The sequence below is a fragment of the Bidens hawaiensis genome, unplaced genomic scaffold (assembly GCF_021521415.1).
Source record: "Bidens hawaiensis isolate Kalapana, Puna unplaced genomic scaffold, B.hawaiensis_p1.1 tig00001236_1, whole genome shotgun sequence".
Lineage (NCBI taxonomy): Eukaryota > Viridiplantae > Streptophyta > Magnoliopsida > Asterales > Asteraceae > Bidens > Bidens hawaiensis.
Window position 1 is genome coordinate 4,138,675 of NW_027491070.1, and position 72,089 is coordinate 4,210,763.

Consider the following 72,089-nt stretch of genomic DNA (forward strand, 5'->3'; position numbering starts at 1 on the left):
TTAGATTTTTTTGGCCCAACTAAACATAATCCGACTAATTGCTAAATTATTAGGCTTTTATTTAAATTTTTTTTTTGCCCAGTTAAACATAAACAAACTCATTTCTAAATTCCTAGGCCATTTTTTCAAAAAAAAAAAAAATTCTCAATTAAACATAACCAGACTAATAACGAAATTACTAGACCTTTTTTCGTACTTTTTGACCAAATTTCACTTGTTAATGTTTTAAAATAATTGTTTATTATATAAATTATAAAAATAATAAAATTTTCGCACCCCAAACCAAAACCGTATCCTAGATGCGTGCCAAGCTTAGGATGGGGTTTGGGGCAATCTTGTACTTTATCAGATTTAACAAACAATTATGTTATATACCGACAACAGTTCAATATTCCAACTTAAAGTTAAATGAACGAACACGAATATGCCATTGTTCGTGTTCATTCGATTTGTTTATTTGCTTTCATTATTCGCATTGATGAATACATCGGTCTCAGTATCTAGGCTCTGCCGATTTTATTTGTGTCCGTTAGTGTTCGTGAACACATTAATTTCCTTAATGAACGAACACGAACATGAAATCTTATTCTGTAAGTATTCATAAACCATTCGTGAACACATTATTTTCTTGACGAACAAACACGAACAAGGCCTTGTTCGTGTTCGTTCGGTTCGTTCACCGCCCTATTTATAGCATCTTGCTTAGCATATTTGTTTTTAAACTACTATTATGATTGCAAATTTTTTAGAAGCATGTCGGAGAACCCAAATTTACGGGCTGGGAATTAAAGTTTGGACTCTCCAATTCTCAAAATATTTTTTAAAATAGAAAAGTATACCGATACCGATTCCACAGCTTTACTCAAATAGCTCAAGAACAATTGATCATAATCAAAATAACTCGAACTGAAAGCTTCAGTTGACAAACTTCACGCTTAAAATTATCTTTTATTAAACATAAACCAACTGACTTAAACAAAAGACCTAATAACCTTATTATATATATAACAATTTCAAAGATTGTGTTGCATAATTTGTTGTGCCAATTGCAGTGTGAGTTGTACACTAGGTTTTGTATTTCATACCATTAGTTAAGCAACTGTTTCCAATCCCATAATTTCCATCTGCCTCTTGGCTTTAACACCCACGTATTTCTTTTACCGAGTAATCCTGTCAAAATTCCACTTCACTTTTCACTTTCTTCTGCTTTCACCATGTTAGTATGCTCTTGTAATTGATAATGTGATTCTCAACAATTGATGTATGACTCCTTTGAACTGATGCCTTTGACTTACGTTATTATGGCATACGCCCCTGCACCGCGAGGGTCTACTAACTAGTTTATTAATAAAAATAAGCATTTGGACCGGGCCGGCTTCATTTCTCTTTATGTTACATATAATATCTCAAGATACAGCTTGTTCTAAAAATATAAAGCTTCAAAATATGATAATTCGTTTTATTTTTTAAACTAGACTTATTAAAATAGGATTTATAACTTAATAATGATGCATGTTTACCTACGAAGACTATTTCTAATATATTGTCGATTATGTAGTTTCCATATTATCTCTCTTTTAGTTTGTTTTTAGAACTATAAATAGGGTTGAACTTCTAGGTTTAGTTTGGTTGATTTTTGTTGAATTTGAAACATAAGAACAGAGTTATTAGAACCTTTGGTTCGGTTTTATGTCTTTGTTAATCATGAGTTTTTGAGCCATTGATCGCTTCCAAAACTACATCAGAGTATCGTGTTTGACTTACTGTACTAGTATCGTGATGAACCACACCAATGCAAACCGAAGACCGTGATCAAGATTTGCTTTTATGATTTTTGATCAATGTAAACTTCGCTGCAGCGCGGAAGTATGAACACTAGTTGGCTCAAAATAATATTTTCTTACACAACTAAACATTCATACATAACTAACTGAAAAATAAGATCTCAACAAAAAAAATAATAATATTATCACATAAACGGGTAAAAAAGAATATATTTACTAACCAAGAATGCTATTAATACATAGTTAGAGTGTTTATATTGTATCCAGGTAAAAAATAAATAAGAAATATATATCACGTTCCTATCAAGAAGGTATGGGGCGTTGTGTCCGCTATGGGTGTGTAATGGTTATACTCTTTCACTTTAGTTAAATAATATTTAAATCGGGTAAATAAATAAAATTAAGAAAAAGAAAGTTATGTGGGTTACTCTCATTGGCCGAGACAAGTAAATGGGGTCTTACTTTGGTGGGCAGCGCCCCACTCAAACGTTGGGGCTTCCACGCCTTGTTTGGCAATGTCCCAGTTCATAGAGGTGTGGAATGATGTTAGTGCATTTTAGGGGATGATCTGGTTAGGGGTGTATATGAATTCCCTTAGTAAATAGACCGTGGCTTTGTGATCTTGGATGAGGGCAATCTAACTTTTGAAACAGAAGAAAAACAATGTATTTACCGTTATGTATTTACCTGGCAAATACCCAACGGTTATTTGAGCATATATGTGTACATTTATACAATAGTGTATGATATTGAGATTACCAATTCCTTTCTTAAACCGTCTCATTGCCATCCCTATGGACTAGTATATTTAATTTGTTGAAATACACAAAAGCAAATTTTATTAACAAAATGATCTACTATGCTGTTTGAGTAGTTCACAACACAAAACTTGTTCAAAAATAGCTTAAAAGAAGTTCGCTCTATATAAGTTAGTAAATAAACGAGTTGAGTCGAGCCAAGCTCGTTTGTTAACGAGGTGAGCTCATTCGTTTGCTAGCTTGTTTGGGTGCTCAAGTTAGGCAGGACATTAAGGTGCTTGTTTGAGCTTTATATCTGAGCTTTGAACAAGTCAAACTATATACAGTAGAAACTCGATAAATTAATACTCGATTATTTAATAAACTCTCTAAGATAATATTTTTTGCCGGTCCCGACTCGGGGATAGGGTGCTAAATTAATAATTCGCTAAAATTATAAGATAATACATTTTTGATAATTTCTTTAGACCCCATAAAAAATATAAATTAATAATTCCTTATATATAGCATATTACATGAATGATTTATGAAGGTTTCTTGAAAAATGACTCAATTGTCTTTTGTTTTTTTTGTTGAAATCAACCCTTGAATCTCGTCTCTAATTTTCCTTAGCATGGTAAGAACTTCTGGTGTTGTTTTCTCATAGCTCAACAAGAAATTGTTCAATGTGATTGCCGCTTTAATAGCTTCGTTTCGCGAAGGGGGCTCCATTGTAGAACTTTCATCATCTTCTTCATCGATATCATCTTTATTAATTCCAATAACGCTTTCAATAATTTCTTCATCAGTCAATAACTATGCAACTACATTTTCTTCTGGGTGAGTCAGAACATCTTCGACATCCATTGCATTGCGATAACCCAACTCTTTGATCAAATTCTAGAGTTCTTGAGTGCTTTCAGCACCTTCATCTGAGTTCTCAAAAGTCATGTTATCTGTTGATCGAAGTTTACAATGACGAAAGCAGTTCGCAATTGTATTTGCACGAACATCCATAGTCCCTGCTGAAATTGCAAGATTCATTGCATCTAATACATTTATTTTTGCTGGATTTGGAACCCCTAATTCATAACCCTCCAAAAGACTTCTATAAAATCGACGACGATATTGCATCTTAAAAGCTCGTATGATCCCCGCGTCACAAGGTTGAATTTTTGAAGTTGTGTTTGGTGGCAAAAAAAATAATTCAACATTTCGTAATCCTTCAATAATTTTTGGATGAGCAGGGCAATTATCCACAATCAAGAGAATTTTTCTTCCAACCATTTTTTTATCAAGTTGGCAAACATATTCTTCAAATAACACACCAGTCATCCAAGCTCGTTTGTTAGCACGGTACTCACAGTTCATGTGACATCTGCCCCGATCCGACCCGACCCAGGTACCCGTTTCCCTTATCCGATCTCTTTCTTTTATGATTTAATATTTATTTATACTTATATTTTACTTTTAATAATAATATATATTTTCCTTCCCGCCTCTTTCTCTCTCTTTCTTTCCGCCGTCCCGTCCCTCTCCTCCTCTCTTTCCGCCTTCTTTTCCCTTTTGTCGCCGTCCCGCCCTTAAGCCTTGTTTTCCTCTTTTTCTTCTAACTCTTTGCTTGTCCTTTGTTCCTTCCCGCCTAAGGTTGTCTGCGCAGCTCCACGCGCCAGACCCCTTACAAGGAATCCTGCGTGAAGACCACCTGTTTCAGCGATACGCGAGACGAACTCTTCTCGCAGCGCGCTAAGAATTGTAATTCTTCTCGCAGCGCGCTAAGAACGGTAGTTCTTCCCGCGACGCGCTAAGGATTTGTAGTTCTTCTCGCAGCGCGCTAAGAATCGTAGTTCATCCCTCGACGCGCGAAGAATTATAGTTCTTCCCGCGACGCGCTAGGAATTCTAGTTCCTCCCGCGGCGCGCTAAGAAATGTGATTCTTCCCGCGGCGCGCTTAGAAATGTAGTTCTTTCCGCGACGCGTTAAGGATAGTTCTGTCTGCCTTCGCGCTCGCGCTCTCTTGACCTTCTGTGTCTGCCTTCGCGCCTTAGCCTTCTCGCGCTAAACCCTTTGAGTTTCTTCTGTTGAATCTAGCCGTTTGCTTTTGTGTTGTCTTATCTTTTGAGCTGTTGACCTAATCTGCTTTATGTCTGAAAAGTTACTTTCGGCGCAGCATGCGCGCCAACCCCATTGGTTGGCAGATAAAGTGACTGACATAATCTTTTGAGATCTGCTTTTTCCATGCTTGACCAGTACCTTTTTCTGAACCGCTCATGCCTTTTTACTGTTCCCTGACAGCTTTATCTTGCCCCCTGCAGCTGCCATATCTTTCCATATCTTTTGCTTTTGGAATCTTTTGCTTTTTGAGATCTTTTTTCCCCTTTTCTAGGGATTATGTCTCCTAGGGTTTTCCTATAAATAATAATAATATTTTCATAACACTACACACACAAAACACTTACTCTCTCCTGTTTTCCTTGCTCTCTGCCGCCTCCCTCTCTGTCTCCGTCTTCCTCTCTGTTCTGTCCTGCTCTTCCGGTAATATATATATTATATATAATAACTTACTTATTAATTATGCTAACTTGTAATCAAGACTTAAAACCAATCATTAAAACAATAATCTTTAATTATAGGTTAACTTGTGCTTGTTTAAAGTTGGTTCTTGCTTTATCTTACACCGCATCGTTTATCATGTGAGTAATCTCGTACCTAATCCCTTTTTGCTTTTAATGTTTTGGGATGTTCATGTGTTCATACAAACTTAGAGTCTTAAACTTGTTTATGAGCTTTAGTCGCGCAGTATCCCATGTGTTGAGGACGTTTACTTGGCTGTTTATTTGTATGTGTGTATCATTAACCGCTTTGTTCGGCCTATTCCGCAGTTTTCATGGATCCATTAGATGAACACGGGAGACCTATCGTTTACGGTTTTCTTTGTTTACACTTGCACAGATGTTTTCTCGTTTTTGTGCTCAATTGGGAGCACGGATTGAACTATGAACTATGAGCTATGATCTATCTAGGCTTGATCACAATCTGATTGCACCCTTGTTAAACACCAGACATACACGTGTTGCGCGCAGATTTATTGTTACCTATGTATTGTATTAAACTTGATTTCTCACCAACACGCAAGTGTTTGACGTTTATTTTAACACATGTTCAGGTTTGCAGTAGCTGTTTTGGAGCTTGTGGACACATAGGAAGTTTCTTTATTTTGGACCTAGATTAAAATGTATCAAGACAAGTTTTTGCTGTTCGAATATTATAATTTATAATATATTGATTTATGATGATTTATGTTATCTTGTGTTTACCCTGCGCGTGCGCGAATGAATGTATTTATTAAATATTGACACCCAATAGTGTCACGAGTAATGAAACAATATGTGGCGCCCCGATGTATAATCCGTCTTTGGTCGGGGTGTTACAGATTGGTATCAGAGCTCGTTGACTTTAGGATAGGTGGTTAGACGTAACGGCCTAGAATACCTAAGAGTCCCTTCTCGCGCATGAGAGAAATCTCATGTTCGCGCGCTTATTGTTAATTACTCGTTATTTATGAATATGCTCGCACTTGCGCAGTATATGATTTTATGTTTTATTTCGCGATATTTCGATTTTTGCTGAATTTCGATTTTTATTGATTTTTCTTGCCTATTCGTTTGTTGGGATTTGAAAATCCGAAAAGTCATGGTGATACATGAATAGTTGATTTTCAATTTCCATTTACGATTATGTTCTGAGGTTGGAGACTTGAAAAGTCATGGTGATACATGAATTGTCAACCTCCAATACTCATTTTCTTGTGTATTTTATATTGAAGATTGAAAAGTCATGGTGATACATGAATCGTCAATCTCCAATACTCGTTTGCTCGTATATTTTAAATTGGGAATTCGGAAAGTCATGGTGATACATGAATTGTCGATTCTTGATTCGAATTTGTTACCTTTATTAAGTCTGCATTTAGGATCATTTATTTTACTTTAACTTTTGACAGTAACTGACTCCGTGAAACCAAGCTTTACGATGACATACTTTGCGCTAAAACCAAGATATTAACTAAAATTAAAATTTTTATAGAATGCCTCCGCTATCTCGCCGATTTCAGAGAAGAGAAGCCTCGCGCATGCGTAGACAGCAACGTTCCCAGGAAATGGCGGCCGCGATAGCCCAAGCCTTGAGCCAAAACAATACCTCCAGTTATAACATTAAGTCCTTTAACGCGGGTAACCCTCCAAAGTTCACAGGTCTTGAAGGAGCCACCGTGATGCTCCAATGGCTCGAAAAGATTGAAAACACTTTCCTCCATACCCAATGCCCCTCAGACAGACGAACCCTGTATGCTTCCAGTGTCCTGGAATCTAGAGCGCTTACATGGTGGAACGGAGTAGCTCATGCGCGTGGCGCAGAGGCTGCTTCTAGCATGACATGGGAGGAATTCAAGGAAATTCTGACGCGAGAATTCTGCCCTCCCAACGAAATTAAGCGCCTAGAGGAGGAATTTTGGAATCTTAAGCAATACAGCGGTGAAGCGCGCGAGTACGCGACGCGCTTCCACGAGCTAAGCTTACTGGTCCCTCACCTTGTTACCCCTTCCCGCCGAGCAATCGAGAAATTCCTTGGGGGTCTCCCCATGGAAATTCAAGATTCTGTATGGGCCAGAAACCCAGTTACCCTCTCTGACGCCATTGAGTTGGCCGCTGTGCTCAGCGACAACCATGTCAGAGCAGGAACCCTGTTCCTGCGGGGAACAGAAAAGACCAAACTCACCAAGACTGCCCCTGAACCAACAGAAACCAAACCTGAACCCTCAAACCGTAACAACCTCAAGCGCAGGCGCAAGGCCTATGCGCTTACCAACCCGCCCATTGCCCAGCAACCCATCTACCAACCCCCAGTTTATGCGCCTAACCCACTGTCAACCTACCCAACACCTCCTGTAGTCCACAACTATGCCTTAACCAATCCCGCACTCCCTGCCCCGCCACCTAAGAAACCTTACACAGGAAATCAACCCTTTTGCCCAACCTGTAGACTTCACCACCCAACCCAAACCCCGTGTCGACAATGTAACCGATGTGGCCGCATTGGTCACTCAACCGAATACTGTAGAGTCCCTCCCGCCAATCCAATTGCGCCAACACCACCAGTCTACCCGCAGAACCCACAACCAACCTACCAAAACCCACGACCCAGGTCGTGCTATAACTGCGGTGATCCCAGTCATTTCCGGAACGCGTGCCCGAGACTACAAGTTCAGATTACACAAGCGAATCCGGTGAACCAAATTTCGAACCAAGTAACGCGTGGACGAGCTTTTAACATAACCGCGCACCAAGCGCAAGCGAATAATGACGTAGTTAATGGTACATTTTTGCTTAACGGATTTTATGCTTCTATACTTTTTGATACTGGCGCCGATCGAAGTTTTATCTCTCGCGCCTTCGAGCAGAAGCTTGCGCGACCGCGCAACGATTTAAAAGAGGATTTTTCAGTTGAATTGGCTAATGGCGAAACTGTTTTAATTAACTCTGTGATTAAAGATTGCACGCTTAACCTTAACGAAAACGATTTTCTGATTGACCTTATCCCTATGCCTCTTGGAAGCTTTGATGTTATTATTGGTATGGACTGGCTTACGCATAATCGCGCCGAAGTTATTTGCGCCAAGAAGATGATTCGCATTCCTCGAGAAAATGGTGATCTTCATATTTACGGCGAGAAACCCTCCAGTGGTCTTAAGCTTATGTCTTGCGCCAAAGCCCGAAGACTCATGCGGAAGAAGTGTATTGCATTTCTAGCCCATGTGGTTAAACCTGAGGAAGGAAAGAAGAAGCTTCGCGATATCCCCATCGTGCGCGACTTCCCTGAAGTTTTTCCTGATGATCTTCCTGGTATCCCTCCCGCTCGTGAAGTTGAGTTCCGTATCGATCTTGTCCCTGGTGCTTCCCCCGTAGCTAAATCTCCTTACCGTCTTGCACCCGCTGAGATGCAAGAATTGGCCAGCCAACTTCAAGAGTTGACTGCTAAAGGATTCATTCGCCCTAGCTCTTCGCCCTGGGGTGCTCCGGTGTTGTTCGTTAAAAAGAAAGATGGATCGTTTCGCATGTGTATTGATTACCGCGAGTTGAACAAACTCACCATTAAAAACCGGTATCCCTTACCGCGTATTGACGACCTCTTTGATCAACTCCAAGGTGCCTCTTGTTTCTCGAAGATTGATCTCCGCTCTGGCTATCACCAGTTGCGCATCCGCGATGAAGATGTTCCGAAGACTGCTTTTCGAACTCGTTATGGCCATTTTGAATTCTTGGTCATGTCCTTCGGTCTAACCAACGCACCCGCCGTTTTCATGGATCTAATGAACCGGGTGTGTAGGCCTTTCTTGGATAAATTCGTGATTGTGTTTATCGATGATGTTCTGGTGTATTCTAAGACCAAGGCCGAGCATGAGCAACATCTCCGATTGGTATTGCAAAAGCTTAGAGCTGAGCAACTCTATGCTAAGCTTTCCAAGTGTGAATTCTGGTCTGATGAGGTACAGTTTCTTGGTCATGTTGTTAACAAGATGGGTATCCATGTCGACCCATCCAAGATTGAAGCAATCAAGAACTGGATCACGCCATCCTCTCCTTCCGAGATCCGTTCCTTTCTGGGCTTAGCTGGTTATTACCGGCGCTTCATTTCGAACTTCTCGAAGATCGCTTTGCCTTTAACAGCTCTAACGCACAAAGGTAAACCGTATATTTGGGGCTCGAAGCAAGAAGAAGCCTTTCTGACGCTCAAGCGATTGTTGTGTGAAGCTCCTGTTCTTGCGCTACCTGAGGGTAATGATGATTTTGTCGTGTATTGCGATGCATCCAACCAAGGTCTCGGTTGTGTTCTTATGCAACGAGGCAAGGTTATCGCTTACGCATCAAGGCAACTTAAGGTTCATGAAAAGAATTATACAACTCACGACCTCGAACTAGGCGCAGTTGTTTTTGCCTTGAAGATCTGGAGACACTACCTTTATGGTACTAAGTGTATCCTTTACACCGACCATAAAAGCCTTCAGCATATCTTTGATCAGAAGGAACTTAACATGAGACAACGCCGATGGAACGAACTCATCAGCGATTACGATTGTGAGATCCGGTATCATCCTGGTAAGGCTAATGTGGTAGCCGATGCGCTCAGCCGAAAACCCTGCCAACTTAACTGTATTTTGCCGCGCACGCATCTTCACTTCGCGCCGATCCAAAGCAACCTTGAATCGCGCATTCGTGACGCGCAGCGCGCATCCATCAGTAATGGTAACCTTCGCGCCGAGTTAGCGTGTGGCGCGGAAGCGCATTTTGTGCCTAATCTGAGTGGAATTCTCTGCTATCTTAATCGCATCTGGATTCCCTGTGATGAGAATCTTCGCGCTGATATCTTGAGTGAAGCGCACAAATCTCGGTATTCTATTCATCCCGGCGCTGATAAGATGTACAAGGATTTGCGCATAACTTATTGGTGGCCCGGTATGAAAAAGGATATTGCTGTGTTCGTAGCTAGATGTCTGACTTGTTCTAAAGTGAAAGCTGAACACCAACGCCCATCTGGTTTGCTCGAACAACCAGAAATTCCTACGTGGAAATGGGAATGTGTAGCGATGGACTTTATTACCAAGTTACCTTTGACAGCAAGCAAACATGATAGCATTTGGGTAATAGTGGATCGTTTGACTAAGTCTGCTCACTTTCTGCCCATTCGTGAAAACTACCGTGTTGAGCAACTCGCGCAGCTTTATGTCAAGGAAATTGTCTGCCGCCATGGTACTCCTTTGAGCATCATATCCGATCGCGATGGCCGTTTTATATCTCGCTTTTGGAAATCTCTCCAATCTGCGCTAGGAACTCGCTTGGACATGAGTACGGCATATCATCCCCAGACTGACGGTCAGTCTGAGCGAACTATTCAGACTCTTGAGGATATGCTCCGATCTTGTGTTCTTGATTTTGGAGGTAATTGGGATTCACACCTGCCTTTGATCGAGTTCTCTTATAATAACAGCTATCATTCCAGTATTGGTATGGCCCCATTTGAAGCACTTTACGGTCGTAAGTGCCGCTCCCCGATTTGTTGGAACGAAGTGGGAGAAGCTCAAATCACAGGACCCGAACTTGTTCAAGAGACAACCGATAAAATCGCCAAGATCCGTGATCATCTGCTGACTGCCAGAAGCCGACAGAAGAGTTACGCAGATCGTAGGCGAAAGCCTCTTGAATTTCAAGTTGGTGATCTTGTTCTCCTCAAAGTGTCGCATTGGAAAGGTGTTGTCCGCTTTGGGAAGAAGGGTAAGCTTGCTCCTCGTTATGTTGGTCCATTCAAGATTCTCGCGCGTGTGGGAAAAGTTGCCTACAGACTTGACCTGCCGCCCGCGCTCAGTAATGTGCATCCAACGTTCCATGTATCCAATCTCAAGAAGTGTTTAGCTGACGAGAACCTTCACATTCCACTTGATGAAGTTCAAGTTGATGAATCTATGCATTTCGTTGAGAAGCCTGTTGAGATTATGGATCGCGAGGTTAAGCAGACCAAGCGCAGTCGTATCCCTATTGTTAAAATTCGCTGGGAGTCCAAGCGCGGAGCCGAGTTTACATGGGAAAGGGAAGATCAAATGAAGATCAAGTACCCGTACCTGTTCTCTGCGCAACCTACTTCGAGATAAATTTCGGGACGAAATTTCTTAAAGTAGGGGAGACTGTGACATCTGCCCCGATCCGACCCGACCCAGGTACCCGTTTCCCTTATCCGATCTCTTTCTTTTATGATTTAATATTTATTTATACTTATATTTTACTTTTAATAATAATATATATTTTCCTTCCCGCCTCTTTCTCTCTCTTTCTTTCCGCCGTCCCGTCCCTCTCCTCCTCTCTTTCCGCCTTCTTTTCCCTTTTGTCGCCGTCCCGCCCTTAAGCCTTGTTTTCCTCTTTTTCTTCTAACTCTTTGCTTGTCCTTTGTTCCTTCCCGCCTAAGGTTGTCTGCGCAGCTCCACGCGCCAGACCCCTTACAAGGAATCCTGCGTGAAGACCACCTGTTTCAGCGATACGCGAGACGAACTCTTCTCGCAGCGCGCTAAGAATTGTAATTCTTCTCGCAGCGCGCTAAGAACGGTAGTTCTTCCCGCGACGCGCTAAGGATTTGTAGTTCTTCTCGCAGCGCGCTAAGAATCGTAGTTCATCCCTCGACGCGCGAAGAATTATAGTTCTTCCCGCGACGCGCTAGGAATTCTAGTTCCTCCCGCGGCGCGCTAAGAAATGTGATTCTTCCCGCGGCGCGCTTAGAAATGTAGTTCTTTCCGCGACGCGTTAAGGATAGTTCTGTCTGCCTTCGCGCTCGCGCTCTCTTGACCTTCTGTGTCTGCCTTCGCGCCTTAGCCTTCTCGCGCTAAACCCTTTGAGTTTCTTCTGTTGAATCTAGCCGTTTGCTTTTGTGTTGTCTTATCTTTTGAGCTGTTGACCTAATCTGCTTTATGTCTGAAAAGTTACTTTCGGCGCAGCATGCGCGCCAACCCCATTGGTTGGCAGATAAAGTGACTTACATAATCTTTTGAGATCTGCTTTTTCCATGCTTGACCAGTACCTTTTTCTGAACCGCTCATGCCTTTTTACTGTTCCCTGACAGCTTTATCTTGCCCCCTGCAGCTGCCATATCTTTCCATATCTTTTGCTTTTGGAATCTTTTGCTTTTTGAGATCTTTTTTCCCCTTTTCTAGGGATTATGTCTCCTAGGGTTTTCCTATAAATAATAATAATATTTTCATAACACTACACACACAAAACACTTACTCTCTCCTGTTTTCCTTGCTCTCTGCCGCCTCCCTCTCTGTCTCCGTCTTCCTCCCTGTTCTGTCCTGCTCTTCCGGTAATATATATATTATATATAATAACTTACTTATTAATTATGCTAACTTGTAATCAAGACTTAAAACCAATCATTAAAACAATAATCTTTAATTATAGGTTAACTTGTGCTTGTTTAAAGTTGGTTCTTGCTTTATCTTACACCGCATCGTTTATCATGTGAGTAATCTCGTACCTAATCCCTTTTTGCTTTTAATGTTTTGGGATGTTCATGTGTTCATACAAACTTAGAGTCTTAAACTTGTTTATGAGCTTTAGTCGCGCAGTATCCCATGTGTTGAGGACGTTTACTTGGCTGTTTATTTGTATGTGTGTATCATTAACCGCTTTGTTCGGCCTATTCCGCAGTTTTCATGGATCCATTAGATGAACACGGGAGACCTATCGTTTACGGTTTTCTTTGTTTACACTTGCACAGATGTTTTCTCGTTTTTGTGCTCAATTGGGAGCACGGATTGAACTATGAACTATGAGCTATGATCTATCTAGGCTTGATCACAATCTGATTGCACCCTTGTTAAACACCAGACATACACGTGTTGCGCGCAGATTTATTGTTACCTATGTATTGTATTAAACTTGATTTCTCACCAACACGCAAGTGTTTGACGTTTATTTTAACACATGTTCAGGTTTGCAGTAGCTGTTTTGGAGCTTGTGGACACATAGGAAGTTTCTTTATTTTGGACCTAGATTAAAATGTATCAAGACAAGTTTTTGCTGTTCGAATATTATAATTTATAATATATTGATTTATGATGATTTATGTTATCTTGTGTTTACCCTGCGCGTGCGCGAATGAATGTATTTATTAAATATTGACACCCAATAGTGTCACGAGTAATGAAACAATATGTGGCACCCCGATGTATAATCCGCCTTTGGTCGGGGTGTTACAGTTCAGACTGTTCAAGTTTACATTCTTGAAGCACCCTGGTTTAACATATTTCCCAATAATCCATAAAGGAAGTTTTTCCGAACCGTCCTCATTACAGCAAATAGCAACAGTTAGTCTTTCCTTGTCTTGTTTTTTCCCTTCAAGCTGCATTGTTGTAAGGGAATGATCCGGTTGAAGTTTAAAAAACAAACCTGTTTAAGATCAAAACATGTAAATAATTACATCACTAAAGTACAAAATATAAAATAAAATAATAAAAAAACAAACCTGTTTCATCCATATTAAAGATGTCTTTCATTTCAAACTGATCAACTTTGTCTCTTATGGATTTTAATTTGTCCTCCATGCCCTCCATTTCAACAGATCCACTCTCTCCAAAACGCCGGAAATTTTTAATTCCATATCTTGCTTTGAACTTTCCAAGCCAACCAATAGAAAAAGTAAAGTCTGGAGTATCCACTGGAAACATATCTTTCATGAACTTTCTCACCTTCTCGATGATTAGTTCACCTGTCATATTCACATGTTCTTGATATTGAAGAATCCATTCATAGAGAGATTTTTCTAGGTCAGGAAATTTTGCCGGTTTGTGTCGCTTAACATCGCCTCTTTCGGGAGCAAGTGAGAGATACTCTAAAGACCGCTTAACTGTATTCGATATTGTCGCTTGACTCACCTGCAAACCATAGTTACTATGAACCCATTCTTGCAATTGCTTTTGAGTAAGACTTGGATTATCCTTGTTTTGCTTGCATAATGCTCTTCGAATCTCGTGTGTCATTGTTGTTTTTTTCACACCTTTAAGATGGGAAGCCATGTTGTGTGTATGATTTGTTTGTGTTAACCTATTTTGATCTTGTATTAATATAGAAAATATTTTTAATGTCCATAAAGTGATACATTGAACACAAGAAGCATAATAAGGTGGGAGATTGAAGGTTTCTTTCAAATTGGGCCGTTCATTTGATATGCATGCATTGTATACAATAATTAAGTGGAAGCTTGAAAGGTGTTTGTAAACTAAGTATTCTACTATAAATTAATAAAATATTAATTAATATATAAATTAATAATTATTAATTAATAACTCTTTTAATTAATAAATTTTGATGGTTCCAAGTGTATTATTTTATAGAGTTTTCAATGCCTATGTGGTAGTGATTAAAATATTACATATTTATCATGAAGTGGCAAACTTTTGAATGGAACTGTAAAACATGTAATAGAGTTGAAGAGGTAAGTCCCAGCAGAGCCCAGTTGGACCCGCAAGACTCACATTGAACAGGGACGTCTGCGCACTGACCAACTGCTCCAGCAGGACCCACCATGCTCAAAGAACCTTACGCGCAGTACGCCAGCTGTACCCGCAGGGAAAGCCTCCCAATGGTGAAGTACCCCGCCTGTTCCCGCAGCTGCGGATACAAGCCATCAGGGAAGGCTACCCGCACTAACAGCAAGGCTACACGCACAAGGCATTCGTTACTTCAGTAGTCACATGAAGGAATGAGCAAGGCGGGAACACTCCCGCCTAAATGAGCCAGTCCGTATGCTTCTGGAAGGTCTTTCGTACTATACCTACTAAGGTATGGGCGGAACAGACAGTTTGACCAGAGCAGCCCATGAACTAATCACAGGGTGACAGCTCACCGACAACAATACGAGGAGGAGCACCCTCTAGTACTGTTTGTCACTATTAGCCGCTGCCTACTCACCAACCCTTACGATGGGACGTGCGCAGCCTACAGTTGGTGGAACAGTGCGTAGCCGGCAGTAAAGGAACAGTATACAGCCGACCTTATGACTGTTGGCCGTAACCTATCCACCAACCAGCATGGCCTGTGCGTAGTCCACTGTTGGTAGAACAGGAATACTATTCAGCCGGCTGTACCTGCTTGGAAACCTACTTTCGGCTATAAATACTCCAACACCTTGGAATGGTAAGGACATCATCTGATATCTCAATCTTATCTAGCAATCTCTTAATATACACTTATATTCAGAGCAATCTAGTCTGATTCTCACGCCGGAGGGTGGTCACAAGGAGGAACCCCCCCTTCTCAGTGACGAGCTTACGGTGTCTGTTTTGCAGGTCTCCAGAAGAACAACCTTCTCTGCTGGACCTCATCCCCGTGGGAAACATTACTTAACCCCCAGATTATCTATAATCTGTCCAGGGTTCACTTAGTGTTTCTTCAATAGACCAAACAAGAGCCGAATACAAAGTAAATTCGCGACGTGCGCCAGTTAACACTGGAAGTCTGGTACCAAGTAGAGTGCTTGTTTTGGGGCATTGATTATTAGTTTTATGAACAATTGATTCGATCTACCTAGACAAACATATGAATAGTTGCAAAAATTGGCATTCCATTGTGTTTTGTACTCTTTACATACACTTACTATAAATTCGTTTGGGCCAACCATCTTTATTTCTTATTGGGCTTTAATATTAGCATCCGTCACCGTCACTCATTGTCAGTAATATCACTATTCACTTCACTACTCGACGATGCCCACAAAAATGCTGTGTGCATCCGCATGCACACGATTCCTCCCATCATTTTCTCTCTTATCTCCACAGCCTCTCTTCCGCCGCCGTAACTGCCTCATCCACCGCCACAACCACCAAACGCCGATCACCATGTCCGCACAGCACCAGATCGTGGAACACGTGGTCCTCTTCAAAGTCAAACCCGATGTTGACTCCAGCAAAGTCGCCGCCATGGTCAACGGACTCAACGCCTTGACCTCACTCAACCTCACCGTCCACCTCTCCGCCGGACAACTCCTCCAGACACGCTCTTCATCCCTCACCTTCACTCACATGCTCCACAGCCGTTACAGATCTGTAGACGATCTCAAGGAGTACGCCGCTCATCCGGAGCACGTGCGTGTGGTCACGGAGAATATAAAACCAATAATCGATGACATAATGGCCGTTGATTGGATATCTGACGATGCTAGTGTCTCTCCCAAGCCAGGGTCGGCGGTTAGGGTTACGTTTTTGAAGTTGAAGGACGAAAGTGAGAAATCTAGGGTTTTGGAAGTAATTAGGGGAATTAAAGATGAGTTTCCGGCGATTGAGCAGCTGAGTGTTGGTGAGAATTTCTCGCATGACCGGGCCAAGGGGTATACCATTGCTTCGGTGGCCGTGTTGCCTGGGACGGCTGATTTGGAGGCGTTGGATTCGAATGAGGAGCTGGTGAAGTTGCAGAAGGAGAAAGTGCGGGATTCGATTGAGAGTGTGGTGGTGGTTGATTATGTGGTTCCGCCACCGCAGTCTGCGAACCTATAATGGCGGCTTGCTTCAGGTTCTTTGAGTTTTAAGCCTTGATTGGTTGTTTTGAATGAATAACAATAATCTGTATGCTATGACATGTTCTAGCATTGTTATAACATTAATGTTTTTATCAATTATACCCGTAATTTTCATCTGTATTACTTCATTTTGTAATGTTTTGACTGATTGTAGTTCAGAACAAATGCTGGAATGTTTTTTAATTTTTAATTGCATAGCTGCAGTTGGACTTACAGCTTTTGCATATATGCCTAATGTAAACAATGAAACCGACTTCATTATCGCAATGCTTAAGAGCAAAATTGCTATTAATGAAAGCAGTTCATAGTTACCATTAATAAAGCTCTAAATTGTAAGAAGAGTCAGGAAAACAAATTGATTGGTTGGAGTAAAATTAACCCAAACAACCCTAAATCAAGACTTCATACGCAACCAAACCAGCATTTCGGACACAGAAACAAAATGAGACGACAAAAAGGTGAATTTTTTTTATTCTTTTGTACATTGGTGGCTATTAAAGAAAGAGAACATCCACACACAGATCAGAATCATGCCCCAGCTGTTGGCATTGTAAAACGATTCCAGGTCAATATGAAGCTAATTCAGTGTACTCAGCCATTGTAACACAATACTTATTTGTAATTAATGGCTAACCAACTTGACTAACATGTACAAGTCAATAACCCTAATACACTGTACATAAGCTCGTAAATGAATGAGAATAATCAGACTTGAATTGATTTGATTTGATTTGATTTAATCCTTTTTTCTGTCGGAGTATTCTTCTCTCAAGAGGGCTATGTGATGATGGCCCTAGTGGCAAAGTCATTGCCTCTCTTTTTCATGGCTACATCCTACAGTCATGTAAGAACATTGTGGAGCCCGTCAATATATTATTGTGATATAAACTGAAAAAGAAAAAATTAATACTAAGTGGCTTGAAACTCGTAAAATGTTTATCGTGAGGATTGATATGCGCGAGCCTTCTACTTTGGTTGGCAAAGGTATTGACATGCAATTATTATTATGCGTCAACATGATCATAATCTTTTCATTTTAACTCAACCATGAAAGTAGAGTGTACAGCTATCTGACTGGGGCTAAATTAGGATGACAGTTAATAAAATACAACTGGGAATATGATCTTAGTTTCCTAGACATATGAAGTTAATGATGAACGTGTAGTATTTGTTTCGTAGCAAAAAATAAAAAAGCTATATGAAGGGGTGTTAATGGTTATGAAAAGCTGGACTCTAAATGATGTCTGTAAAGGAAATCAGTAAGCCATAAGAGTTCATTTTACCTTTATAGGTTTGTTTGTTTAATTTTACTATCTGTTTTGAGTTACTCTATATTGAAAATTTTCATTTCCAACTCAGCTGCCATTTATGTTTAGATGTCAAGTTATACTCTTATGTTCTATAAAATATATCTTTGTACTGAAACAGGTTTGGGACAAGTACAACTTTAAAAGCTCCCTATCTGATTTTAAAAAACTTGGAAGCTTATCCTAAGAATCGCGGGCAAGTTGCATAGAATTTAAAACTAGTTGCCTTAATTTCCAGTACGTTTCTTCAACATTTTAGTGCTAAATTTGGACTTGTTCTGAGCAGGATGTTGCTCACATTTATCTTCAACTCAACCAGACTCATGAAGCTCTAGAAATATCCGTCAGAATTAATTCACGAGATCCTGAGGTGACGTTAATTATCATTGTGAAATAAAACTGATCTCTTTTTTATTGGATATTTGCAATGGTATGGAATTAAACTTGTTGCAGCTTTCCTTCTTTGCTTTCAAAGGTTTTGAGAATTAATGGTTTTAAATTGTTGGGGAAATTTGCAGGTTTGCGGCTACAGGCAACTATGTGCTTGTTAGAAGTTGTATATGTGCTAATATGCTATATTCTGCTAATGATGCTGGCTGGAAAAGGTTAAGTTGATATATTTTACACAGGTTAGCATGAGCTTTTTACAAATGCTTTGCAATTGAAAATAGTAGTTAATTATTTTTTTTCATGTCCGTTTAGAAAAATAGGATAAGAAGCTGCAAGTGGAAGTGCAAGTGTCGGACTATGAGTGGATATGCAGGTAAGTAATGGTGAACATATCAAAGTCTTGAAATTACATTAAATTAAAATAAGTCATCAACATATCAAAAACTGTGTTTATACATAGGTCAGTTTTTGTCTCACTTGAATCAACATCTTTATAACTTCAAATTAGCTTGTATAAGTTTTTATGGGAATTAAACACTTGGATATAATCAAATATAAAGGAGTTGGCAGAAGTTTGGTGGTACATTAAGTATGGCGTTTTTGGACTAGTGTCGGAAAGACTCCTTTTGTTTTGCTTTCAGCAGGACATTTGGGACCACTAAACTTAACTAGGCATGTTTTCAGCAAATCTATAAATAACACCGTACCCCAGTTAGCAACTGCCGGGTCTGACCTTGTTGGCCCGCAAAAATGGATAGCTTACGCTGCTCGGTCAATCTGAGGACTGGTTGGTTAAACATTTAACCGTGCGTGTTTTTACCTTTTAAGTGTAGTTTATTTTTTAACCTTTAGGCAGGCCAAATCACTTGTAACGTTTTTTTCAATCAATTAATTGACTGTACACCTTGCAAGATGATGATGATATAAAAATTACAAGTATAGAAATAAGAGGGAAAGGGGTACTCATAGGTATTACTCATGCATTGCATTGCCAATCCTGTACTGTCACCTCATTTCTACCTTTAATTACGCACAAATCAGAAAATTAAAGGCAACACCACAAGTACCCTAGAACTTTATTAATTGATTTTAATTCTTCAATGGTTAGCAATGAATCAATTTTCTGTGACAAACCTTTGCCATGATTGAAGCCATGCACCTTATCCACTTGGGACGGGTGGTGTTGCCATGTGATTTGGAAGTCATACACCCTACCCATATGGGTGGCCTGTCCTCTCTTAAAACTATTGTACAAAGGCTGCAAGTTACAACGTGTCTTTATACTAAATTCACCAAACATCAGTGTCCCACATTTATCATTTATTTATGATTTCTGGTGTATTAGTAATCTTTTTTGGTTTAGGAAACTTGAAACCAAAAAAAGTTGCAAATAATTTCCCACCTTTTGTTTTTAAGGACCTTTTATGCATAATCATTTTACCTTAATTTTAGAGGGTACCCAAAAGAAAAGCCAAATTATATATATGCTACAAAATTCAGAGTTTTGATTGATAAAAAAAGACACCACAGACTCCAAAACTAAGGTAATCATTCCAAGTTATGTTTCAACACTCATTAATATGCAAAATAACATGATTAGTGGTGAAATTAATTACCATAAGTGGGAATGGAAATTGAGAGCTGGGTTGGGGAAGAATCTTTGTGATTTAGTGGCCACTCATCAAAGAAATGGTGCATTACTTTCTGGGGTTCATCTTTTCCATCAAGTTTCAAAGCTAACTGATCATATTCAGATGAGTAGATTGTCTGCTTTGGGGATGAACTTTTTTTGATAGCCATTGTAGATTCTGAGAAAAAAGAATGTTCCTCTTTCATCCCATGCCTCTCTCTGGTTATCATATATATATATATATATATATATATGTGTATATATATATATATATATATATATAAAATTAAAATTTGAGTTAAAAGAACGAAGATGTTATAATCAACCAACCAACCTGTAAGGGCTAGAATCCAACAAGAAATGATCTTGAGATGACAAAGCATTTGAAGAAAGATGGGCATGGTTGATATTATTTGTGGATTTGGCAGTAGGCTTTGTTGACCGATTTCTGCCTCTATGCATGTGCCTTTGACAGTATTTTGAGTCAGGGTAAGCTTCTTTTGAACATCTCCATTTCTTACCATCTGTTCTTCTGCACCTTCCTGGTTCTGGATCTATTAATGTTTTTCTACCAAATCCCATCCTCCATCCAACTGCAATTTCAATATCAATAAACAATCAATTTCCTTGCAAAAGTTGTCTTCTTTATGTATTGATAATCAAGAAACTCTATTAACAACTGATGATTAATACCATGCATATTGATCCAAAGCCTTGATTTTGTTAACTAGGGATAGAAACTTGGCATGCATATATATTGAAAAAGTTTTGATCTTTATGCATAAATTTATTCCTCTAACCTGGTCCTAAAATTTGAGGAAAGCTGTCACTGGTATAAAAAATGATGCAAGTAAAACAGAGGTAAATTATTATTATTACTTGAGGGATGATGTGGTGGGTGGTGGGGAATGGAAGAATGCAGACTTGTTTTGATGGTGAAAAGGAGATGAGGAGGTATGGGCATGCCAGATATCATGTACTTGTAAACAAGTGCTTGATGCTCAAGTTCTTGCCATTGAGCTGCTGTAAATGGGCCATTCCTTATAATTATACCTGCACCATCTTCACCACCTGCTGCTGGTGTATTCATCATCATCATCATCTTGATTCTTGGAGAGAAGAGAAGAGAAGAGAAGAGAAGAAAAAGAAATCTTGGTAACAGAAAGAAAAGAAAAGAAGAGAAATTATGTTTGTTTATAGAGAGAGTCAAGAGTGGTGTGCAGACTAATGTATGTATGTATGTATGTATGTATGTATGTATGTATGTATGTATGTGAGAGAGAGTGAGTAGGGGAGTAGTTGGTATCTGAAAGACAAAAGTGTCAGGGGCCAACCCTCTACGTTTGTTTGTTTTTTTATTTCTCTACTTTCACTTTTTTATCGTATCTTTGTGAACGTAATTTGCTGTATGGGTCAACTCAGCTAACATTGAAGATTTGAAATAGAGGTGGCAAGATCTCAAGTATGAATCCGACCCCAACAGGGTATTACCGCGGTGGGTCTTTGAGCAGTGGATAGCCGAGCTTTATTTGCTGGTTAAATGTCTTTAATCCTTGTCCAACAATGCAGCTCAAAATCAATGCTACTTGCTCTTTTTCATGATATTATAAACGGACACAAACCCGTCTCTAAATTTTCATTGCCATGCAATCATTAAATCAAAGGTTGCTTTAGTATTACAATAAATGAATATTACTTACATGACAAGTTGACAATAGAGTAAAACAAATAAAAATAGAAACATCTTGGTTTTAATCATAAACGGTTTTATGATAACCCCTGCTATACAGATCTCGCACCTTTTTTAGATTTTGAACACCAACACTAAGTTTTTTTACCAAAAAAAAGATTCAAATTCGATAGCGTTGTGTATTCGTGAGTGGTTACCTGAAAACCTCATTGTTGCTCATAGTTTTCATGGTGACAACAATGCATTGTTTTTTATGTGATCTGGCCCGATCCAAACCAACCAAAAATTCAAAATTGGATGTCTTGTTAAGAAACGTCAACGGACCTTTATAGAAAAATTTTCTTGGCCGCCAGCGGTTTAAATCATATCTTGTGGGGCATTAGACTTTACTACAAAGCTAACAAATTACGGTTTATGATTGATAATAGTTCAAGATAATATCTAAGGATTTATATCATAACCTTGTCTAAAAAAATTGTTATAGAAGCTACGAAGGAGGGGGGGGGGGGGGGGGGCTCGGCCCGGGAAGGAGAGAGTGGCCGAGTGGTCAAAAGTGAGATTGTAAATCTGTTGAAGTTCATAATCGTTGAGGCAAAAAAAAAATGAAAAAAATTATTAAAAAAAGATAACGCATTGAATTGAAATGAGTAGAGACAGGGTAGAGCTAGAGAGGTATCTGATCTCTGATTCTTGAAGACCGCAATACTTATTTTATTTTAATTCAAGGACTGTTTATTAACATGATTCTTACAAGTTACTACGCATCAAATTAATGCTGGAGTCGATCTAATTCTCAAACGTATCTTTGCTTCACTTTCTTTTCTTTTACCATCTTCAAAAGTTGATAAAGAGACTATTTGTAATGTTCAATTATAAAACTTGTAAGTTTGTGCTTGAGGTTCAGGTGCACTCCATTCATGACTATTCTGACAACTACCCTGCCCTACTCATTTGTTGCTTTGCTATCTCCTCCCCAACCCCATTAGCATGCCAACTAAGTTAGTAACTATATAAAATAATACGACACGAGCTCTGTGTCAGGTACAACTTAAGCATACTTATGTAAAGAACAAGGCTCTCTATGACTATGAAAGAAGCCTACATGATTATATAGCGAATTCAAAGGCATAAATGGAAAATCGAAAAAGAAAAAGAGAAAATAATAATTTTACATAACTATAAGTTATACAACTTAAGCTCAACTGCGTATAGCTATATCTATACATTACAACTGCTAATCCTTTTGGAATAAAGATAACACTAGGTCTGTATGTACAGAGAATAGTTGCGTCTCCACAAATAGCTGTCACAAATAGTAATCAGTTGTTACATAACTACATCATGTTAGTGTGATTATTCTTTATTTGGTCCAGGAATAAACAACAGAAGATTATCCAACAGTAGAACAAAGCATGCTTTCTTAAATGGCCAAACTGCAAGAAATAGATGCCTAGTTGACTCCTTTTTTTCTATATCTTAGCAACCAACTTTAAATTAGGCCCAAGATAGAAACCAGCTTACATCAATGCATTGGATTATACATTTTTAACAACTATTTTTTCATTTAAAGATCAAACACTCAAATTAGTATATAAACTTTTTTTGTAGTTTTCACATAAGCATTTTATGCTTATCACTGGCATTATAGTGCAGTTTTCTCCAATATAGCAATAAAAGTAACTACAATGATGCATAGTGTAAAAAATACTTGTACTTATTTACCTTCATAAAAGGCCGATCACAACTAGGAAAAGACTCGATGAAACTCTCCTTCAAAAGCAATGACACCTGAGGTTCAACGAACGAGAATGTAAGCAGAAATTGAAAGTAAAACACTTAAACTTAGTAATTCTAATCTTAATTATCGTTTTATAAATCTGGGAAGAGAGAAACCTTGTCATCATTTGACTGAACATTCGTAATTGTGTGAGAACGCAGGTTAGAGAAAAGTGAATCCAAATGAGATCTTAATACTCTCAGGAATCCCTTCGCAGCTTCCACCTGTGTTCAACAACAGTCATTTTAAACTGGGCAAGTTACATGTACTAAAAACAAACTTTAACCCTTTTTTCCAATTCTTGCAACCAAGTTAAGTTGAGCACAAAGTAGAAACTTAATTTACATTAAATACAAATTTCAACTGCCAAGTCGCATTTTTTTCCCAACTGTGGCAACAGGCAGAAGCAGGTCACTTATTGCAAAAAATTCTGGCATGGCATATTTTATTTGCTATTTAGCATATATACCATGTGGCCATTTGATGCGGCATTTACAACATTATTTTTACGATCACTTCTAAAAGATCATTTTCTTTCAAACTTCAAAAAAAAATTGTTCTCTAAATTTCTTTAGCATATGTGGCATCTCACATGGTGGCATTCATGGCATCAACTGGGGCCACATCCATAATTTATGGATAGAAATGAGTAAAAATGAGGTCCATTGCTAAGATGAGTAATGAAATTTATAAGCTGGCTTATGCATTTTACCTAATTTAAAGATAGTTACTAAAACTGGTAAAAGTGTAAGGCTCATTTCTCTAGCATAACACATCAAAAGTAAAAGTAGCAGAATATCAAAATAAGATTTGAATTAAAGAAAGACATACCTGCACATCTGTGCAATCATAAACAGGTCTCCTTTTCCCTAAATAACTTTCTCCCACAAGTTGAGCATGATATGGAGTTAAGGTTGCATATAACTCCTTGTACTGGGGGAAATGTGGTATCGATAATGACTTGACCTAATTAAAGGAAAAGCGAAATTAGAAAGTAACTCATCAGACTTCTTGAAGGGTACAGTAAAATACATAAAACAATGAACATCAGAAAAGATGCAAGATCACTTCATAAACAACATAGGGTGTGATGAACAAACATTATTAAATGTGTACCTGGTTCTTGTTTACATCAACAAGAATAACATTTCCTGACTTGGACTTTACTTCAGCAGTTTTGCTCTTCACACCAACCTTATCAAAGGGACCAATAAAACAGTACATGAGAACAACCGTATAAAGAAACACAAATCACACAGGAAGCTACAACAGTACAAATAATATTTATGTATTAATTTAAGTCTTATTTTAGTAATTGAAAATGAAGAGGTATGAGAAATAAAGAACAACAAAAAAACTCACTATAAAAGGAACAGGTGCATCCAAAAAGTCAAGCATGTCATTTGGCAAGACCTGGAACAAAAACAGTTAAAACTTGATTTAAACTCAGTGGGTACAGGTAAACTATAACCTTACTAACTTAAGGAAGTCATATCTACAATACCGGCATAAAGAAGCTCTGCCACTGGTAGGGGCGAATCAGAGGGATAACTGACAACACTGAAGCAGATAATATTCCCTGAGATCAAAAGATGATAATATTTAATCTCAAGTGCTTTAATCAACATACTCCAAATTATAACCCTAATGATAGATAATAGACAAACCAGATTAGAGCACACAAACACAATTTGCTTTTCCAGCAGAGCACCTGCAAATATCGTCAAGATCTGTAGCAAAAAAGACATTGTTGAATTATTGTCAAGCAGCACATTGAAAACTATTAAGTAATCAAAAGGATAACTACATGCTCAAGACGCAAGGAGCCACATATGCTAGAAATTGCCCATACTGATAAAGCTGTTGCTTCTTCTTCCACAGCATGTGCTTTGTGAGCCTACAGTACCAAATGTGTGTTATGGCCCGACATAAATGGCAACAAAGACAATCTCAAATGAAAGTTAATATTACATAAAAAAAAACTACCTCGGCCATTTCAAAACTTGTGCTGCATGACATCAAATCAACTTTTGAACCGGCAATATGTAAAACTGTTTCATCTGGTCTATGAAACTCCAAAGGATGCAGGTGGTCCAATGGGTGGAATTTAATAGTTGAACCTCTAGTAGGTACACATAAACGACTATACTCGCATATAATCTGCAACGACCCATGATTGCTGCTCTGTAATTTTAAATTGTTTTAGTGTGAATAATGGGAGTATAGCTTAAGAGGCCAACAACAAAGTTTAAAAGTAAATACTAGAAACACAAAATAACCTTAGCCCAATCGAGAATCTCATTATGCTCGTTATCTTCTTGACCAGAAAAAGACGTCTCTTCTGTCTCTGGTGAATCAACATCACTCCTAAAGTTCCTATCTTCACTAGGAGAACCCTGAAAACTGTACCAACTAAACAATATTAAATAGGGAATGGATGTAAAAAAACATAACGTAACACAATACACCCACCGGCCAAAGAATATTCTAGACTTTCCTATTTTCGGTTGCCCCAAATAAAAATGTTCACTTCCAATATCATTTATCAAGTTCCTCACCTACCATTAATTACACACTATCATACAACTGCATTAATTGCATATTCCTAAAGCTGTGTGATAATGCATTAACTATACATTCCAAAAAATCATGGTATTTTCTCTAATAGACACTTATTTTGGCATACTGTGCGCTTTTATGAACAGTTATTTTGCCAAAGCAGGCCGGAATATTGTAAAATGATAAAGACGCACTAATCATTTTTACAGTAAATAGCTTCTTGATAGCCCGATACAATGGTATTCATTTTTTATTTTAACAAAGTAACAAACCAAAAATAATTTCCTGATTATGTATATTTTTGGCCAGAATTGGTGTAAATGCAACTAGCTACATATATGGGTGGCCTAAAACATAGTTTCTATACATATGTAGCCATAATAAATTAAAATTTCAACCATGGGTGGCCTCCACATAATTTTCATATAGCATCAACAACTCCTGTTATGGTACATACACGAATCAAAGAGTAAAAACATAGTGGTCACTTGCCATATATGCCCAAAAGGAAACGGTTTACCTTGATGAAGAATCAGAGCTATCAAATTGTTGATAACGAAGAAGAGGCAAAACTGCATTTGGTATCTGCTTTTGAGTAGCATGTTTGTTGGAAACCATATCATCAACAGGAGGACTGTCACATTCTTTCTCAGAGGAATCTATCTCTACATCAGGATGAACTGTTATAAGACAATCACCGACTCTTTCAGTGAATGACTGGACGGTTTCTGTGGAACCATTAAGCAGCTCCTGAGATCCATATTCAACCGAAACACTACACAATTTGTCCTCTAAATATACTTCATTGTCATACGCTAAATCCACGTCTAAATCCCTGATACTTTTAGTTAATCGTTCCAATCTTTCTTCAATGAAGATGCTACACGCAGATATAAACAAATTTAATATTATAATAAAATTAAGCCAAATTGATGTTTTTTATTTTCAGATAACAAATGATAGAACCTTAATATATTTACTAATATCAAAATTGACAACCCAATCTTCAAATATTCTTGGAGTGTCAATAATAATCATGGTAATAAATAGAAGACTCAAGACCTCCTTGAATCATGATTCATAAAGATCATCTGAAAGCTCATTTCTGCTAAGAGAAGTGTTATAATAAGTTCACATTGTGCAATATGCATGCTTAATTAGCAAAGTCTTACAAATGATCACTTTTCTAGCTTGTTTTCCTTTCAATTACAATCAAAGCCAGAAGATTTAAAGGTAAAAGGAAATAGTTAGTTTAATAAAGTAGATTCATAAAAATAATAATAATAAATAAATATATAAAATAAAAAAAATACTAGCGTGCTAGATGATGTTAAATGTACCAACTTTTGAAGTTTAAAAGATGACTAGATTCTTTAAACAAGCCAAAATTACTAGATACAAAGGCGACTGTGGAAAAGAAGGATTCACATCAATTCATTGTGCACAAACCTGTTCAACACCCCAAAATGCAGTTCAAAAAATGGAAGCCTTGTGAGAATGCAGTAACAACGCCGGGTCGTTAAAATATGCCGACTCGCAGGTGGGGAAGACTGTTGTCCATCTCCCATCATAGAAATTAATCTAGAAGGTTGTTGCACCAACTCATCGACTAGAACACAGCAACCATACAGAATTGAATCATCTGCACCCTGCAGTTCTAAAGATAAGAACACAGAAAGGGCTCTAACTCAATGTGTGTGTGTCTCATATATCATATATGTATGTATGCGTAAATTTATGTGCACACATGTACGCACAGACACGGTCATAAAGACAGACAAAACACACGCAGAAAGTTGAAAATTAATGCGTATCAATTAGAAGAGAAGTTTCAATACGTAGATTAGAAAACTAGTGCAACAGTTAAAGTTTACAAGCCACAAATTGAATATAAAGAACACCCAAAAGAAATGGAAATGCTGACAAGAAAATAGTTGAAAAAGGAACTCCATGGATTACCTGCAGCCTGAATACAAAGGATTGATCATTTTGTTTGAGGTGTTCCTGGGAAAAAAAAACATGTTAAACTAGGTGTGGCAACAAAAATACTTGGTTCAAAACTTAAACTTAACCATAATTTAGATATTGTATTTACTTTTGTTAGACACAAAGGCTAACATGATTAAAAAAAGTGTAGCTTTATCTTATTTTTATCAGAGAGCAATATATATATTTAAATAAAACATCAAACTTTAGAACGTGCCCTGCTTGCGGTGCGCGCATATAATGTATATATGTGTGAACCCTCGGGTGGGCAAAAGTAAAATTGCACTAATTTTGACGTTATTTTACTAATTTTGTGAAAATAACGTTAAAAGTGATGGAAGGTTAATCAGGCATCATGTGGTGGCGTTGATAGCCGAAAGACAAGGGTACATGCACCAATCAGCCGGCGTCCCGATGATTGAGTGCTATGTGCCTTATGTAATATGTCCAAGGCTTGATGCAAAACTACTATCGAGCCGGGGGTCTCACCGGAAGCAGCCTCTCTATCCCCATGGGGTAGAGGTAAGGCTGTCTACATCTTACCCTCCTCAGACCCTACCATAGCTTTGCTATTGGTGGGATATACTGAGTACGATGATGATGATGATGATGATGATATCAAACTTTAGAACCAACTTTATCAGATCGTGGCAAGAAAAAAAAAAGCAACACATGTGAAGGTAAAACATGATAATAAATATACCTGTCCAAGAAGTATTTCATTCAGTTCACTCATTGATGGAGTTCTCTCAATAGTGTGAACCTGAAATTACAAGTAGCAACATTTAGGCGCCAAAAAAGAACCATAAAATGGTATTTAATAAGGCTGGCGCACGCAAATTCACAGGATAAACAGTTGAATTTTCCAATAGTCATCTAAAAGAGAACGGAACTAATTCTGAACTGATACAAGATATAATAGGATAAAAAAGTTGGAAATTATTGCAATAGCGACATATAAAAATTACGATGCATAAATGTAATTAAAACATATCCATTTGTAAATAGATGATCTTTAGGCATTACAGAATACAGATATAGCATAGAAGAGACAACTTTAAGTTACAAACATATGCTCCAAGGTATCTTGGATTGACTATCATATAAGTTATAACACAACCTTTTGAGGTTAATCAAAGAAAAGCATGGCCCTACCTCCAATCCACCAGGAAAGCAGAATGAAAGAAGATCCTTGGACCTTAAAGGCAGTTGTTTGTCAGGAGGGTACATAAAAAGAACCTGAAAGTACACGCAAATGATGAAAAGATATTCCATAAAAGTGGAAACAAAAGAAAGTTATATCAAGGACCTGAGGGTCGAGAGTTGGTTCTACACGAAACTGATTCTGAGCACTAAACCTCCCTGGACCTTGAGATCTTCTAGCAAAATACTGGCTTTGAAGGGCCTGAATGTCACAGTTTGGATGCAATCCAACGACTACCATGCTTTCAAATAGGCTTGATGGTTTTTTCAATATCCTTTGATGCTGAAAACATGTGAGCAGTCATGACGAAACTAAATAGTATTTTATTAAAAAGATAGATTAGATAGATGCATACGAGGGCCTGTAATTGAAAGGCTGCCCATTGACGCTTTTGGGTAGTTAATACTTGTGGATTGTGAGTGTAACACCCCATCCCGGAACAGGCTAACGTGTTACTATTACAGATATCAAATCAACGCCACAATCCAAAATACAACAAAAATTAATGCAACCTACGTCATATTATTAAACAAAATGAATTAACTTTTAGAAGCTTGAACTTCATTTTTATCTCTCATCACTAAATTCCCCGAATCCCGGATTACCTGAAAACAAAATAAGAAAAACAAAACAAGAAAACACGGCTGAGCCAAAAATTGCCCAGTAACGGAAAGAACAATAGTAAAGGTAAGGACAGACGTAAGAGAATAAATATACGAACTTCAATTCAAACTCGAAACCAACCCTTTTTACCGAAACATATACTTAACAAAATTCGGATGTATGATCCGACACTTGGCCAGAACATGGTCAAACGCATGCGGAAATATATCAGAACTATAACAAAAACACCCAGAGCCAGAAACATATAACTTGTAACATATAATGTGTGACGTGTAACATATAACGTGTAACATTTAACTGAACTATAATTAAATGCGAAACATAATCCGATATACGATCGGGACATAATCTGAATATACTCAAATTTAATCAAATGCATATACACATATCAAAACGGACCAGAAATATAGCGAAACAAAATATAATTACTAAAATACACGACGATGATGTTAAAATGAATAGGTCGTGTAATACGGAAGCACCCAGAGCCTAAACAGAGGGGTACACAGCTAGCTAGTCCATGCACCAAGGAGACGGTGTGGGTGGCGTGCACACATTGTTCCATCTCAAACAGAAGTCAGGAGTCAGGAGTCAGGAGTCGGAGCTAAGATCGATCTATACGCCTCTAAGTGGCCAAGGTACTACATGAGTATTTTCAGAGACGCCGTGAACTTTGATTACGCACTGTCACGATAAGTGCCATGTCAGGAGTCAGGAGTCAGGAGCTAAGATCGATCTATACGCCTCCAAGTGGCCCTAATACTTCAAAAGTACTAGTTAGAGACGCCGTGAACTTTGATTACGCACTGTCACGATAAGTGCCTTCCCGTTGACGCCCCAACGACAAGTCAGAAAATGCTTGGGTAACAGAGTACTAAAACTAAAAACATATAACTAAAATATATTATATAAAATAACTGAACTCAAAATATAACTGACGCGTAACAAAAATCCGTACTACAAAGTAACGGATCAGAATTTATATTATAAGTAAACGAAAACAGAAACCGCACTACGAAGTAACGGGATATAATTAATACTCTGAGAGAAAGAAACCAGAAACCGTACAACAAAGTAACAGACTATAATTAATACTAAAAGTAACAAAAACATAAACCGTACTATGAAGTAACAAGAAACAGAATCCGTACCACTACGAGAACGGTGAAAACAATATAAAGCTAAAAGAAGAAAAACACGGAATCCGTACCACTACGAGAACGGTGAAAACAATATAAAGCTAAAAGAAGAAAAACACGGAATCCGTACCACTACGAGAACGGTGAAATCAATATAAAGCTAAAAGAAGAAAAACACGGAATCCGTACCACTACGAGAACGGTGAAAACAATATAAAGCTAAAAGAAGAAAAACACGGAATCCGTACCACTACGAGAACGGTGAAAACAATATAAAGCTAAAAGAAGAAAAACACGGAATCCGTACCACTACGAGAACGGTGAAAACAATATAAAGCTAAAAGAAGAAAAACACGGAATCCGTACCACTACGAGAACGGTGAAAACAATATAAAGCTAAAAGAAGAAAAACACGGAATCCGTACCACTACGAGAACGGTGAAAACAATATAAAGCTAAAAGAAGAAAAACACGGAATCCGTACCTTAAAAGCGGAATAGCGTTAACCGAAATAAACCGTAAGCTCGAATTAATCGTCACGAAATCCTACAATTTTACCGCATCTTAAATTATATTACCGATTAGTTAGGTAACGCAATTTGTGTGATCTTGTGGTTGTTTATACCGTAAAATATTAGTTGCATGAACCTTATTGTACCAAATAATGAATGTCTCTGTAAAGACTTATTTAAGCAATCAACCTTAATATTATATACACATAATAATACAGTGGGCATTTAACAAATTCTTTGAATGTACACTTTTAAGTATATAATACCACTTCACAAACTATATTGATAAAATAAGTTGCAGTAAATTGAGAAAACAATTTTCTTTTCTTTGTTTTAATAGTTTTGTATAATAATATTATATATTTGCTTTTGTTGTAGCACTAGGTTCTCTTCCAGTTACACCATAATTAACATTTTACCAGTAGCTTTTTAAGAAGAACAAAAGATCACACAAATTCAGAATTCATGGGTTCCAAACTCCTTGGTTGACAGTCGAATTAAATCCGTATATAATATTACCTTAAGCCTAGATGAACGGTTGGTTTCGGACTTCCAACGAGCGGAAATAGAATGAGAACCGGAGCACGTCGGAGTAAACAACACGTACGGCAGTGGCGTGACGATGGCGGATGGTACGTCCAGCATGCGGTTGCGGCGTGCTTCCGGCAATTTACAGGGCGGCAGAGAAAAGTAGAGATTTAGGGTTTTCCGAATAAGAGGTCGTTCGTTGATATTTATACGAGATGGAAGGAAGCTATATGGAAGTTCCGTTTCCGCCGGTTCAAGAAAACGTAGTTTATTATGATTCTAATTTACTTTTAAGAAATGACAAAATTAGCCCTTTAACTTATATATATATATATATATATATATATTTTTTTTAACTATTTGATAGCTTGCACATTAAACCTTCTAGTTTAGCAATAAGTTTTACCCAGCTCTATACATTTAAAATGCTTAAGTAACATAACGGACTTTTTGTAATAAAAATTCTGAGGAACAAGGCAGCGGTCGCGCGGGCACCACACAAACGCTTACGGCTGGGTTTAGAAATCGTCAGTTTAACGGCTTCAGATACAGCAGAGATGCCAGTCGTTGTATTCCCGTCGGCTGTAGAGGTTATCCTTGATGGCAGGTGCGACGAATATTTAAGTTGATCGGAAGGGAAACAGGTGGTGCTTCCACGCAAGGAGGTAGAGCGACTGGTAGGGTTTCGCGAGCGGTTAAATAGTGTGTTAAACATCAGAGATAAGGACGATTTCGTTGGAGTAGATAAGGGATTCAAAAGCGTGGTTATCTGTTTCGATTAGGTTGAAGGCCAGTAAACGAAGAAACCAAATCATGTCTAGCGAAATTGATTTGTGGGTCGTGAACTTTGTTTCATGTTTCTATATATTTTAACTTATTTAATATTAGTTGGATAAATTTCAAAACAATCAGATCTTGAATTCAATTTGCAAATTTCTATAATATCCACAATTAATATACCTTTTTATTATTCTTTATCATTTTCATTATAATACTATCTTAAGATTTAATATTATAATTTTTATATGAATAAATCGGGTTATTACAGTGAGTCCTAGTTCTGTCTTGAGGGGGAGGAGATAAGCCTTTTAGGAGTCTGAAAACCTGAGAGTGAAGCTTTTGAAGGGGGCTGGCGCTGTCTCCTTTGGATGAAAACACAACTTGGTGCAGGGGAAGGCGGAGTAACAGCAGCATCTTGAGTTGAGTGCAGAAAGAAGGATTTGCTATCATCATCATCATCCATGAGTGCAATACACTTGAGTTGAGTTGGATAATCAGCTAGATTTTATGAAATTTCAATTAGGCTCATTAAGTAGAACTAGAAAACAGGAATTTTAGCAGGTTGTCATCCTCTGTTGGAAAATGAAACCTAGGTTTGTTTAAGGTTGAAATGAAATGAAATGTTGTAGTTGAGTATTTACAGATCCAGAGACACACACACACACACACACAAAATGATTAAAAAAAAAAAAAAAGTAGTACTAGCTAAGCTAATTGTTGTTGCTGCGGTTGTACATACTAAAGCATAACAATAATAATAATAATAAATCGAATTGGTTGGTTGCCCATGGAAACAGAAACAGAGATTACACAACACAGGCGGAGCAGAGGCTAGTTAATCATATAACATGGTCACAAAGCCATAAGAGTCACAGACAAACAAAGCAAGTGTAAGTTTAAATTAACCGAATAAAAACTCACTCTTGGACTGGTAAGATAGATCATGCGTCTCCCGCTGAGATTGAACAAGGTTTTGTTTTGTTTTGTTTCAGTTCAGGCAATGAATCACCAAGCTTGCTTTTCCTTTTTTTAATTAATTTATTAACTCACTTTCATGATATCCTTTCCTTTATACCAATCACCACTAAAGTCACGACTAATTCATTTAAAGGAGGAAAAAAAAAAGGAAGAGATAGAAAAAATTTGTTGTGTTCTTTTATATAACCAAAGAAAAGTAAGAGAGTGGAGAGAAAATAAAGAGTAAAGTAATAAAAATTGTATATTTTCAAATTGGAAAGATTGGGAAGGAAAGAAAATAAAAAAAAAAGAGGTGATACCAAAAGAAAAGATAAAAAGAGAAAAGTTTCTTTTCATAAATTAACTCGGGAACACAAATGTTGTTTTTATATGCACTTTAACGCCCTTGGTATGTCCAAATCGACACCATCCAATATTATTATATTATATTGAGAGGGGTTTCTATGTATAGTTAATTTTTATATTTTTTTCTGTACATGGATTATAGCATGACGAGAAAACTAATAAAATATAAGAACAAAAAGTAAAAAAAGAACGAATGATTAGATTCAGTGAAGGTTTCGTTTTGATCTTGTTGATGACTTACTTAAAAGCTTCACTTTTCTTAAGGGAGCAAAAAGTTTCATTCCCTTCTTTTCTACCCTTTCTTTGGGTCAAAGGTTAATTGTGTAGAAAATATAAAAATATAACATCTTTTTAAAATGTATTTTATTTTTAGTTATATTACAGAGACAATTGTAAAAATGGTATTTGGTTTGATCATGTTACGAGTTTGGTTCTCAAATTTTCAAAATTACAAACTTGTCCATACATTTGTAAAAAGATTGCGCGTCTAGTCTATATTGTTAACTCCAGTTAAGTTTTAACGTAAAGTGATGTCATGTGTCATTCATGTGTGCTTTTTAAAACTTGAAATCATAATTAAATATGTTTTCAAACTTAGGAACTCTTAATGTCTACTGCGTCACCATCGATTATGCATTGAAATTGATCGGTGTGGACTAACTCTCGAACTCATAATCATGGCAATTGAAACTTTTAACCCACAATACATATGGCGTATTCTTGAGCTTTAGAATCGCCATGATTGGCGGTAAATTGAGGAATCTTTATGACCCACATGAAGTGGATGAAATACACAAAACTGAGATTCACATTGAGCTACCTTCGGAGATGAAGCTTCCTTCTGAACAAGGCTGGCTTGGGGGGGGGGGGGGGGGCTGGGTGGTCAACGACCTCAGGCCCGACACCCCGCTAGGCCCGAAATTTGTTTAGAATATATATAGGGTAAGGTTATAATGAAAACCCATTTGAGTTGTGAAAACCCACGAAAACACTATATAACATCGTTTTTTTTTGTTACATGTAATATATGTTGTAACATTTAAGACAAAACATCGAAACATCAAAAAAAAAATGTTTTGCTATTTTTTAACATTTTTTACTAATTTTTATATATGTTTTCAGGAGAGAGAAAAAATTATATTTATATTTACAATTTTTATTCATTTTAATTGTGGACCACAAGATTTAAACATTAATTAAAAACATGTGGTTGAGAATGAGTTTCTAGAGTTGCGCTTTCATTTTATACTTAGCATATATATATATATATATTTATGAAAAAAAATATGTATATTTAATATTTTACCCTAATTCTATAATAACTAGATTGGTCAAGTACCAAAGAGGTATGACTCCCAACCAAAAGGTTGTGGGTTCTAGTCTTTCTTGACAGATGTTTAAGCCTGTTTATATAAAAAAAATTTTACACAACTTATATTCTAATCAAGTAAGCCTATTTATTGGTTTATTTAAAAGACAAGGGATGATAAATTATTCTACAACATGACATATCGCCCGAGAGATGCAATCACTTTCCTTTAGATTAAAAACTACTACGTATCCAAAAGCGTAAACTTTAACTAATTTTCTTGTTATTAAACGAATAATAATATTTATCACAGATCACAAGTCACAACACCTTCCTAAAAGATATGGAAGTGTGAAACTGATCGAATGGATATACACGTGATGTGAGTGAAGGTGGAAATTATGTTTTGTCAAAAAACTGACCAGGTTCAAGTCCTCTTTCACAGTCAAACCTTTGGCAATTGTATTGAATGGATCTTGCTTCTATCCTTTTTGTCGTATTATATGTTGGTTTAATAATATTAATATACATAATAATCGGTTAAAAGATTGTATTTGGATTAAAAACACAGGCATAGACATAGGATCAAACATGCAATATGATATATATATATAAATCTTGGTACTTGTATATAACTATGTAAACGTACACTAAATATTATGTCCAGATGAAAATTAATATTGTTGAGTTCAAGTAGAAAAAGAAATGAATAAATTAATTGTAACCGTGAATAGTGACGTTTTTATAGGCGGAGAGAGCAAAACGTACACGTGAAAGATAGAAACATAGTTATTATTTTATGAAATTAAAATACATATAATAAAGTTGGTGATAACTTGGGATGGAGGCTTAATGGTCTATAGATATTGTTGCAGTTGGTCAACGTTTTCCAGCTATATGCTTATATTAACATTTGTTTATTTATGCTATGCATCATACTGTTTGTCATTTAGAAGGCATGTCATCATTATCAGCTTGTGCTACAAGATAAGATCAGCTTAATTCCTTTCTTTTTATGATTATGTTTATGTGCAATTTAATTACATTTTATTCTTTTTCAAAAGGTGTGTATATATATATATATATATTAATTTACCAACTCTATCTTGATTGCTGGCTATTCTAAAAATCAACATTTCATGTTCAAAACACAAATTTTAACAAATCCTTTTGCTATAAATAGGAGTGAGCAAATAACCGAATTAACTAAACCCTGACCAAGTTAAATTAACCGAACCGAACATTACGGTGATGTGCGGCATAAAGGAACCAGACAATTGATACATGTATATAAAATAATTTAAAATGTGTGATAGTCTTCATGATATTTATCTCAAGGTATAGAGTTCAATAGCAATTTAAATGTGTGGCTCTATTACATAGAGGCAAAATTATTGATCATCTGTTACACAGTGCAATGGAAATGATTGTTGTTACAAATCAGTGAGAGTTCTTGCTCATCTGTTACAATGTGGATGCTCTAACACATGCATCTATATTTTAATTATTCATTTTACACTGGTCGTTCGCATGTACAAGGTACATTCCGCATAAGCCCCTCTGCATGTTTTGTCAGTTATGGCATGTTGGTAGAGCATCCCACCAATTAATCCCATTTAATTAAGCAAATAAACAATAATAACTACCATTATAATAATATGCATTGTTTTGTTGAACCAACAGTGCAGTGGTGGTGTGCCAATATCATCTACCAAACCCGGCCATCCTATCCAACAAATGGAAGATCTTAATGCCAGGTGCGACCTACAGTCCGAATCCGCATCCCCGCCCATTGGCAACCCATGAAATATCATGCGTTGTGGAAGACAGACTATCATTGCGCATCCATTAATGCTATTCAAGCGGGTTCATTAGTTAGAACCAATTAACCATTATCATGTGTATACTTAATTCTATCCAAAACTACTCATTCTTGTTTAAGTAAATATATGCTAACATTCGAAACTAAATACAATGATAGCAAATAAGTTAAATAACTAAATGCAAATATACTTCCTAGACTTCATCTTTTGTCTCGGTTATCTTCATGTGACTCAGCCACATTGCACGGCTTATGGTCAAACCGAATCAGGAATCCATGGGAGTGAGGAAGAAATTGCTGATTGAGTTGATGAAAACGTGGAGATCGAGGGGCTGTTGGAACTTAATTATCTGCAGTGGTGGCTACACTAGAGAACTAGGGTGAAAGCACGGGAATGCTGATTTGGACGACTTTTTATTTCAAAATTCGAACCATGACCTTGTTTTTAAGGCTGAAGTCGAATATACGCTTAAACCGGTATGTGAGGGCTACTTTTTATACCCTTGATCCTGTTGTAGGCCTTCTCTTCAGAAACGAAATGTACGACTGCGTGCCTGTAATTTTGAGCAAATTAAAAAAAATATGTTAGTTGTATTGGTTTGAAGTATTCAGAATTGTGAGTGTAGAAGTATTTGGGAGTTATAATAATTATTATATGTATATTTGTGTTGAGGTAATTAGTAAATGGGCTTTAGTTATATAATGCATTACCAAACTATGAATTCCCGTCTTCATATAAATCTAGCACTAACAAAAGGAGGCCTTAATTGTTAGTTGTTACCAACCACATTATCTCAGCTTTTACCCATTCAGTTTCAGAGCTGAAACTTTAATATTAATTGTTTGGATGTTCATACCAATTAACAAATCCAGACACCTAAAGGAATGGAAAGAAACAGAAAGGATATGATAAGATATGCAAGACACATGAACCACACAATTCCAAAATGAAAACAATACCAGACTTTTCTATATTGTCTCCTTGCACCCCATCATCTGGTTGGTGCTACTTGTAGTAACTAAGGACCACTATGTATCAAAATATCTCTTGCTTCCTTTGAGACAAAATATGTTACAAAATTATAACCAACCAGAGCTACAAAAGACATAATATATAATTTTATTTCTTAAAGTTAATTTTTAATTTCAAGATTTTACAGTACCTGCTAAGATTTCTCATATAATGGAGCTTGTTGTATTAATGTTTTCATACCCTCAAAAGTCTCTTTTATATTTATGTGTGCGTAACAAAAGAACCCATCTAGACCTGGAGTATTGTACTATACTAATAGCTAAACCGTTATTTTAGAACCCTAAAACCAACATTTTTGTTTCATGCACACAAGGATATGCATATATATTTTAATTCTAAAAATGAATTAATTGTATCTAAACTACCTACCTATACCGGGAATGCCAAGCAGCCATTTTAAGCTGTTTTGGGGTTTTAAAATTTTGATTGACAAAAGGGCAGTAAAATATTGACTCAAGAGTTTAGTACAAAGTATATATATTTAGCATGTCTTGAGTTCAAGTGCAAGAAAGAACACATGTCATTCACAAGTGTTTGGACTTTGGATGGATGAATTGAAGAAACATGTTTAATGCGTATTTGTGCTAAAGAAAACAAGTAATTTTCAATAAGCATTGCTTATTTACTATTAGTTTAGAATCCCAAATTGTGTGGGTGGTAAAATATATCCTATTACTGCACTGCAGTATAGTTTGTTTGATATCTTGTGCAGGATATGCTCTTAGATACTGCATTAAAAAACAAAAATGAAATAAAAATCTTGGTGTTGTATGAAGGAAGACTCACACAGTCGATCACATGCGCATGCTATGCTAGAAACAAATAAATTGTGGCCTTTCTTTCTTAATTGGTGCTGCCCCATTCGATCACGAGAAGCCCTTGCATGCATGGTCATGCCCATCCCCATTCCTCTATATAAACCTCAACTTCTATCTCGGTTACAAACACCCGCAAAAACACACACATTGCATCAAAATGATGTTGAAGGGTGTTTTTATTGTATTTTCTCTTCTTTTGGTAGCCTCCTATGCATCGGTGCAAGACTTTTGTGTAGCCGATCTGTCATTATCTGACACCCCTTCTGGATTCCCATGCAAAGATCCCAAAAAAGTCACGGTTTCTGACTTTGTCTACTCTGGGCTCGGTGCAGCCGGCAACACCACCAATCTCATCAAGGCTGCAGTTACTCCAGCATTCACAGCTCAGTTTCCAGGAGTGAACGGGCTGGGGATTTCTATAGCCCGGTTGGACCTAGCCGTTGGTGGGGTTATCCCAATGCACACACACCCTGGTGGTTCAGAGCTTTTGGTGGTCATTCAAGGAACCATCTGCGCCGGTTTCATATCATCAGCTAACACGGTCTACTTCAAGACTTTGAACAAAGGGGATATCATGGTTTTCCCACAAGGGTTGCTTCATTTCCAGATAAATTCTGGTAAGGGGCCGGCTCTTGCCTTCGTTAGCTTCAGCAGTCCAGTGCCAGGGCTCCAGATTACTGATTTCGCTCTGTTTGCTAATGACTTGCCAACTGAAATTGTGGCTGCAACAACTTTCCTTGATGCAGCAACTATTAAGAAACTCAAGGGTGTTCTTGGTGGGTCTGGTTAAGCTCATTGTTGTTCGTTTGGTACCAATTAATTAAGCATTTTGGCGTCCGGTATTGTTTGTTGTTTTTTAAGGTGTCTGTTTGTAAGCTTAGGAGTATGTTTGTTTTAATTTTTAAATGTAAGGTCCCTCAAATGATGTATGGAATAAGAAGAATATTAGCTGAATTCTATTTCATTGGTCCAAATGCTGTAATCTCACAATCTTTTAAGGAATCTACATTTGCAGAGAAAAGTGTTTAGATGAATTAAGGAAAAGACAACTATACCCTTGTACATCATTCCATAACTCACACTTTCTACACGTGGGATGTAACGTATAAATATCCACCACAGATCGAGAGCTGTTTTTGTTCTTCAAATTTCCCACCAAAATATTTGTGGCTGGAATTTGTCAACTGAACTAACAGAAACTTAGGCACCTAGCTTGGAAATCATCCTATAAGGTGATTAACATGTTCATCCAGTTGTTCATGAAATCTGGTTTCAGCATAATACATCACATTCATACTCTTAACAGATTTCGAAAAGCCATCAAATACCCCTTTCAGAATCTACTTCGGACAAACACTTGCACCCAACTAACATTTAAAGCCCCTAGCTCCAACAAATTTTAGCCTTAAAAAAAGACAAGACTCAAATTAAGTTCTCAGCTTATTTCACTTCAGTTTGCAGCTTAGAATGAATGCAGTAAGCATTTATCCCAGACAACCCCCTAAACATCTAATTAGTATAGTTCCACCTGCTGTAATTATTATACTATATACATCAACTCATATAATTGCAAGATGTTTACAGTAGCCTGTGCTATAATTTGGGGGAAAGTAGTAGGTATTAAGTTGTTATTATGATTCAAATTGCATATGCATCTCTCTAAACAGGAATGATAAAGACAGTTCAAAAATGATTCCTGGTCAGCAAAATAATCTAAGTAGTTCTGTTTTAAACTCATGAAAACAATAGGCTAGATGATTGTACACAAAAAAAAAATGCTATTTAGCATTTACATTCTACCAAATAAAACATACATCTAATATTCTCCTTCTATGATTTTAAGGATTTAATCAATATATCTTTATTGTTAACCAAGAGGAGGGGTATAGTAAAACACGTTAGGATTCAATGAAATGTAGGAAGCCTCGGGAGGCGTCAGATCAAACGCTTCCACCACTAATAATCAAGTTGTGATAAGATTGTATCATTGCGTCTAAAAGTTTTAGCTTGCTAGCTGTATCCACAATTATTTGCCCTTTGGTTTATGTAAACTAGTGACTGCATAGCTAGTCTAATATTCAACAGATGTATTAATCCGAAAGGCGATTAGAGAATGACAAGATATATTAATCCGATTACAGCATTAATACAGCTAATATACAAATAGATGTTTGTGGGATAGGATGATCACCCCTTTTATGAAACTTCACCACCAGACCATCAATACAACGACAAGACTTTTAGTTTTAGGTATTTTCTACAATAGTTTGTGAAAGATCTTGCGTTACACATACATAACATCTAGGAAACAATGGGGTAAGATGCACACGTTGCAACACCTGCAATCATCATCAATTTTAGAAAACAATAGATAATGTTAAACTAGTTTTCTTTTTTAGGTACTCATTTATCTTGGAATGTGAAACAAGATGACATACCACACATGTTTTTGCCCATCTCCATCTTGAAGTAACCATTCAAACCCCAGTCGGCTCCCCACGAGTTCTTAATAAGCCAGTATGGGACACCATCTTCCTCACCGTATCCAACCGCAACAACAGCATGGTTCACATCCTATCACACACAACACATTTATGTACCTTTAAAACCAACAAGCATAACATGTACATTAAAATATTTTAAGACCAAAAAAAACCTCACCATTGGATCACTGCCACACTCATCACTAGTGTAAACTCCTCCACTGTAAAGTTTGAAGTTTTTAATCACCTCAAAGGCCACACTCACTGGACGAACAACACCCACTGCGTGCTTTAGTTCATCCTCGGCACCCTATAAATTAACAAACTTGTAACTTGGCCAACAATGATAATAAAAACTAATTGTGTATTGACATGACAATAACTTAGATAAATATAAAGACATTGTAAAAAGACAATAACTAATTGTGTATTGATATGACAATAACTAATTGTGTATTGATATGACAATAACTAATTGTCCATAATCTCACACATACCGAGGTGATATTGACACTATCAAGCACTTGGATTGCAGAATTCTCTGCTGAGTACTTGCAAACACCATCTTTTCCAGTGTAGGGATATGCTTCCTCAGAGTCAAGTCCACCATTGTATTTGATGTACTCAAAAGCTTGGGATGGCAAGCCACCATTGCAGCCAAAGTTATTGAAGTCGCCAGCACAGTCAACTAGCTGTTGCTCGGATAGAGAAACAGGTTTCCCATAAGCTTGGGTATAAGCAGCCTCAAGAGCTCCAGTGGTGCTGTTAGTATAATTAAAGGAAATGATGATTAAGTATACTCATCCAGAAGCTAGCTTACTGATATGCAAAAGATTAAGCTACATGCATACCTGAATGTCCAACAAGATCCGCAGGATCCTTGATTCTTGACAGGGCTCACAATTCCTGCTTTCCTCCAATCTTGCTGCAATTATTATTAATGTAATGAGATAATTCCAGCAGCACATAAAGGTTATAATAAGCCAAGGCAGCGGCGTACCGTCAATGGAAGGACTGCGTCAGTGAGTTTGTGATTGCCCTTTCGGGTAGCAGAACAGTATTGAGCTGCTCCGAGCTTGGATTTGCTGAATTCTTCCCATGTCATGTCAGCAAACTCTGTTTGTTTCAATCCAATTAACAACTAGTTGTTACTAGCGTAGGTGTATCATGTATGTATTTATGGAGTATATCAAGCAAAACATGATATGATATGCTCTCTAAATTAGGAAAAAGCTGACCGTTGACTCCAAGAGTATAAGATAGGCCCTTGCTGTTGTGCGATCTGATGGTCTCCAGACTCTCAGCAAAAATCGAGTACCTCTGCTTCATCTCTTCACTAGTTTCATATTTCTTACCGTACCTATATAATATATATATATATTATTCCAAAACAGATTAAAGCTACTTACCATCTGTCTGTCTATCAACATAATAATACTAATGAATATGAAAAAGGAGGAACCTGCGAGCGAATCGAGCAAAGGTGAGAGCGTGACGAGTGTGACCAATAGCTTGAACAACAGAAGCCTCGAGTTCTCGTAGGCCATCGGACACCACTTGTCTGATCGGATTCTCATCGGAGAATATGGATCCGTGTACTCCGGCGGCACAGGCCAAGATCAGAACTGCTACTACGAGGGATGCCATTTTCTCAGCTGTAAGTTCGAGTGATAGAAGAAGAAGAAGAAGAAGAAGAATGATTTTATAATGAATCAGAGAGATTCCACCCCGTCTCATCAAAAGTGTTCCTTGATGTCGCCACGTGTACGCTGTGGATTGTCTTCTATTGGCTGATGTCAATCATCCGCCATCAAATTAATGTTATTGGTTGGATGTCGATGATCAATAATAACACGATCACGGAGATATTTCATAACATTTAACAAGGATTAAGTTTTTTCTTTTTTCATGTGATTCTAACTTAATTATTATATCTCTTTTCATATTAATATATTATTACTATTTAGGCATTTGTTAGGTTTTATAACCGGATCGGACAGTGAACCGGACGGACAATCGGTCGAATCAGTTGGACCGACAGAACAACTTTTCTCCCAAAAACAACGATTAAGGCTGAAAAAAAAATTTTCAAACAAAAAATATATTTTTTTTCAATATTTCACGAAAAAATATTGATTGAGGATGTTGAATTATTTGAATCGACGACACCAAATAAAAAGCATGCAAGACACATATATCTTGGGAGGCTACCATTTCAAGTATAACCGTTAAATACTCGTGATCACCTCTCATGTATTGACCGCATCATGTCGTTGGACAGTTCATTCAAGTCTAACATATACAATCAGTGCTATCTAGCATTCAAATAAATCCATATTTATGGGCACCTACAAAAGTTGTATGCCGTTGGGAGTTCGTTTAGCAAATATATTTTTTCAATATATCACAAAAGTATTGTAGACTTTCACGTGAAGTTCTATATTACATATTCAAGTATTCATCATACGCATAAGAAACATTCCCATATGTTAGTTGACGTATTACAAATGCACACTTTTGAATTGACGTAAAACACTTTTCCATCTTGTAACACAAGTTAAAAATAAAATTTAAAGTTCATCGTCATATCACCAACTATGCGTAGGAATAGCTATCTTGGCATTTGAAACATTCTCTAAACATATCATCATCAAATGTTGGATATCATAGAATTAATTATGCACGAGACAATCATGTGCACCTTCACAATCTCAAGTACACGAACTCCTCGACTTGCTGTATCTTTAACCTGACGACATAACGTTTCTTAAGAAATTGTAAGGTATAAAAATCGTATCATTAGACGATCTGTATCGTTTAGTTGTTGGAACTTATTGATGTGAAGTAGATATTAGAAATTTGAAGAGATCCATAGTATAGAATTAAGGTAAAAAAATTAAGATTTGGGTTTGTGTATATAGGAGTTGATTTTTTAATTTAGGTATATGTTAATACACATGTAGCCATTGAACACGGGATGATTTTGGGATGTAGAAGCCGGTCCAAAATAAGAAGTCATGATACCATGAGGGAGGCGGGCCAATTCTTCCACTGTCCCGCAACTCCTTGCCCGCTCTTTGTTTCTATCATACTGTTAATTACTCATATAACTTAATAAATCAAGAAAAGTGGTGTAGTTATTATTATTAAGAGTGCCATAATTACGTTATAGGCTTGTAGAAAGTTTAAAACGAAAACTTTTGTTATTAGTAATTTGGTGAGTTTTTCAAGGAATATTAAAAGATAAAAGATAAGATGTAGGTGTTTTGTATTCTTATATAAAAGGTTAAGTGTTTGTGAAGAAAATAATAGAATAACAAATTATTTATTCAAAAAGCTAGCCGGGCCGAAATTTTCATACGACTTTAGAGATTGAAAAGCATAACGTACGTCACGGATGTTGCTTTTCGTAGTGGAGATAAATAAATGAAGAAATTAAGTGGTTAATTGTCATCAAATAAGATTTTTTCTTTTTTCCTTCCGGACGACAATAAAGTTTTATTGAGCAACAAAAGTTGGTGCAAAATATCTTATATGACCCCCTTCCCCTTATCTTCAAGAACATGTGTTCGACCTGGAACCACAATACAATGACCATTGATTAATTGTTTTCTTTATTCAAAAAAAGGAAATTAAATATCTTATATCGCTATCCACTTGGATTAAATTCATACTCAAATGCTGTGTGCTGTCGATACATACAAACTTCATTTATATTTTTTAATCTTATCACCACTTCTCTCTTATTTGCCTTTCTCTGAAATTTACGTATTTAAACAAATACAAATACTATAATCTGAAATATGACTGTCCATTTCTTCAAACTGATTATTGATCAAACTGATAAAGTATATTGTCCATTTACATATATGCAATGCTCTACAATATATATATGTGCAATAACTATTTACACATATGCAAAATCTTTAAATTAAGTTACTAAGTTTGTTACTTATGTTGATACTCAATTGTAGGTTGGGCTCTTGATCTTCATTAATTATAATACATTAATAATGCATATCCTTGAACTAAGTGGTTTGTAACACGTTACGTCCTTAATTGCTATTAGAATTTTCAGTTAAATTCATGTTAAATGACCAATGTATCCTGACTTATTATATTGTTTTAAATAATAAAAGCCCAATATAAAAACGTTCTATAATTTAAATAAAACCAGTGAATAATAAACAATTAAACATAAACATAAGTTGCATAGCTTTTGTTATAAATACTTTTAATCAAAAGCAATTGAACCAAATTCTATGTTTAATTCTTACAAAACTTGTTTTAAACAATCATATGATTAATTCAGATTATGATTATAACTTCTCCCAAAATCCCTCAAGAATTATATTTTGTGACTCTTTTTCTAAATCCTATATATGCCGTAGTATTAACTAAACAATAATAAATTAATGACAAGCTTAATGTTGTATATAACTTTGAATTCATATTATATATATAGTTACCATAGAGTGGGATTTGAAACTGACCCTTGGTTCAAAATCCAAGATTTAATATAACCGTCTGATAAGGGCATCCAAGATTGAATATTAATCGTCCGACAAGAAGATTGAATATTGACCGTTTGATCAGGATTACAAAACAGTTGCATCCTTTCCATCACGTTCGCTCAAAGGCGGTTCCATGCGGTTTCAATTAAATCTCCTTCCATGATCAATATTCGCTCAAATCGATAATCAATATATCCTCAATCAATCGGTAATCCTCTCAATCAATAATCCTCACCAATTCGGGAACTCACTCCAGAAACGAAATTGACATTCAAATCCAACAAGCGACGTTAAACCCCAGGCAACGGTAATTACTCCTTCCGTTTGATTTCCCCTTCAATTGTCTCCCTAACATTTAGACCACGTTTGCAGTGCACTAACTCTACCGCTTCTGGATTTCAAAAAGGTATTGTATGTATTACATCTGCTGCTTTTTACAGGTATCGTATTACATCTTATATGGATGCGGTGGTTTTGATGAATTTATGACGGAAGGATTCATTTCTAATTCTTCACTTCTTCTGGTTGGTAATAGTTTATGTGTATACCAGTTGTTTGATCAAATGCTTGAATGAAAAACATAGTTATGTATCACAGTTTAGAAAGATATTTGTTGGTTTGAGTAGCGAGTTCATTTTAAGAATTAATGGTTAAAATTGATGATACTAAGCATTGCTAAGTTGCACAAAATATTTGTCTTTCTAGGTCGTTTTCAATTAATTTTATGCTTTTTTTTATTAAACTTATTATTTTTAGATTATACGGTTACTCATTTATTTGATTATCGATATTTCATTTCTTTTTGCAAGGGACAGCTGTCCCGGAGCAACTACTAAGTTATACATACTGTCTTCTGTTTTTTCCGATCAACTCCGAGTCAACTTGTGCACATGCATTCAGGTCAGCTAACTCTCCTTAATTATCTGCAGCCAATTTTGTTTCTGTTTCCATAGGTGTGCTGTCCGGTTATCTCAATCATATAAAAAAGAAAAATAACAAGCAAGTTACTATCTTATTATTGATTCATGGAGTAAATAATTACCAACAGATTATTATTCTTTTTCACATAAAACCTCGACTTTGCTTTTTGATGGTTTGGTGGAGATAGGAACAAATTGATGGCTTGTGGTGTGCACAGTAGCTGACTATTATTTTTAGACTTTTAGTTATGCTCATTTTCATCTATTGACTTTAGTGTTGTATGAGTTGTATGAGAGGAGTCTTATTAAGTTTATAGAGTTGTATGAGCTGCATATACTCCAAGGATAGAGCTCTATAGAAAATAAGATGTGGATATGTGTGTGTGTGTATAGTTCATTTAACAGTGTGTTTAAAGTACTGAATAGGAAATATATACCATACATATACAATTATGTATCAGTAATATTTTGTAGACCACACACAAACATGCATGCATATGTATAACGTATATATCAATCTGTTATTGTAGTTTTCTTTGTCACAAATTAATTGTATTGCATGATGTGCTGAAAGCGGTCTATAAAATATTAGCCTAACCTAGACACTCTAGTTTTAAATTTATAAACATAGACTCTTCTAATGCTAGACCATTAGACAGGCAAGCGTACCTATCAACTGTAGTAAAGCCTAATGAAGTCCAGATATCGAACTCAAAGGACACTAGCGACACCTAAACTAGACTCTGACTAAGAACTTAATGATTTTACTTGTTTGACAATTAACTAATTAAACTAAAAACGAAAACTCTATGACCTAGACGAACTCAAAGATGGGAGAAGCCCTACCTAGGTTTAGAATCCTACTTGTAAATTTTGGATCTCTCTCGGCTATGGAAACTATGATGGAACCGGGATCTTAAAATTCGGCACCCTTAAGCAACCTAGTGGAGATCATTCTCCGGGTGTGACCTACAGGGAAACTCTAAGGGGCGTGTAAACTTACCGGTTGGTAGGATTACCTGTCAGTCTCTCCAACAATACTAAAGTACCCTAAAAGACAGATCACCCGTCGGTCTCATTATCTCAATACACCCTAAAGTGCAAGGGGTAACCTAAGAACAATCGATAAGACACAGAGTTACAATGAAACTAGGGAAATCTAGGAAACCTCCTGTCAGAGCGTTCTAGCCTAAACACCTAATCCCAAGGACAACCCGACTATCTATTACCTCTCAGTCTCTAGATAGGTAGAATATAAAGATTTAACAAATCACTAATCAATGTTCCTATGCGTTACTATGTCTAGTAAAACCATAAAATAATCACAAACACACAGTAAGCGACCTAGATATGCGTCTATAACTGAAAGACGTTCAACAAGACACATACGGAACAAAGATCAATAATAAATCAAAACTAGATACGCAAAGACATCAAATCAATTATAAAAAGATTATTTACTCTAGTATTAATCCAACATTAGAAACCATAAACCAATAAAAATCCTCAAATCACAAAGTAGTCATCAAAAAACCTAGGTAGCTAGGGAGTTCAACCAACAATCATACTCAAGAACAAGATAAAATAAATAGGTCTAAAACTGAATTCATAAAGAAAACAATTAATTCAAACCGAATAATAATATTTGGATGAGTAGATATTAATCTTGAACGCTCTCTATACTCGAACATTCTTGCTTGCTCCTCTCTTGTGGCTGCTCCTTTTCTTCTTTCGGCCTCTCTACCTTTTGTTGTGTGGTCTCCCCTCAAAGACAGCCTAGGGCTGCCGCCCAAAAAAACTCCTTTCAGTAGTCGTAATATGGCTGCCCACCAATAGGGTGTTTTTTTTTTTGTTCATGCCTTTATATATTTGTGAGAACCCATTCCTTATTGGACCGTCCCTTTAAAGCCTGCATCACCACAATATATCTTATTAAGTTGAAAGGTGATGTTCGGTTTATTTGTACATATTTAATTGTGTTAACGTACTTGTTTTACGTGTTTAGTTTAGGAACTTTGGTACTTCATACGTGTTTGTTGTGTTTCAGGTCACAGGTACTTAACACGTTTAATTTGGACCTGTATGAGCATGGAATGAAGACCCGGGATGTCCAGCACGCTTACCGAGGAAATCATGTGAAGTTGCTGAGAAAGGAGACCCATCGCGTAGCGCGATGGGTGTTGAAGGTGGGGCATCGCGTGTAAATGACTGCGTTGACTTTTGGTCCATCGCGTAGTGCGATTGACCAGGAGAGGAGGCCATCGCGTTACGCGATGGTCCCCAGAATCGTGAAAGTTAGGGTTTTGTTTTATATTACGTTTTGACGACCTGAGACGCCATTCTTCACCTTCCAGTCGATTTCTAGAGCAGAAGAGCAAGTCCCGATCATCCCCAATCATCTCTAAGTGTCCTACATGGCCTACCAGATCATAACCGAGGCCCGAGAGATGCCGGTGCGCGGCTAGTTTCTTCGAGTCATACCCGGGATGTAGAGTATTGTATCTTTCAGTTTTTCTCATGTATTTAGAACGAATTGATTGTAATGATCTTTGATTAATCTATGAGTATTGATGTCTAGTATTATTGCGCACTCAGTCAGTTTAGGTTTATTTCGATCAGAACGATTATTGTGCCAGTTGCTATGATAATTGCTTATAGGATTGTTTTGACTAGTTGAATGTGATGAAGCATACGCTTTCCCTTAGTTGAGTCACACTGGCAGGGACTGTTTGATAACCAGTGCCGTGTGTTAGTAAGCGTTGATGCCTAAGGTTTATCTAGTTAGTCAATCGGTATTGATCAGTGATTGTTAATCTGTTAAGTTGCTTGAGTTTACTGTTAGGTTAATTACTTGGATTCCCGGGTGTGATTTGTCTTTGTTAATTGATTGAATACGTGATTACTTGGTTGCTTGTTATAACATATAAACCGTTTGCTAGTGTGATCAGCACTTTAATTGAATTACTTCATAAGTTTAGGAATTGATTTCACTTCACACTGACCACATACTCCTGGTGGATACGATACCTGACTTACCATAGCTGCTTAGGTTAATTAGGTTTTTGCATGACTCAAACGACGGTCATCAATATGGCGCCGTTGCCGGGGAGTTAGTGCGCTTAGTGTTTTTGTGATTAATTGATTTCTTTGTTTAGTTTAGTTTAATTTAGTTTTTGTTTTTATTTTTAGTTTAGTTTTATTTTCCCATTTTATGCGGGGTGTGTTATTTGTGCAGGTAACAGCTTTATGCACACCCGCATTCAGGAATAAATTCTCCACTGATTTACGAGCCAGAAATCGAACGGTTAGCTCGGCAGAACTGAGCTCAGATCAGACATCCAGACATGGATGGTCAGAACATGAACCAAAACCAAGACCCACCACCCGAAATTAACGTTTTCCAACCCGAACTGAATCCACCAAACAATGATCCACCACCACCAATAAACACCAATCAACAACCCCAAAATTCAGCCCGACACTCCAGAAACCGAAACCGAAACCATGACAGACCCGGGCCATCAGCCCCGAACAATACCCCTCGTCACCGACAGACGATTATTCAAGAGTTTGACCATGTCAGTATTCACACGGAAGATGAAGAAGAAGGAGATGGGGAGGAATTTGGCCCGAGAAATGAAAATACGGGTTTGCATGTGGAAGAGGTTGATGAGGTTGAGGAACCGGTTAGGGTGAGAGGTAACAGGTGGAGGAACAGAAATCTTGATCGAGGTGGTATATGCAGGTATCGGGAGGAACAGAGACAACCGATTCAGGTTAATCGGGAGGTTTTGAGGAACCGAGGGCTAGACAAAGGAATTACAGGCCTCCGGTTCAGGGTGTTAACAGTCGGTTCAGACCGGCTATTTCAGATGGCGCGTCACCGATTGTCCCACAGGTGCGTGTTCAGAGACAACCGACATTTAAATCACGTCCGTCCTACATCAACATAGTTCCCCATTTTCACGGACTGGGATCAGAAGACCCGTATTCACACTAGTCAGATTTTTCAGCAATTTGTGGGTCTATTGGTGATGGTACATACGATTAGGATGAGGTGCGGTTGCGGTTGTTCCAGTTTTCATTAAAAGACAAAGCAAAACACTGGTTCAACTCGCTACCGATGCACAGTATTGAGAGCTGGGCCGAGATGCAGCAGGTTTTCCTTAACGAGTACTATTCACAGTCGAAGACTATCGAGGCCCGAATGGAGATTAGACACTTTTCACAGTTACCGGGTGAGTTGTTTCACGAGGCTTTTATTCGTTACAAGGAAATGATTCCGAAGTGCCCGCACCATCAGATTGAGTTGTGGGAGTTGGTTAAGTGTTTCGTTGATGGGTTGAAGTATGAAGACAGAAAGCATTTGAAGGCTTCGTGTAATAGTCAGTTGTTGAATCAACCCGAGGAAGATGATTGGGAATTTTTGGAATTTATGTGTGAAGATTTCAAGGCAGAGGCAGCAGCAGATCGAACACGAAAAGTCGGGGTCACCCGAACAGTTAAATCAGCCTCGAGCGAGTCAGTCAGAATTGCAGAGTTGGAACGAGAACTCGCGGGTTATCGGAAAGAGAAAAAGGTGGATTGGTAAGGTCGGGGTGAAATTCCCGGTTTGTTCAGATTGTGGTGGATTGGGGCATAAGGTTGAAGATTGCCCCGGGTTCGATGATGACGAGTATACCGATGAGGAAGAAGTCAGTTACGCATACGGGGAGTCAAAGGGCCAAGGGTTCAATTCGAACACTTATCACCCGGGCCTAAGGAATCACCCTAATTTCAAGTACGGGAACGCGTCGAATCAGTCGAACTCGAACTTTCAGGGGTCCAGTCAGAACCGATAGCAGAGCAGCTACCGACAGGGTGGTTCGAACAGTCAGTATAACAGTCGAGGATATAACAGAGATGGTTACCGGGGTAACAGTTCGTCGGGTAATCAGAATCAGGACCAGCAGAAGGGTAGTTCGGGAAATTCAGACGAGTCGATGCATTCAAAGTTAGATGCGTTGTTGAAAGTCGTGACTGATAATTAGAAAGAAATGCAGAGACAGTTCGAGTTGAGAGATAAGTCAGCAGAAGCGATGTCAAAACAGATTGGTCAGCTCGCAGCAGACGGGGCGAGATTTCAGAAGAACGCGGGTCAGCTACCGAGCGATACCACAGTAAACCCACAACATGCCAGCTCAAGCTCAAAGAAAGGTAATAGTGTGCACATTAACGCGATAAGTCTTGTACCTCATTTCGAAATTAATTGTGTTGAAGTTGAGTCGCCACCGCAAGTTGTTGAGGCGGTGGTGAATGATGTTAGTGATGATGATGTACGTGTTGGTCAAAATGAAATGGTTTTCCAAAATGAAGTGAAATTAAAAACAGACGAATTAACTTTTTGTGAAAACTGCACTTGTGAAAAATGTCTAAACGCCAAATTGACCAACACGGGAGATGAGGAGGTGAAGGATAATACCACCTCAAGTAAACTCCAAAACCCGGGAGTGCCACTCTTGTCAATTCAAATTGGAAAATTCAAAACTGATCGGGCACTTCTAGATCTTGGAGCTTGCGTTAGTGTCATGCCAGGCAATTTATATGATCAGTATGAGTTTGGCCCGTTAGAAAATGTAAACACCACCGTGGTGTTAGCAAATCAAACTCATACACAAGCCCGGGGCATGGTCACTAATGTAATGGTTCAAGTGGACGATTTTTGCTACCTAGTTGATTTCCTTGTACTTAACTATGCTAAGAGTAATATTAAGCAATCTGAAATCATACTGGGCAGACCGTTCCTTGCTACAGCACATGCGGCCATTGATTGTGCTGAGGGATTTTTGGGCATTAACTGTGGGAACCGTGTTAAGCGGTTATTACTGTTTGAAAATGCTACTAACCCTCTTGTTGATAAGTGTGTACCATCGTGCACAAATCATACAAGAGATGGGTGTTTTGTAACTGAGAGGAACGAGCTGAAAGGTAGCCGTGAGAAAAGAGGTTGGAATGAGAGAGGCGTTAAGATGAAAGATGGAGAGAAACCGATAGCAAGGAAAGGAAGGAGAGGAAAGAAATCGGTGAGTTCTACGGTGACCTCACCGGTTTATAAAAATACTTGAAACATTTGAGGCATTGTCGAGCTGTAGACACGCAATTCAGCGCTGACCGGGAGGCAAGCCGGGGTTTGTAAGTGTGTTCCATTTTATTTTCTGTTTGTTGAGTCGTTGTTTGACTTTTGTCTCGAGTTTTGTGCAGCAATTCCTAAGTGTGGGGAGGATTTTGGTGAAGTGTGCATCATGGAGAGTCGGTAAGTTCTTGATCAATTTCACATCAATCCAGGTACGCATTGCAGATTTTAACTTCGGAAACGTGCTCAGGGTGATGACGGGATGTCGAAAAGTGACCGGGTCGTAAAATGCCCGACGCAAAATTTGACAAAACTTTTTGTTCGCAGGGGACCATCGCGGAGCGCGATGGCTCTTGAAGGTTAACCATCGCGCTACGCGATGGTTACCTTGGCATCCCAGACATCTGACGTCATCGCGTAGCGCGATGACGCCAGATCAGAGACAATCGCGCTACGCGATGGCCCCTAAACCCTAACCTAATTTGCTTAGATTTGGGTCGCGTAGCGCGATGCCAATGTCCAAGACCCATCGCGCTACGCGATGGGCCATGGATAACCCGAAAATATATATATATATATTTATATACACACCACCGCCTCTACATCCCCCCCCCCACCGCCGTCCTCTCTCTCTCTCCGGACAACCACCACCCACCACTGCTCATCTCTCTCTCTCTCTCTGTGTCGTATACACCACCACAATCACCATAACCGCCGTCACCCCACCACTACTCACCTCGTAGCTTCCACCACCACCATTTACCATCTCTCGGACCACCACCACTGCCGTGCACCACTCCAGTGTACCACTTTATTTGTTCGTCTTCCAAGCCTGAGGTAATTTTGAGTTTTGAGTCGGGTTTGCAGTTTGTGTTCGTGTCGAGATTTGATGGATAGTGAGTTGTGTAGGTTAGTCGAGCTAATCGAGTCGTAAACTGTGATTGCCATAATCGTGTTCTTAGTTATTACGCCGTGTTTTGCTTGAGAATTTGGTTATGATGTTTGTGGGATTTGTGATACCGGACTTTGGGTGGTTTGATTTTTGGCGGGAGATTGTTTTGTGTCGGGTTATGTTTAAAAGTGGTGTCGGGTCGGGTTTTGTATTTTTAATAATACTAGTAATGATTATATAAGTAAAATTAACTAAGTAGTAATAAAATTTTAAAAGTTTTACTGTTATTTTAATATTATAATATTATTTTAATGTAACACAGTTATAAAAATTTAAGTTTAAAATTTTAATATATATAATATCACATAAATATATTTTAATTAATAATAATGATAATATGATAATAATAATAATAATTATAAAAATTTAATTTTAATATTTTAATATTATTTAAAAAAAAAAATTGAACCATTACTACTAATAATAATAATATTAATAATATTTTCTAATATATTATATAATTTAATATTATAATAATATATAATCTAAGATAATAATATTCTTAAAATTTTAATTATTATTAATAATACTACTAATAAAATTTTAAATTAATTAACTTAATATTACAATAATTTAATATAATATTAATTAATTTGTGAGTTTAATAATATTTTAATATAACAAATAATTTAATATAATAATATTATAATAATATAAGTGAATCTCGAGACCCGATCCACCCGATTTTGTGAATCCCGATTATGTTTGTCATGTTGCACGTTTTTCGAGGCATTAGTCTGTGTATCTGTTTTCGTGTCGGTCGAGTCAGTTTATTCGAGTCGAGTTGTGTATTGCGTTGTGTTCGGGATTTGGTGCGTTGATTGTGTTTAGGTTATTCGCCTGTACTCAATCTCCATTTGGGCAGAGATACCTGGTTTAGCTTATCTGTATATAGGGCATCCCGAATTTTTCTCATTTTTCGTGTCTTTTATTGATATTATATCTTCGTTATGCAGCATGTCGGACGCTCCAGGACCATCTTCAGTCGCCGCCGGGCGCAAGCGCTAAAGACCAGCCGGCGCGGGACGACGTGGTCCCGTAGCCCGGCCAAGAGGTACACCAGAGCCCCCTGAAGCCCGTGGTGCGCCCACCACGGGTCATCAGGTACGATGGGGACGAGATCCCAATCACTCCCAATACGGATCGGGAGGCGATCGTGGGGGACGGCCGCCTTTTCCCTCACATCATTCTGCGATTCGCTCCGTTGTCGTAGGAGCAAACTGCGTATCGTCGCTTCGCGGCGATGCAGCTCTTCCGACACCGGACGATCAACTGGCCCTTGCTCGCTGCAGTGGGCCGTGAGGAGACCGTCCGAGCCATGTTGAGTGATAGGTGGGTCCAGGTCCTCACTTGTGACTCGGCACAGTACGTCGAGCTCACACGTGAGTTCTTTTCTACTTTCAGACACGTACCCTCCGATTTCTCCGAGTCACATGCGGTATCATTTGCCTTGGGACGGTAGACATTTGAGATGTCAGTTCCTCAGTTTGCCGTCGCCACTGGCTACTACACCGCAGAGGAGGTGCTGACCCCGACGTTTCTTACGAGCGTCCGGGGTTATACTCTTCGGTCGCAGACCGACCGGGAGTTTTGGCTGACCGAGGCCCAGTTGGGCCAGTTTTAGGCCACGATAGCGGACGGGGCCCACTCGAGCACCCTGGTTGAGTCATCCATTCGGGACCCCGTCCACCGCTACCTTCACCGCATAGTTGGTTGCTCTATAGTGGGCCGTCATTCGGGCCACGATAAGTGCAACAACATTGATTTGTTCACACTGCTATCAATTATCACGGGCCGGGAGGCCAATATAGCGACGCTGCTTCTCGCGTCGTTCTCCTGGAGCCGTAGCTGGCAGGGTCGGTCGGCCTAGCTATCTATGGGGCCGTATATCACACGCTTAGCAGAGCGCCTCGGGGTATTTGACCGTTATCCGATTGATTATTTTACCCGAGGGCCTGCTACGGCCCCATATGATTTGGAGGACGCCTGGAGGGCCGAGTACTGTGAGCTTCATGATCCACCTACGCTCATACCGGTCCGACAGGGTCCTTAGGCACCACCACCTCCGAGGATAGACGCGGCTGTCGCGCTTCAGATGGGTATTCCGACTCACCGACAGCCCATCCATGTCCCCTACATCATGAGATCTCAGCAGCAGCACCCTCTACTCCAGCCACCGCAGCCACCACAGCCGCCAGTCACACTAGAGAGTATACATCAACAGCAGATGGAGATGCGGGCCCACATAGCCAGCCAGGACGAGTATTTCCGCATACTATTCACACATCTGCAGGTACTGATCCCAGCATCTTTACATACACATCAGCAGGCTGGAGATCAGGCGGAGGTGTCGGGGTCGGGTCAGGCAGCTGATCAGCCTGACCCCGCGGGAGGAGATTAGTTGGCAGCAAACGCTGGTTGCCGTTTTTGTTTGTTTTCCATGTTTTTTTGTTTTCATCTATATGGTCTGTATATTTTATTATATTACATTTGGGAAACATGTATGGGTAACCGGTTGGGTAACATTTGTATATATCTTGTGTTGTTTGTCTGCTGTATGTGATTTGTATATTTGTATATCTTTGTATGTTTGTCTGTGTTGCTTTGGAACTTTGTGGGTGTGTTCACTATAAACCCTCACGAGACCTCACTCGTCCACCCGGGCTACCGGGGGGTTTAAAGGGCTTGTTGCATACGCTAAATGCAATCATGATTCCTACGAAAGTGAGTTAGGTCTTTTATTATTTTTAAATAATTAACAATTTTTTTTTATGAAATTGACTAACTTGGCTCGGTAATGATTTTATAATATAATAATAATTTTAACTCTCGTAAGACCTAAGTCTTATACTTGTGAGTGGTTGCTTATACATGTCTCGAGAGTTGTGCAGATTTGGTTAGACAGAATTGGTCAGTGATGGAGACATATGTCACGAGTGTGTTGAGAGTTGTGGGCCGAGTTTCGCATTGCATTGTCTTTATTATCAGGTGATTTCAGTTTCATAAACTATTTTGTTATTTTTATTTTAGTTTTTAGAATTGTAATTGTATATTTGCACTAGTTCATCACATTTGTTCCCCATCCCCCATATGATTATTAATTGTTTTATTATTATTTTAACATTGAGGACAATGTCAACCTCAAGTGTGGGGATAGGGGAAAATTGAAAATTTTTATTCCAATAGTACGTCGAAGAGTATTCAGAAACTTAAGTTGTTAACTGACACTTGTTGTTATTAATGGCAAGTTAGAGGTTTTTGGTTATGGTTGGTTTTTCAGCTTCTCGTAAGTTTTCCCGACAAATGTTTTTAAAATGAGAAGTTGGAAAATGGAATCGTTTAGGTCGGGATAACGAGTCAAGGGGACGGGTATACATGTTTCATATTGGCAGCCCATATTTCCAGACATATTATGAGATTGGCCCCTATACTTAATACACATATTATATAATAGATATAAAACATGCCTTACTATTTATTGAGGGAAACCGGTATGTTTTACAGAATTAGAACTTGCTTGTCACATGTTTTTCGAGATCTTAATACCACCACCTATATGGAGATTAGGACTTTAGGAAACCCATTCCGTACATATTTTCCTCACTAAATAAATTCCTTATCCGACATTATCCCCTAGAAGCCCGTTTGGACCTTATTCCTTTTCGTTTGTTAAACTGAACATCACACACCATTTCAGCCTTGGCCTTTATGTTATTTTTACCCGTGTGATGAAATCCAGTTCGTTATCGAGTTGTATATATATCGAGTTGTACTTAGTCAAACGAGTTGTAAAGTTGTCGAGTTCTGAGTTGTAATTTTCAGTCATTTCAGTTAGTAGTATTAAAACAAAAACAAAAAAAACAAAAAGAAGTTATCAGTTAGTATTGCAGTTGTTTTTAGCAGTTGAGTTTGTAAATAGCAGTTGATTATGTAATTAGTTCGTTTGTATTTGTGAATCTGTATGTTGGTTTGTTTAACTGGGTTTCATCCACCTGAGTCACTAAATAAACCTAATCCGCACCCAAACCTAAGCCTTTGCAAAACCCTAGTCCGAGTCTTTATTGCAACCGGTGGTTAATGGGTGGAGATAAGACTGACCTGCAAGCATATTAAGTTGTAACTCATATTAGGTATATTGAGGGCAGAGACATATACTGGCACATTTTTTGTCAGTTCAGATATTAAACCGAGAGGAGTGTTGATAGTGTGAGGGGTGTGAACCTGTATGCTCTAACCGGAAACAAAGTACACTTGTCTGGGCGATTCTATAGTTTTATGGTAGCATTAACTTTATTTGTGGGTTGTCAATCTAGAAAGTGTCAGTCTGGGAAACTGGGTATGACCTTAAACCTTGCTAGTATTAATGGTGATAATTGGTTGACCTATGATGACGGTTAATGTTTACTTTAGAGTTTTGCTTGAGGGTAAGCAAAAGATAAGTGTGGGGATGTGATGTTCGGTTTATTTGTACATATTTAATTGTGTTAACGTACTTGTTTTACGTGTTTAGTTTAGGAACTTTGGTACTTCATACGTGTTTGTTGTGTTTTAGGTCACAGGTACTTAACGCGTTTAATTTGGACCTGTACGAGCATGGAATGAAGACCCGGGATGTCCAGCACGCTTACCGAGGAAATCATGTGAAGTTGCTGAGAAAGGAGACCCATCGCGTAGCGCGATGGGTGTTGAAGGTGGGGCATCGCGTGTAAATGACTGCGTTGACTTTTGGTCCATCGCGTAGCGCGATTGACCAGGAGAGGAGGCCATCGCGCTACGCGATGGTCCCCAGAATCGTGAAAGTTAGGGTTTTGTTTTATATTACGTTTTGACGATCTGAGACGCCATTCTTCACCTTCCAGTCGATTTCTATAGCAGAAGAGCAAGTCCCGATCATCCCCAATCATCTCTAAGTGTCCTACATGGCCTACCAGATCATAACCGAGGCCCGAGAGATGCCGGTGCGCGGCTAGTTTCTTCGAGTCATACCCGGGATGTAGAGTATTGTATCTTTCAGTTTTTCTCATGTATTTAGAACGAATTGATTGTAATGATCTTTGATTAATCTATGAGTATTGATGTCTAGTATTATTGCGCACTCAGTCAGTTTAGGTTTATTTCGATCAGAACGATTATTGTGCATGTTGCTATGATAATTGCTTATAGGATTGTTTTGACTAGTTGAATGTGATGAAGCATACGCTTTCCCTTAGTTGAGTCACACTGGCAGGGACTGTTTGATAACCAGTGCCGTGTGTTAGTAAGCGTTGATGCCTAAGGTTTATCTAGTTAGTCAATCAGTATTGATCAGTGATTGTTAATCTGTTAAGTTGCTTGAGTTTACTGTTAGGTTAATTACTTGGATTCCCGGGTGTGATTTGTCTTTGTTAATTGATTGAATACGTGATTACTTGGTTGCTTGTTATAACATATAAACCGTTTGCTAGTGTGATCAGCACTTTAATTGAATTACTTCATAAGTTTAGGAATTGATTTCACTTCACACTGACCACATACTCCTGGTGGATACGATACCTGACTTACCATAGCTGCTTAGGTTAATTAGGTCTTTGCATGACTCAAACGACGGTCATCAAAAGGGACAGGCCCATTTATTTAAACAGTTAGTTTGATTGAATCATTAATATATGGCCATGACATCTTATAACTTACATAATTAATAATATATATAATTGAACTCAGAGTCCATGATTTACCAAACAAAAGACTAGATTTTGTTTATCAATTTTTTTATTCAAGCATTTTTCTCCACATAAAGCTACTTTTATCTCAAAACTAGAAAATTCAAACAGTTGAAGATTTGCATGAACTCAGATTGTTAAGACCAACATAACTTTTTTTTCTTTATTCTGGTTTAATCATTTAAACGAAATGTCACTTAAAACCTTTGAAAATCTAATTATGTGCTTGTTGTGACTAATATTAAACAAAAACTAACTCAAAAGTATTAAAAATGTAAGAAATATTTTATATAATATTAGTATATTTTAGACCACATCATTACACATGATCAGAAATAACACATTTGGATTCATAGTTCAAATGTAGTTCATGATCAATCAAACATATTTGATAGCCATGCACATATATCAAGTGCGAATCTTGCTAAAAATATATACATGAATGCTATGCACAAGTAAAAACTTGGAGCAAAGTAGCTGAGAATTGTTTTAGTTATGCAGTAATTAAAACTCGAACGATCGATCGAACTGATTAATTCATAGTAATTTTCATTATATTTATCATCCTTTCATATAGTTGTATATGTCAACAAGACAAGAATATACATTTTACTAAGCAGATGTGGTATGCTAATATAATAATTAATCTGCTTCTAGCAAAGCTTCAATTATTTATGGATTTAAATCTTTAATACACATTCGATGTTAAAATTTTATGTTTATGAACTTCAAATTTCAGGCCGTTGACAAATTTTGATGAGATAACCTTCCATTTCATTGCATCTAGCCATCTATACACCATCATACGTGTATATCCAAAGTTCAGGTACGCGATATCCGATGCTCGTGAAGGAGGTTTATGGTTACTTACTAAAGGTAACAACAATATATAATATATCCTAAGTTGCAAGCATTATATGTTATAGTCTGTCTCATAAGTTATCTTTACAGGCTGCAAAAACAGGGCGATTGGAGGCCTTTTTCCGAGGAGTTGGCAAAGTTCTACCAATCTTAATTGATGGTTGGATTTAGACATATACCATATATTCATCTCAAATAAATTTTTATGTACCAGCATTGGTTTCCCCTAAATAATTGTTGACTTTTGTAAGTCTTTCTGCTCAGGTTTACAAAGTTTAGGCCTTAGTGTATTTATTGCTGTTAGCGGCATGTGAGATATCATTTTGTGGGGTAGAAGAGACCAAGACATCAATGTGTTTGTTCAAAGGCGGTATGCATTTTGAGTATTCTTATTTTACATATTTATTTTCTGCATGATGAAACAAAAGATTCAACCATCTTTAGCAGTTCGACATCTAGGGTTTAAGAGTGGATAGGTTGGCTATAAAGTTTCTACCAGGTAATTAGCATTACATATTTACACTTAATTGTTACATCAATAAAAACAAAATTTCTTATTATTTATTTATATTTTCTGTGTGACATACACTTTAATTTACTTAGCAGCATAGGTCACACAATATTTACATTGATATCTTAGATAATTCGTTTTGACTGTTTATGTCGTCTAAAAAAAGTTTTTTTCACATAATAATCAATTGAATAGGATATACATGTTTTTGATCCGACATACCACACTAGTAGTGAACAAATGACATGTGTTATCCCTTACAACACAAGTCACTCATTAGCTAATAAAAGACAACTTACATGAGACTCCTACTTATGGAGGATGGGTGGAAGCCAATTGGCCTCAGTATTACCCTTCAATTGAGGACAAGGTGACCTATTATCTTCACATTCTTTTTTAAATTAGAATTAGAATAATTTTGTGGTATTATGTTTATAATCTGTGAACTTTTTGTATGAACCATGTGCAAATTTTTTTCTTCTTCTAAATTGTGAGAGTAAAAGCTAAAGACTTTCATCAAATATTCCTTGAACCAGAAAGTCGAAATGTAGGTGATCTCTAAGTGCAGGTCTCTTCTCAAGCTTTCTGATTGCAATATCTATCCATTTTGATAAATTGTTCTGTGCTGGTGCTGATTTCTAGACCCCCCCCTTTCCCTCCCTCTTTTGGTAATCACACTATACTTTCTCAACGTGTTTGAAAATGCATTTTAATGGCTCTCTACTTGCCATTCATGTCTTCTGGCAAATCTTATTTTGGTATATTAGCTTAGATTAGAGGTGGCAAACTAGGTGGGTTGGTAAAGATCAAAATGGGTAAACTTTTATACGGGCCAGGTAAGCTTACCTAATATACCTTTTGTCAAATTATTGATTTTGTCTAATTTGATTACAGAAATTTTGTTACTTCAATAATTATTCAATTGTTTAATCAAATGATGCACTGCCCTTTAATTAGGTGACTTTGGACCCATTTGGTCAATACATTTTAACTATTCAGCTTAACTAATATGCTTTTTAACTTCCGAATTTCAAATAACTTCCATAGATTTCTAATGTAGAGATAACCAATTTGTTACTCTATATCAATCACTACAAGCATATAGTTTTCTGTGTTATGGTTACAACAATAATGTATTAATTTTTGAATTTTGGAAGTTGAATTTAAACTCAAAAGTAAAAAATGCCACCATTTTGCATATTGTAATGTGTATAGTTTCTTTAAACTGGGTGTATTTTGGGGACATAATTTACAGATAACAAGTCACCACATGAATTGTTCCACCTGAATGGAGTAAGACTGATTTTTAATTTAAGAATCAAGAGCTTGCATAATCGGAGCACGGTTTGAGAAACATTCGATACTAGTAACAGTATAATGATGTCCCCACATTTCATTATGTCATCAAATGAAGTTGATGAGGTGGGCTTTGCTAAAAATTTATATTTAATCAAGTAAAACTAGAACATGTGATTGAAAATTGATACGAAGGCGGATTAATTGTTATTATATATACTAATTTTTAATCTTATCAGTGCAATGAAAGAAAAGTGGAGGGCTCAAACCACTGACACTGAAGTACACCGACAGAAAACAGGAAGGGCTCAAAGCTGAAGTAGCCTTTCTCACTTCCTTGGTTACAGTAAAATATATGTTGCTGAATATAATGTGGCGAAAAGGGTTTTGAGGGAACATGTTAGAGAGTCTCTCGGATTAAGTAATGAGGATATACTATTTGCAGTTTTAAACTGTAAGTTAATCTCTTTTTCAAAAAGTTATAAAAGTTTTTAAGGCATGATCTTGATGTGCAGGCTTGCCACGTGAAAAAGGTCAAAATTTATTTTTGATGTGAATCTATAAAAGCTTAGAATTAATACAAGAAAAAAGACTACAAGGGCATTCAGTACATGTGGTTTTTAGTGGGGAGTGATATGAGTGTGTAGACAAAATTTGAAACAAAACTTAGGGATTTTGTATCATGGAAAAAGATCCAACATCGAGTTCGTTTTGTTAATATTACACTTACTGTAGCCCTGCATCTAGCAGCAATCGATGTTTTGGTTCAAGACTCAAAACAAATGTTATATCACTCAAGTGCATAATTCTTTCATATTTGGTTTTCGTAAATATTGTTTTCTTACCCTTTGGAAGAACGAGCATATTTGACATTATCGCCCATGATGGAACAATTACTTATAGTAACCGAACACGATCTGTTTAATTAAATAGGTTAATTGACATGTTTTCTACGGGTCCAAGCTGTCACCTCGTCCAACCTAAATTGACCACTTTTTACGGGTCAAAGCTGCCATCTCTCTTTAGGGTAATTATCGTATGTCGTGTTTTTAGTGTCAAGGTGAATGTTTCGGAAGGATAACAATTGAAGATATGGCTTTCAACTTCCTGTATTTGTATACGTTTGATTTTTTTTTTCAATTAAGTAGTTAACATTTAATAGGAGGGACTTTAGAGATTGTGATGAAGGGGTTAACCGGGTTTCTACATGATGCAGGGAAAGAAGTGGTGAGTCCACTCACTACAAACATTGTTAGACTCGCTACCCATGTTGAAAAGCGGTTTACCATGGGAAACAGAGGGAATGAATGGGTCAAACTAATGTTTCTAGCATGACGCATGGCCGATAGTGAACTATTTGCAAATGGGCGACATCAATTTAACATGTGTTGAAAAATACCGTAAAGTATAATGAAGTAGTGAATTGTCTTCATGAATTAATGTTTATAAGTTTGTAATCAGAATACTCATTATCCCATGTTGCCGGTTTATATATGGATTTGATATTCAATTGCAATCTCAAACCTACATTCAAGCGTTCCTCAATCATGATTTGGTATCCAGATTTAAATTAGGTTTCCTAATGTAGTCGTCGCATTACTACGTTGATATTCCCGTCTACCGGACGGGTAAACAACTAGTTGAATAAGTTGTAGCAAAATTAAAACTGTGGCTGGCTTGTAATCAGAATCAGTTAAGTTAATTTCATACATATGTATTAAGTATATTAAAACTTAAAAAATATTACCAACGGGATTGGTGGTCCATTAATAAATACACCATGAGTTGAAAGGGTTTGGGTTCAAATCTTACCGCTGAAAAAAAAATTATCCTTAGAATACAAAATAGGTATATTTATTAATTTCATTTAATTAATGACCAGTAAATGTTTAATAATATCAGAAAAATTGGTTTTGGGGCATGATCCAAGGGTTTGGGTAGTATTTTTTGAAAGTATAAGCATGATCCTAGAGTTTGTAGTAGGCTTGGTTTAAATCCTGTGTGTGGATTGGATAGTTTAGCAATGGGGCTAAGGAAGAGCCCAAACATCTAGTCATATGTACAAAGCAAGCCCAAATATTGCACATCTTCTAAATCCTAATGTTATTGGGCCGTTGTACAGAATATTATTAAATAAATAAATTTGATTTTTGAAAAGGATCGCAGTCGACAATTTCAAGATCAAACACATTTTATTCTTAACATTAAAATAGTGAGCACCGATTGTTGTTATTATTAGGTTTATTTTATAATTGTTTGCTGTTATTTTTTGTTCATATTTGTTGATTTCCGATTATGAGACGTTATAAATATTTCTTGATTTACATTTTATTGTTATAATTTAGTTTTTTCTTATGCTGTTATAAGTATTTGTTGTTATTATTTTGTTGCTGATTTTGATTCATTTGTTGTTATTATCAAGTTTTTTTTTCTTTGTTATAATAAAACATTGCTTATGTAGATTGGTATTGTAGTTGATATTGTTTCCTACATTCTCATTTTTAGTATATTGGTATCGTTTCCTATGTTCTCATGTTAAGATTATTTTCTACATGAACCTTCCAGCATTAGACATGCGTACAAGTATATAGTTTTTAAAAGACAACAAGTGAACAACTAACACATCACTCATGTAGGAATGATATACTATACTAAATCTGTAAAGCTTTATGTTCTTTCACCACTAAAAACTACAATCTTATCATAGTTCTAGCCGTTTCAAACTAAAAATGGAATTAAAAAAAAATTTAATGTCACAATGATTCACGATTTCACGGTTCAAACAAATAGAACAATTCAAGGATAATGCATGTACAACTACTAGGGGCCCAATCCAAGAGCTGATTCAATGACGCCATCAGTAACGACTTCAATAACTCTATCCCTAATCGTGGAGCTTTTGGTTGCATCCACAATCGCAATAAGTGTCACTATGAATGCATGATCCACATTAGCAAAAACGTCTAACATGAACCTGTCCTTACCAAACCTTATATTCTCCGACACTTCCATTGTGCGCATCTACAATAATAAATGTTTCATCAACATTATTTTGACTTCAATAGTTAGGGAAATTCAACAAAATATAACATATATTGGACCTAGAGATTGAAACTAAAAATTAACCAAGAAACATTGAACGATTCGATCAATAATTGATCGATATGTCACGAAAATGGTAAAAATAAAAATAGAAAACAAAATGTTGAAGAAAAATTACTTGTGCTATTATGTTAGAATCTCCCATATATATCGTGCAGTTTCTCTTGGACCAACTACCTTTGATCATGAAATCCCATGCATCCTTCTTTCTTTTCTTGTTTGCCAAGAACACATGCATGTTAGTTTTAGATCGTACGGCATGTGCTGCTTTTGTGCTAAATATCATATCTGATTTTGCGACACTGTCGCCGAAATACACTTTCCATCTCTTATGTCCAGTCATCAACTGCAGATGAAATCAAACATCATTGCATGTCGGTTGTGGTGGAACCAAAGCTTTTGGTTAGAGGGTCATCAAAGGTCTTTTTCTTCTAATCCTACTACAATCAACCAAGGGTCCTTCCCATGTTTTTCTTATAAAAGAACGGTTTATATATAATATAAAGATTTTGATAAATTCTAGTGACCGCAAGGTCAATGGACCCTCTTGATCCTCATGTAGTTCCGCACCAAGGTTGGTTTTGGAATCAAAGTTTCAAAGAAAAATAAAAGATTAGGGATCACCTTGTCTCGGACCATCGCGATAGGTCTGTCATCGGCATGTAGAAGCAAGAATTGATGATGGAAGATTGTGTTGCATTCTTTTGCTTTGAGCATAACTTTATGGTTCGTATCTGTGACCAGAAGGCTGCCTTTTGAATTTGTCTCGACTATAACTTCAAGTGGATTCGATATTACGAATTGACGTCCTATCACGCAAATTGGAGATACCGCAGGTTCATCCTCAGGCTGAGCCATCGTCATCACATACGTACCGAAATTTATGTGTGTTGTGTCGTCAAAGGGAGAGTTTGAGAAATTGGCAATTAATATGATGGCAATATTGACCACTGTAGCCTTAAATGTCAATAGAAAAGCCATTCTTTTGAATATAATATTATTGTCTTATCCGACAATTTTGACCAAGGAAGAAACAAAAAGAAAAGCATGGTCCAAGAACAAATTAAGTTACCAAAACGTTTTTTCATAATATATTTTTTTACAAAATCTACACGTTCAAACTCAAATTTCAACACACTCAAATACCTCCCAATTTTAGATCAGAGAAATCACCGTTTCATAAATGACTAAACATGAACACTAATCAAGTTAAATGGTGGATATCGGATTTACTGAATTATTAAGACCAACCCAAAGATCATACATTTTTGGACCAACGGTGATCCCACGGGGCATCCGACTGGTGTTTGTGGGTTCCCATCCGTGTACAAGGAATCAAGGATGCCCTTTCCAGTACCTGTGACTCTCGTTTTTCAATTCCATGTGTACAGGGTGATCATCATCTATTATTGTACTTGTGGGTCCCAGTTGTTCGCTAAAAAACATTATGGAATGTGGCAGTGAGATATAATCTATGTAGGGTGTAAAACCTATGAGGATGACTTGTTGGCGCTATAACATACGTCGCCAAAAGGATTATACCAATAGGTGCTTTTAGCCGTTGACATAGACAAACTTACCCCGATAGCATGTCATTACCATAGACTATCTTAAAAAAAAACTTTATTTATGTTTTTTCTTTTTGGCTGAACAACCATTTGGGGTGACAGATACTTTCGAAGAGGGAGAAAGAAGGGCGATTCATAAACATTTGTGGTTTTATTGCATGTTTTCGTCGGACTCAATACGTACACTTCTCTCTTTGGGTTCGGTTGTCAGTTTCAAATCTTGAACCATAATTGATGGATAGAAGTAGAGACAGGAGGTTCTTTGGTAAAGCCGCAAATACATTGTGTGCTTTTAACCCAACTCAAGCCGAAGAAGCTAGCTTACTCAGTGGTCACTGCTAATCACTTTTTATATCCAATCTTTAAGGTTGCTTTTTAAAATAAACTAGGTATTAACTAAAAATTTATATTGAAGCGTACGTAGAAATATTGACGTGTGTTTGTATTTGAAATTTAGAGGCACGCTACTTGTGAAAAAAAGTTAAAAATATATTATATTGACCATGATCGGTGTCGCACAAAACTTGTACTGCAATGTAAATATAAATAAGCGCAGCGCAATGGTTATTTGAAGTTTAAGAAACATAATAATTTAAAAATAAAGTATGTCAAATACTAATTATAGAAAGAAATAATGCAAAATCAAACATAAAAATGAGTTAAATCAATACGTCTACGAAGAGAAATAAAATAACACTAAATCAAAGTTGAAAATGAATTAAGTTGTAACCAACTATTTTGAAAATTGAGATATTATGTACACATGTAAAAAACTAATTGGTTTCTCTCATGAATAGTGAATTATGTGAGATAACTAACATTTGACTTTTAATATATATATATATATATCTAATAACTAGTATTAAGCCCCCGCGTTGCCGCAGGGGCATAACATACCAAGTAGCGCTCATGCCACACCACGCCAGTGACCATCAACACAAAAAAAAAACTCGTATAAAAAGAAAATAAAAAATGACAATATAAAACCGAACGAAAAGTAGCCTAAAAACGTTGAACCATGCAAGTTAAATGTAAAAGACATAAAGCAATAACTAAGTCGATCTAGAACCCACCCGTTGCGACGGGGCCGTTAAACGGGGAAAAATATGTTTAGAAATGTTGAACCACACGCGCACAATGCGACGTGTTAACTCTCAAAATTTAGATCAAAACGTAAAATTAAAAATTTATAAAAACTCAAAAGTATAGAGAAACAAAGTTGAAAGTAAAATGTGTGAAGGATAAATTGTAAAAGATGTAACAGTTTTGGGTTAAAAGTTAAAATATTAAAGATAGAAAGGACCGAATAAAAAAAATTAAGTACAATTTATAGAGCTCAAAATAGAACTTATGATGCATACATAAGTTTGCTATTTGTATGCATACATATATATAATAATCCCCACCCAAATTGAGCAAGCAGCATGGCTAGTTCTCTGGATGATACGATGATCGTTCGGGCTTCTTCATCTTCAACGAAGATGCGAGTTGAGATCAAAAAGTGGAACGCTGTATCTCTTTGGTCCTAGGGTACGTACTTATGTATTAAATATTATTATTATTATTATTATTATTATTATTATTATTATTATAATGATGTTTGTTTGTTTGCTAATTAATTAATAATTAATTTGGTTGATGCAAACAATTACAAAGCAGATATTGTGGTGGACAATTGCTTGCGCCATATGTATATGTAGGAACCACATTGTAGGGGTATGGTACTAAAACCCGGTTCTACGACCCTAAATTTATTATGTTTGGCTTATTTTATTACATGGACTAATACAATGTTATTGGGCTGAGGGGGTTTTGTGGAGGTAACCCTAACTGGGCTAGGCCCATTAGGGTATCATGATGGTGGCCATGAGGCTCTCTATATAAGGAGGTCTCCACCTCCTTGTTAGGGGGTCATGCTCAATAAGAGCCACCACCACCTTTTTGTGTATGTGAACAAGAAATCCTCAGGATATCTTAGCAGTCACCTCCACACCCCCGAAACCATTGCAGGTCTCAACATTGCAGGTCACCGGCGCTGCCTCAGAAGAAGAAGATCAAGACGTGGTTCGTTCATCTCGAAAATCCGTGGAAACATCGTCATGGATCAGGTAAGATTCATTTCGTGCTTCGACATTGGCGCCATCCGTGGGACGGCAACGAACTGCCCTTCGATCTTCATCTCGGCTGTCAGATCTCTCCCAAGAAAAACACAGGTCTGGAAGTTTACAGAAAAAGGCTTCAAAGCTTGTTCTCTTAAAGTTCAAAAAGATCCATAGATCTAAAAAGAGGCTTCCAGATCTGGGCAAGAAGAAACGGCCTGATTCGAATGATCAGATCTCCGGATCTGTGATGGTTTTAAATCTGCTCCGGGCTTCAGATCTGTCCAGATCTGATTTACAGATCTAGGTCTAGATTACAGACCTGGATTTTAGGTCTAAAGTTGCAGATCTGACTCTAAAATTGCAGATCCAGAAATTACCAGACTTCCGCCGCCATGTACGCACGCCCGTGGATTCTCACTCCGCAGCCGTGCATGTGCCGCCGCGGAAACCACCATCTGGGTTTTGCGCAAGAGACCTCCGCCATGCACGCGCACTCACGAGTCACCACTCTATCGCCGTGCATGCGCGCATCAGGCTACGCGCCAAACTTCAAGGTTGGGAATCCTAATATCCCATATGGCTACGCGCCAAGGTTGGGAATCCTCCTAATATCCCATATGGCTACGCGCCAAGGTTGGGAATCCTCCTAATATCCCATATGGCTACGCGCCAAACTTCAAGGTTGGGAATCCTCATAATATCCCATATGGCTACGCGCCAAACTTCAAGGTTGGGAATCCTCCTAATATCCCATATGGCTACGTGCCAAGGTTGGGAATCCTCCTAATATCCCATATGGCTACGCGCCAAGGTTGGGAATCCTCCTAATATCCCATATGGCTACGCGCCAAACTTCAAGGTTGGGAATCCTCATAATATCCCATATGGCTACGCGCCAAACTTCAAGGTTTGGAATCCTCATAATATCCCATATGGCTACGCGCCAAACTTAAGGGTTGGGAATCCTCATACCATATGCTCACGCATCACATATGCTCACGCCTATTACACATGCTTACGCATCACATGCTCACACATGTCACAGTCTACGCGCACGCGCATGCAATGTGACATCTGACCCGATCCGACCCGACCCAGGTACCCGTTTCTCCGATCCGATCTCTTTCTTTTATGATTTAATATTTATTTATACTTATACTTTATTTTTAATAATAATGTTTTCCTTCCCGCCTCTTCCTCTCTTTTCCTTTCCGCCGTCCCGTCCCTCTTCTTCTCTCCGCCTTCTTTTCCCTCTTGTTGCCGTCCCGCCTCTTTCTCTCTCTTGTCGTCGTTCCGCCCTTACGCCTTGAACCCCTTTTTCTCTTAACTCTTTGCTTGTCCTTTGTTTCTTCCCGCCTAAGGTTGTCTGCGCAGCTCCACGCGCCAGACTCCTTGCAAGGAAGCCTGCGCGAAGACCAGTTGTTCCTGCGATACGCGAGGCGAACTGTTCTCGCAGTGCGCTAAGAATTGTAGTTCTTCCCGCAGCGCGCTAAGAATTGTAGTTCTTCTCGCAGCGCGCTAAGAACGGTAGTTCTTCCCGCGACGCGCTAAGAATTGTAGTTCTTCTCGCAGCGCGCTAAGAACGGTAGTTCTTCCCGCGACGCGCTAAGAATTGTAGTTCTTCTCGCAGCGCGCTAAGAACGGAAGTTCTTCCCGCGGCGCGCTAAGAATGGTAATTCTTCCCGCGGCGCGCTAAGGATAATAGTTCTTCCCGCGGCGCGCTAAGGATAATAGTTCTTCCCGCGGCGCGCTAAGGTTTGTTCTGTCAGCCTTCGCCCTCGCGCGTGCGCTCGAGCCTTCTCGCGCTAAACCCTTTGAGTTTCCTTCTGTTTAATCTAGCCGTTTGCTTTTATGTTGTCTTATCTTCTGTGCTGTTGACCTGACCTATCTTATGTCTGAAAAGTTACTTTCGGCGTAGCATGCGCGCCAACCCCATTGGTTGACAGAAAAAGTGACTGACATTATCTTTGGAGATCTGCTTTTCCATGCTTGACCAGTACCTTTTCTGACACCTCCCATGCCTGTTTACTGTTCCCTGTCAGTCTTCCCTTTTTGTTTTTTCTCTTTTCCTGCAGCCGTCATATCTTTTGTTATCTTTTGGTTTGTCTTGTTCTGTTTGCCTTGGAGATCTTTTCCCCTTTTCTAGGGATTGTGTTCCCTAGGGTTTCCCTATAAATAATAATGTTATTTTCCTAACACTTCACACACAAACACTTATTTTAACCTCCTCCTTGATCTCTCTGCCGCCTCCCTCTCTGCCTCCGTCTTCCTCCCTGTTCTGCCCTGCTTTTCCGGTAATATATATTATATATAATAATTTACTTATTAATTATGCTAACTTATAATCAAGACTTAAAACCAATCATTAAAACAATAATCTTTAATTATAGGTTAACTTGTGCTTGTTTAAAGTTGGTTCTTGCTTTATCTTACACCGCATCGTTTATCAAGTGAGTAATCTCGTACCTAATCCCTTTTTGCTTTTAATGTTTTGGGATGATCATGTGTTCATACAAACTTAGAGTCTTAAACTTGTTTATGAACTTTAGTCGCGCAGTATCCCATGTGTTGAGGACGTTTACTTGGCTGTTTATTTGTATGTGTGTATCATTAACCGCTTTGTTCGGCCTATTCCGAAGTTTTCATGGATCCATTAGATGAACACGGGAGACCTATCGTTTACGGTTTTCTTTGTTTACACTTGCACAGATGTTTTCTCGTTTTTGTGCTCAATTGGGAGCACGGATTGAACTATGAACTATGAGCTATGATCTATTTAGGCTTGATCACAATCTGATTGCACCCTTGTTAAACACCAGACATACACGTGTTGCGCGCAGATTTATTGTTATCTATGTATTGTATTAAACTTGATTTCTCACCAACACGCAAGTGTTTGACGTTT

The 72,089-nt window shown here is 37.7% G+C and overlaps 6 protein-coding genes across 6 annotated transcripts; 2 read left to right on the top strand and 4 right to left on the bottom strand.

Moving 5' to 3' along the window:
- Positions 1–15,824: 15,824 nt before the first annotated feature.
- Positions 15,825–16,757, top strand: LOC143568027 (stress-response A/B barrel domain-containing protein UP3-like). The gene has a single exon (XM_077054283.1). It carries the CDS (start codon positions 15,825–15,827, stop codon positions 16,608–16,610), a length of 786 nt encoding a protein of 261 aa, XP_076910398.1. The 3' UTR covers positions 16,611–16,757.
- A 3,181-nt stretch (positions 16,758–19,938) lies between these two features.
- Positions 19,939–21,062, bottom strand: LOC143565775 (growth-regulating factor 1-like). Its single transcript, XM_077052646.1, has 3 exons — positions 20,840–21,062; positions 20,295–20,553; positions 19,939–20,179 (listed from the first exon to the last, which is right to left on the bottom strand). Exons 1-3 carry the CDS (start codon positions 21,060–21,062, stop codon positions 19,939–19,941), a joined length of 723 nt encoding a protein of 240 aa, XP_076908761.1.
- Positions 21,063–22,751: 1,689 nt separating this feature from the next.
- Positions 22,752–29,609, bottom strand: LOC143565785 (uncharacterized). The gene is made up of 18 exons (XM_077052654.1): positions 29,532–29,609; positions 29,282–29,458; positions 29,128–29,211; positions 28,676–28,735; positions 27,946–27,990; positions 27,436–27,635; positions 26,507–26,866; positions 25,707–25,830; positions 25,414–25,611; positions 25,235–25,324; positions 25,095–25,157; positions 24,932–25,006; positions 24,790–24,840; positions 24,544–24,621; positions 24,259–24,393; positions 23,544–23,651; positions 23,373–23,438; positions 22,752–22,953 (listed from the first exon to the last, which is right to left on the bottom strand). Exons 1-18 carry the CDS (start codon positions 29,607–29,609, stop codon positions 22,885–22,887), a joined length of 2,061 nt encoding a protein of 686 aa, XP_076908769.1. The 3' UTR covers positions 22,752–22,884.
- Positions 29,610–39,179: 9,570 nt separating this feature from the next.
- LOC143568036 (auxin-binding protein ABP19a-like) lies at positions 39,180–40,090 on the top strand. The gene has a single exon (XM_077054289.1). It carries the CDS (start codon positions 39,222–39,224, stop codon positions 39,852–39,854), a length of 633 nt encoding a protein of 210 aa, XP_076910404.1. The 5' UTR covers positions 39,180–39,221; the 3' UTR covers positions 39,855–40,090.
- Positions 40,091–41,170: 1,080 nt separating this feature from the next.
- LOC143569637 (vanillin synthase-like) lies at positions 41,171–43,203 on the bottom strand. The gene is made up of 8 exons (XM_077055505.1): positions 43,010–43,203; positions 42,786–42,907; positions 42,548–42,663; positions 42,399–42,472; positions 42,045–42,309; positions 41,726–41,857; positions 41,503–41,638; positions 41,171–41,403 (listed from the first exon to the last, which is right to left on the bottom strand). The coding sequence occupies exons 1-8, from the start codon at positions 43,192–43,194 to the stop codon at positions 41,366–41,368; spliced, it is 1,068 nt and encodes a 355-aa protein (XP_076911620.1). The 5' UTR covers positions 43,195–43,203; the 3' UTR covers positions 41,171–41,365.
- A 22,029-nt stretch (positions 43,204–65,232) lies between these two features.
- LOC143568047 (protein LURP-one-related 10-like) lies at positions 65,233–66,378 on the bottom strand. Its single transcript, XM_077054297.1, has 3 exons — positions 66,139–66,378; positions 65,633–65,860; positions 65,233–65,433 (listed from the first exon to the last, which is right to left on the bottom strand). The coding sequence occupies exons 1-3, from the start codon at positions 66,376–66,378 to the stop codon at positions 65,233–65,235; spliced, it is 669 nt and encodes a 222-aa protein (XP_076910412.1).
- Positions 66,379–72,089: the final 5,711 nt, after the last annotated feature.

Excerpts from the sequence above, each read along its gene's own strand:
- LOC143565775 (XM_077052646.1), bottom strand. The coding sequence starts at position 21,062 with ATGATGATGATGATGAATACACCAGCAGCAGGTGGTGAAGATGGTGCA. Across the intron at positions 20,554-20,839 it reads CCCACCACATCATCCCTCAA|TTGGATGGAGGATGGGATTT; the intron begins GTAATAATAATA and ends TTGAAATTGCAG. Across the intron at positions 20,180-20,294 it reads TTGGATTCTAGCCCTTACAG|AGAGAGGCATGGGATGAAAG; the intron begins GTTGGTTGGTTG and ends TATGATAACCAG.
- LOC143565785 (XM_077052654.1), bottom strand. The coding sequence starts at position 29,609 with ATGGGGTGTTACACTCACAATCCACAAGTATTAACTACCCAAAAGCGT. Across the intron at positions 29,459-29,531 it reads CCTTTCAATTACAGGCCCTC|CATCAAAGGATATTGAAAAA; the intron begins GTATGCATCTAT and ends ACATGTTTTCAG. Across the intron at positions 25,158-25,234 it reads GCTCCTTGCGTCTTGAGCAT|ATCTTGACGATATTTGCAGG; the intron begins GTAGTTATCCTT and ends TTTTTGCTACAG.
- LOC143568047 (XM_077054297.1), bottom strand. The coding sequence starts at position 66,378 with ATGACGATGGCTCAGCCTGAGGATGAACCTGCGGTATCTCCAATTTGC. Across the intron at positions 65,861-66,138 it reads TCGCGATGGTCCGAGACAAG|TTGATGACTGGACATAAGAG; the intron begins GTGATCCCTAAT and ends TTTCATCTGCAG. Across the intron at positions 65,434-65,632 it reads ATTCTAACATAATAGCACAA|ATGCGCACAATGGAAGTGTC; the intron begins GTAATTTTTCTT and ends TTATTATTGTAG.
- LOC143568027 (XM_077054283.1), top strand. The coding sequence starts at position 15,825 with ATGCCCACAAAAATGCTGTGTGCATCCGCATGCACACGATTCCTCCCA.
- LOC143568036 (XM_077054289.1), top strand. The coding sequence starts at position 39,222 with ATGATGTTGAAGGGTGTTTTTATTGTATTTTCTCTTCTTTTGGTAGCC.
- LOC143569637 (XM_077055505.1), bottom strand. The coding sequence starts at position 43,194 with ATGGCATCCCTCGTAGTAGCAGTTCTGATCTTGGCCTGTGCCGCCGGA. Across the intron at positions 42,664-42,785 it reads TTATACTCTTGGAGTCAACG|AGTTTGCTGACATGACATGG; the intron begins GTCAGCTTTTTC and ends TGAAACAAACAG. Across the intron at positions 42,473-42,547 it reads ACGCAGTCCTTCCATTGACG|CAAGATTGGAGGAAAGCAGG; the intron begins GTACGCCGCTGC and ends TAATAATTGCAG.